Source organism: Kogia breviceps, chromosome X, assembly GCF_026419965.1.
Source record: "Kogia breviceps isolate mKogBre1 chromosome X, mKogBre1 haplotype 1, whole genome shotgun sequence".
NCBI classification, from domain to species: Eukaryota; Metazoa; Chordata; class Mammalia; order Artiodactyla; family Physeteridae; genus Kogia; species Kogia breviceps.
In genome coordinates, this window is record NC_081330.1 from 103,234,761 (window position 1) to 103,306,849 (window position 72,089).

Below are 72,089 nucleotides of genomic sequence, written 5' to 3' on the forward strand. Positions count from 1 at the left end.
ATTGATTCTTTTGAGCTGTAAGCACCTGAAAAAAAGGGAGAGCTTTCTCTGAACTTCCCTTATCTGCCTAAGACAGATCCTCCAAAAGGAACTCGATCCCTGAGAGTTTCATTAACTAGGGAAGATTGACTCTTGTCACACGAAGAGACTAGAAGTTGACACCACAAGCAAACGTTGTTTTCACAAACTATCATACCTTTTATCTACTCTTCTAAGGGCCTATTCGTTTTTCCTAAAAATCATTTACTCTCCTCTAAGTGGCTGACATTCCCCCTTCCCCTTTTCTTATTAAGATGGTATTTAAGCCTGAATTCTAAGCCACCTCAAGGAATTAAGTCCTTTTTCCTTGGGTATCTCCCATGTATATATGAGGTATACATGTTAATACACTTCTGTTTTTCTCTTGTTAATCTGTCTTTTATTACAGGGGTCTTAGTCAAGAAGAATTCAGAGGAGTAGAGGGAAGATTATTTTTCCTCTCTGTATTTCAAACAAAGAAACTTAAAATGAAATGATAAAAACAAACAAACAAACATAAAAACAATAATGAGACAATCAGGGAAATACGAAGAATGCCTTGATTTTTGATGCTATTAAAAAAATGCGATATTTTTAGTAGTAATGGTATGGTTATGTCAAAAAACAAAACAGGGCTTCCCTGGTGGCGCAGTGGTTGAGAATCTGCCTGCCGATGCAGGGGACGTGGGTTCGTGCCCCGGTCCGGGAAGATCCCACATGCCGCGGAGCGGCTGGGCCCGTGAGCCATGGCCACTGAGCCTGTGCGTCCAGAGCCTGTGCTCTGCAACGGGAGAGCCCACAATAGTGAGAGGCCCACGTACTGCAAAAAACAAAACAAAGCAAAACAAAAAACAAACCCAGAGTCTTTTTGTTGTAGAGACACTTCCTGAATTACTTGTGGATAAAATGATATGATGACTGGGATTTGCCTCATGAAACTTGCTTGGCAATGCACTGTTGAAACTGAGCAAAGGATACAGGGGGTGATTTACTACAGTTTTATTTCTACAATTCTGTGTATTTTATATTTTCCATAATACAGTCTTTACTTTGTTTCTTTTTCTTTTTTTAAATTGAGGTATATGTGATTTACAATATTAATGTTTCAGGTGTACAACACAGTGATTCACAATTTTTAAAGGTTATACTCCATTTATAATTATTATAAAATATTGCCTCTATTCCTTGTGTAGTACAATATATCCTTGTAGCTTATTTATTTTATACATAGTAGTTTGTGCCTCTTAATTGCCTACCCCTATATTGCCCCTCCCCCTTCCCTCTCCCCACTGGTACCACTAGTTTGTTCTTTGTATCTGTGAGTCTGTTTCTTTTTGTTATATTCATTCATTTGTTGTATTTTTTAGATTCCACATATAAGTGATATCATACAGTATTTGTCTTTCTCTGTCTGAAAGCCTTTTTTTTTTTTTTTTTTTTTTTTGCGGTACGCGGGCCTCACTGCTGTGGCCTCTCCCGTTGCGGAGCACAGGCTCCGGACGCGCAGGCTCAGCTACCATGGCTCACGGGCCCAGCCGCTCCGCAGCATGTGGGATCCTCCCAGATCAGGGCACGAACCCGTGTCCCCTGCATCGGCAGGCGGATTCTCAACCACTGCGCCACCAGGGAAGCCCTGAAAGCCTTTTTTAAATGCTGATATTTTAAGAAGTAGAATGATAGTAAAGATGTGGTGAGGACTACAAGAGGTCATGCAACAATTGTTGCCATTTCACTTGTTATCTAAGATACTACAATTTTTTTGGTCTATTTTTGTTATGTGATTCGTTTACTTTTATATCATTTACGTATACGTTGCTTGTTCAAACACATCTTTAGAATAATCTCTAACCCTTTGCCTGGCACGTACCAGGAACTTAAGAGATCCATTTAAATGGAGTGAGAGTAGGCTTCCCAAATTTCACGTGCGTATCAATCACCTGAGGGTTTAAAATAAAAATTAAATTAAAAAAAAAAACAAAAAAAAGCTCTACGGTGGAGCCAAGACTTGAGAGGATGAGTGAAAACATGGACTGACAAATTTAGGTTTAAGCCACACAAAGGATAATCTTGTACCAGAATGGGCTTGTGACAGGCATGCAACTAACTACCAGGCAAGCAAAAGGAAACCTAACATCGAAGCTGGGATTGTAACTAGAGTGAACTGTTCCACAGTCTTAAAATAACCTCAACTGTATGTTTGAGAGACTATTCCAAAGATATCTCTGAACAAGCAATACACATATAAATGATATAAAAGTAAACTGATCACATAATAAAAATATACCAAAATGTTATAAATATCTTTGATAACAAGTGAAGTAAAAATCTGGAAACAATATAATAATGAACAATTTCTGATTGTGAGGACAATTTATTTACAGCTTCATTATCCCTCCCCAAATGAGATTTGTTTATAATAAAATTAATTTTGTCTTCTACTTTCACGATAATGTTTAATACAATTTTATTAATTATAATCCACAATTATCTTTAGTTCCTGCTGAAAAATGGAATATGGAAAACTTTGAATGTTTTAAATTGCTTAGCATTTAAATCTGTGCACTCCTGGTAATAAATAGTATATTATATATAATTTTCATAGAGTAATTTTTACTAAGCAGCCATGTACTTTTCAAACATAAATGCAAGCTAGCAATCTGAAATGTGTTTACTGTGTATGTGTGTGTTTTACTACATACAACCGAATGATCGATACTAACATTATAAAATTTTCAGATCCTGCAAGCCGCACAGTGTGGCCCCCCAAATTTTTTTTCAATAATTGGAGTGCAAATGTATCAGTTCATCAGAGACTGGAGAAAACAATATGTTAATATTTTACTTTAAATTTTTTTCTCAAGTTTATTTTTATCTAAAAATCAGTTGTTTTACCCAAAGCGTAGTTGACAGAAGAAATTTTCGCATGTTGAGGTATGGGGAAATCATTCTGGCTTATATATGATTTGGCTCAAACTTTATGCTAACTAGAATAGCCTGTCTTACGGCCTGTGAAACACAAAATTTACATCTGCCTTAAGCATTGAAGAAAAGAATAAAAATCATTGGAGTAATTGTGGTTCAGGCATTCAAAATGGATGCGGGTGGCTATTGCGGATGTATTTTCAGACACATTCCTGCATCACTGAGAACCTGACCCTTCTGAACTGTTTCAAACTTAAGGACACCACTAGCCATTCTCAAAACAATACCTGCTAGCAGCTGTCAGCTGCAACCTTAAGGTCTCAAGGTCTCCTCTTGTAACTGTGAAAACACTTCAAACTCCAAACCAATCCTTGCTTAACAAGATCTGTACTTCTTTCTAGCTCCAATCCTAATTCTTGACAAACAACTTATGTAACTTACTGATTTTTGCCTGTATTAGCCTCCCACATTTTGTAGTATGGGAGAACACAATTCAAGTGCCTCTTGAATCTGTGTCCCAGGTTACAGTCCTCAGTTTAGCTCAAATAAAACTCTTTTCTATTCCTATTATAGATTGTTAATTGATGATTTGTGTCGACATAGTCTTCATAAGAAATTAGACTTGGTGAGTACAGAGTTATAATAATTACATTTTTAAATGTGTACCTGAATGAAACCAGATCTATATAGCTTGTCTACTCCATAAAAATGAATACCAACTCACAGGATTTAATACAAAAGGAGTAAACTGTTATTTTCCAGAATATTTTTCTAAAATGTAAATTATAAACAGCTTCCTAGGCATTGATTAGCCACTTGAAATTTCAGTTACTAAGACTCCATTCAATTCAACTCTACATCTTAAACAGACAATATGTTATCATTTCTCCAAAAAGTATTTTGTCTAACTTGTTCACTTTTAAAGTTCTTTTTTATTAACAAGAAACAATTTAATTGAAAATAATGCCTGTTCCAGCAAATTATTTAGGGAAGTCATTTGTAGTATCATTTAATTATTTCGCTCCACTTTTCTTGAAATAAAATCAGACCAGGAGAATACAAATGCAATAAAGAACTCTTTTAAAGTGGAGATGCACTTTTCATTTCAAGTCTAGAGGCAGTGACAAGGATACTGACAGTATGCGTCAGTACCTATTATCTGATGCATAATAGGTACTTGTCAATGTGAGCTATTCTAATAGTCACCTATTAAATTTCCTTTCTGCTCGTAATTTCATATTTTCCAGTCGGCATGTTTACTTGAATTTATATTTTCCAGAAAGATGCCAATGCCCATTGTCAACTGTAAGAAACCCTCACAAAAGATATTTTGTTCTTCCTGTGTATCTAGTTAAATGCAGTCCTCAAACAATACAGTTCATGCAACTTTACAAGAAGACCAGCTGTTAATGACCCAGAAAGGAAGAACACAAACACTAAATTGGCAGGAAGGTTTTAATCCCAGCTCTGTCACTAATTAGCTGGGTAACCTTGGCCAAGTTATGGATGCCCTCCAGATACAAATAGCCTCAATCTTAAAAAAAAAAAAAAAAAAGCATTTCTAGACAGAAAAGTGAGTCCCCATGTTGTTTCATAGGTCTTAAATTTTACTTATATTGGAACTAGATCTTGCTAGGTGTTACAATTTGTGTATTTGAATTGGCTGAACAATATTATATTATTTTGATGACTAAACAGGCAAGTGAGACCTAAGCTAAAATTCTAAAATGTTATATTTCATACACTAGAGAGAGATCATTAATCACTGTACGTGACTATTTACTTGACTCTGTAATAATTATAAAATGAAACTGATCAGTAAGAATAATTGCTGTTCTTTTAAAATACTACTTTTCATAGAATGATGGATGGAGCTAGGAGATTCAGTGAGGGTGAGAAGAATGCGTAAAGATTTATATGCCTGCACTAAAAAGTTCAACTTTTTAAACACAGTTTTAACACATTGTTAATTGCATGCCTGAGTGATTATTCCACAGACATTTTGAGAAGGCAACATATATTTAAATGGCATAAAATACGAACTGATTGATAAAAACACATGGTATATTGTAGGAAAACATCTCTCAAATAAACAGGAAGCTGGGCCTAGACTCTAGAAGCTACTGTGGCAATGAGATTGACAATCTCTCTTTGCCTTTATCACCACATTTTTCAGAAGTTTCTATTCAAATTTTTTTGCCACCAATTTGCTCTGCAAGTATTGATAAATGAAAATTTGCTTTCCCTTCAAGTGTGAACATCACTGAAACTGTCATTAAGATTGATCTTTGTAACAATATTCTTCACAGTTCTCTCTTATCCCTTTCTTCTTTCCCCCAAATCCGACATCATCACCTCTTCTTTCCCCATTGCTTCTCACATCCTTCTCTCTATTTGACTGCTAGTAAGTGAAAAGCAGAGGGAAGTAGAAAATGGAGGTGTGTGGAGTAGTGTAATAGACTGCAAGAGTCTCCTAGCCAGTCTCTCTGTCTCCAATTTCTGTCTCCAACTCTTAATTTACTCTGTTTTGGCTCCAGAAATGCTTTCTAAAACAAAATGAAATCAGATCACACCTATGCTCAACATCTTCTATTGGGTTCCCGCTTTCAATAATAATAATATTAATAAGTTAAGTTATTCAACTTAAAACTCACTGCCCTCCTCATTATCAGTCTGACTTACCCATCCAACCCATTTTCTGTCATTTCCAACATTCCATGCTCAGAATTGGCAATTCAAGTATTCATGAAATTTCATGCTTAGTTCTTTTACCTAATGTTCTTAGAATCATCTCCTGAGCACACTTCTCTCCCCAAACTCTGTTTCTTGGCTAATTTCTACTCACCCTTCTTAACCAAACACCTCTATTAATCAATTATCCCTGCCTCTGCTATGCATTCTTCCCTCTATTCTAGAAATGGTCACAATCTATGTTATAGAAATGAGTGGACATGTTCCAGGACACCATGCACACAAGAAAAAAGTATATCTTGCAAGGGGCATCTTGTTGAGTGCAAGGTCATCCCAGCATAAGGTTGCATCCATCGAAGGAAGGAATGCATTTTTCTAATTCTCATGAATGTGCCATATGTTCATCAAGCATTTTTGTAAACCTGGAAGGAGCGCTTACTTCAAATTAATACAAAGTTTCTGTGTGAGCTGGGCCAGCCTTGTGCAAGTTTGTTTTCTCCACTGGAATGTAAGTCCCTTGAGTTCAGTGTTCCTGCCTTTTCTGTGTGTTCACTCTCTCCACACTTAGAAAATTGGCTTTATACAGCTGGTGAATTAAACTGTGTTGGGAGGAGTGAACTGAATGATTAAACGACATTACTGAGAATATAGCTTGAGGGTGTCAAATTTTAAAACTTACAATAAGCCATACTCCATATTCTACAGTTTCCTTCAAGAAGGAGAGGGTTCCAAACTTGCAACTATCAGATAAATAAGTTCGGGAGATCTAAGGCATAGCACAGTAATTATAGTCAAAAATAGTATTTTATAAACTTCAAAGTTGCTAAGACACTAGGTCTTAATTGTTCTCAACACAGAAAAAGAAACAATAATTGTGTGATGTGATAAAGGCATTAGCTAACGTGACTGTGGTAATCATACTGCCATATAGAAATGTATCAAACCAACATGGTGTACACCTCAAAATTATACAGTGTTATCTGTCAATTATATCTCAATAAAAACAAAAGGATGAGAGGGTCCATAAGGTTAACATGGATTTGGGAAAATAGGAATTACTGTTTCCTCATATTTTAGAAGTCATTTGAAGTGCAGTCCCCTGGAGCTAACATACTGGTACCCCAGAGGTATGCGGAATCTTTACAGACTAATTGGTTGTATCATTGATAAGCAGCCCAGAGGAGACCCCCGAAAATAAATAACTATCATTGGGCACAAAATTCTCATTTTCAGATTTTCTTCTCATATTTTTCTTGAAAAAGGCTGCAGTGCTTATTGTATGCTGATGGTTTCACAGTAACAGGGGTAAGGAAGGTAAGTGAAGCAGGAGAAGGCCTTGCAGTGTGGAGGGGCTCAAGCTATGCATATCTTTGAGAACATTTACCACATTGGTGAAAACTTCAAAGTTCACCTAACCTGCCTCCATATTGCCAGCAGGCATCCTGTGGTTAATAAATGTTTCAAAGTGTTTATGAGCCAGATGGGATTTCATCTTCTCTATGTTTCCCAGGGAACAAATCAGGGGTATGACCTGTGGGAAGGAGTGTAGTTACCAACAGAAAAAAAAAATGCAGTTGTAACAAATCGAAAGAAAAATCAAAGGGCGAATGAAATGTGGTTTGCTGTTAAAAATCATAGAAAATAAAAGAAACCACCCGCAAATAATACTTGGTCCCTCCAGCTATACAAATAACTTTCATAAAACTGAAATTAGTTTGCCTAAATGTTAAATTATACAAAGATTTTAGCATAATATGATTTAAGGTTTTTACCTTGACAGTCTGTAAAATTACACAAAAATCAGTATTATTTAAGTCTGCACCTTAAATTATGATTGAAAAAGTTGCACACTGATTGCAGGATAGTTACAAATATACATAACAGAGACTGCCAGCTTAATCTCTGCATCAGCAGAGATAGAGAGACTGAGGGAGAATGAGACGAGTGACAGTGCAAAAAGTCATGCGAGGGGTTCCACTTATTTATGCAAATCTAAGGGAGATGGACAGAGTGACATACAATATATTTAACAACTGGTATGGCACGGCCTTAGACTAAATGGTTGTAAACCATAAATCAACAAGAAGAACTTGTGGGGTCTTCTACCAGGCAGTGGGCACCCTTGCACTCTCAACCCTTGATTTGACCTGGCAAGGCTGGAGCTCTCTTTGGTGTGGAACAGGATCAATCTGCATTTCATAAGTTGCTCAGGGATACTGACTCCCACTTGCTCAAGTCAGCAAGATATGGACTTTGGTTTTTATTTGTTTTGACCAAATTCTGTAGACAGAAAAAGGACAATGTAGGACTAGAATATAAATCTGCTGGGGGGGAGAAGGAGTCTGGTGTGGTTCAATAAAAAGCCTCATGTGTTGGTGGAAAAGGGCTGGTCAGGCCACAGTAAGTAGCTACAGATGGAGTCCACTCTTAACCCAGTCCCCCCCTGCCTGATACCCCTGCCTCTCTCATAAGGATGATCCCAGCAATGCTGGGTGGTTTCCGACTTTGGAACCTAGGACTACACAGAGCAGATGTTCACACAGGCGCCACTGTGAAGACAGAGTCCCAGGGTTGTGTCAGTACACGGCTTTGTGCTGTGCAGTGTCTGTGTGCTCTGTGTGGGGGTCTGTCAACCCCTCCTCCCGGAAAGTGCATTTCCTCAGGGACTGGGTCATGATTCTGTTCCAGGTTCCTCCATTCAATCTGCCCCTGTCTACGCATGAGCAGAAATCTCTTTGGATTTCTACATTTAAGAGCATGAATTTTTAGGGCTTCTGTAGATTTTCCCCTAATTGAGGAATTTCTATGAACACTGATGGAAGTTTTGTAAAACTGTTTCTACTTTCAAACAGCTATTACATAAGTCATTTCGTTTATTTGAAAGTTCAAAAGGAACAACCAAAATGAAACAAATGGCTGGCCCTTGATGATAGCAGTTTTAGTAGAAACGTTTCTGTTTTACACCTGGACAGCTATCAAATTGGGGCCTAATTACTTTACAGTTTTCAACAGGTGGTTCTTAATGACAAGGCAGTTATCACACATTCAATAAGAAAAGGAGCTAACTAGGTGGACTTGGATGTTTGATTATCTATTCAAGCATGTAATTGCATTTTTCAACATAATTAGCAATAAAATTGAATGTGTAAATTAATAGATGTGTTTCCTAACTTAAGTAATTGTAATTCAATGCAATACTTTAGATTAGGGGCATTATTTCTCAATTGATGGAAATATAATTTCATGATCATTGTTTTTCTTAATATTTTTTCTGATACGAACGAAATATATGTAATCAAAATACTGTTTTAATCAACTGAGATGCCACGTTAAGTGTAATTATATTTTGAATTAATTTAGATAAAACTTAGGGAAGTAAATACTAATATTCAAATAGTCTAATTAAAAGAATAGTGGGAGTTCACTGGAGGTCCAGTGGTTAGGACTTGGTGCTTTCACTGCTGAGGGCCTGGGTTCAATCCCTGTTTGGGGAACTAAGATCCCACAAGCCATGAGGCATGGGCAAAAAAAATATATATATATATATTCGAAGAATAAAATCAAACTCCTTACCATGCTATTGAGAATTAACCCTAGCATTTTTCTAGGGCTATATAATAAACTGATATAAAAAAAGGGATTGTGAAACATTTTATTTAACTATTGGTCACACTACAGTTATTATTTTTCACAAATTTTGATATAGATGAATTCAGTTAAATCCTAAACTTTTTTAAAAGAAATGAAGAACAAGATTTAGCATTACTATAAAATAGCATTTTTTTCTTCCTAAATGGTAATTTTCAGTTTAAAATTAAACTGTTTTTTACATGTTTAAGAAGCTATACTATTTTTCAGGTGTAAATAATCCTATAGAAAACAGGACAATTTTTCTTTCCAATTACCATTATTTCATTGAACATGCATTCAACATAGTACATAATTGATACATAACTTGTACATTTGGGACTATCTCTTGGGGGTTATAAATTCCTTCCTCAAATCAACACATGGCAGTGTCTTTCTGGAAGGGAATAATGCCGTAAAATGTTTCCTCTAAGCCTGTCTACTTTCTTTCTCTCTCTCTCTCTGTCTCTGTCTCTCTCTCTCTCTCCTTCCTCCCCTGCTTCCTCTCCTCTCTCTGTCTCTCTCCTTCCCTGGCTTTAGAGAAGTAAGATGCATGGATCCCAGAGCCAGGAAATTAATTGTGTCAACAACTTGAGAGAGCTTAGAAGCAGCTCCTTCCTCAATTGAGCCTCTGAGGAGAACCCAGCACTGGCCAAGCCCTTGATTGAAGACTTCATAGAACTAAAACAGAGGACCTATCTAGGTCATGTCTGGATCTATGATCCGTGGAAAATGTGACATAATAAACACGGATTGTTTTAAGCCCCACGTTTGGTAACTTGTTACACACCCATAGATAACTGATACAGATAGGGCCCAGCAGGTCAGGCTTGCCTCCACTCGGCTCCCATGGGACTTCCTTATCCAACCATTATATTGAGCTGGCCAAAGAGTTCATTTGTATTTTTCTGTAAGATGGCTCTAGTAGTGCTTAGTTGTCTTTAACTTCATTAGAAACAATTCTGTTAGATTGTATTGTGACACCTGTCATATCAGAGTGCATTTAAAAAAAAACTTATCAAAATTGGTGAATTTTTGTGTAGCCAATTTGATATTGAAGATGGAAGAAAAAAGCAACATTTTTGGCATATTACAGTTTATTATTTTAAGAAAGGTAAAAACGCAAATGGAACGCAAAAAAAATGATTTGTGCAGTGTATGGAGAAGGTGCTGTGACTGATCGAACATTTCAAAAGTGGTTTGCAAAGTTTCTTGCTGGAGATTTCTGGCTGGACGATGCTCCAAGGTTGGGTAGAGCAGTTGAAGTTGATAGTGATCAAATCAAGACATTAACTGAGGACAGTCAACGTTATACCACACGGGATATAGCCAACATACTCAAAATATCCAAATCAAGTGTTGAAAATCATTTGCACCAGCTTGGTTATGTTAATTGCTTTGATGTTTGGGTTCCATGTAAGTTTAGTGAAAAAAACCTTCTTGACCATATTTCCGCATGCAATTCTTTACTTAAACGTAACGAAAATGTTCCATTTTTAAAACAAATTGTGACAGGTGATGAAAAGTGGATACTGTACAACAGTGTGGAACGGAAGAGATCATGGGGCAAGCAAAATGAACCACCACCAACCACACCAATGGCCGTTCTTCATCCAAAGAAGGTGATGTTGTGTACATGGTGGAATTGGAAGGGAGTCCTCTATTATGAGCTCCTTCTGGAAAACCAAACAATTAATTCCAACAAGTACTGCTCCCAGTCAGACCAACTGAAAGCGGCACTCGATGAAAAGCATCCAGAATTAGTCAACAGAAAATGCATAATCTTCCATCAGGATAACACAAGACTACATGTTTCTCTGATGACCAGGCAAAAACCGTTACAGCATGGCTGGGAAGTTCTGATTCATCTGCCATATTCACCAGACATTGCACCTTTGGATTTCCATTTATTTCGGTCTTTACAAAATTTTCTTAATGGAAAAAATTTCAGCTCCCTGGAAGACGGTAAAAGGCACCTGGAACAGTTCTTTGCTCAAAAAGATAAAAAGTTTTGGGAAGATGAAATTACGAAGTTGCCTGAAAAACGGCAGAAGGTAGTGGAACAAAACGGTGAATACGTTGTTCAATAAAGTTCTTGGTGAAAATGAAAAATGTGCCTTTTATTTTTACTTTAAAACCGAAGGAACTTTTTGGCCAACCCAATAAAATTTACAACTAGTGTAACTCTTTGCTTATTCTTGAGGATAAGCTTTGTTTAGCAACTAGAGGGCTGACATTGTTATCTACATTCCTATAGTCTTCAGCTGCCTTCAAGTTGCCTGCATTGGTTATTCCATTAAAGTGCCAGCCCTTGATGAAAGCACACACCACAGTTCCATTCTCACCTTTTTGTTGCTGAGGAGGATGCCACAGTAGCGGGTGTGCATGCCAAAGGGGAGAAAGAAGACCTCCAGGCTTGAAGTCCCTTTCGCTCCCAGGTGAAGAGGATGTGTAGAGTGGAAGAACTCTGATGAAATTGGACTTAATTGCTGCCAAAACATGAAGTAGGGCTTGTTTACATATCATTTCATAAGTGCTGCTCAAATAAAGCAGCTGTTTGAATTAGTGATTAGAGTTTGGGGATGAATTTTTAAAATGTTCAAAGCATTAGCACACAAAATTAGATGATACATTTGTTAATGAAAGTATGGGGGACCCCAGCCCAAGCTTGACATAATAAAAATGTGTAATTATGACTCTCTGTTAAAGCTTCGTTAAAAAACAAAAGGAACTTCACTAGTGTTTAAAATTAGCCTGGATATACATATAAAAATAAATAGCAAAGAGATCATTCCAGAATCTTCAGCTTTTTTGTGGACTATGCAATGATTCAAATTACAGGGTGTAACAGACAATTTAAACTGGAAATAAAGGACTGTTTATAGTTTTATCTTTTTGTTAGTTTTTAAAACATATCCACAAACTCCTCAATACTGTCTTGAATGTGGAGATACGATGGGCCAGTCTTAGTGACCTGATCCTAACGGAGAGCATGCTAGAATGCAGCAAAATCAAGCAGTATGACGTCTGACACTAGATCAGAAAATGTAATACAACTTCTTCCTAATCATCTCTCTTTCCCGGTTCACTTGCTTTTAGAACCAAGTTGCCATCCTGTGAAGAAGCCAAGGCCACATAGACAGACTGCATGTAAGCGTCCAAGACAACAGCCCCACCCTCGATCTAACTGCAACTGCCTGAGAGACCCTGAGCAAGAGTCACCTAGCTGCGGCCAGTCACCCCCGAAGTGTGAGAGATAATAATATAAGGCATTTTTGTTATTTAATACCACTACATTTGGGGTGGTTTGTTCTGTAGCTAGAGATCACCAGAACATCCCCATATCCATTTTCCTATCCATCATTCTATCCACATTTTCTAAATCTATAGTTATTTCATACAACAGAGTAAATCTGTCTTCTGCTTAACATTTTAAACATGGTGAGACCTGTCACCTGAAGAGGTTTAAACAGTTCAGAATAAGCCAAAGGAAACATAAAGGTCCCTTATTGAAATACATTCATTGTACAGGCGAGGAAACTAAGACTCAGCAGTGAAAGGCAAGATGTGGACAGAGTTTTCCAAAGGGTCATGGTGCAGAAAAGGCTGAGGACCAACACCTCGGGCTCCCATGTGGCTAGCAATCCCCAGGGCTTACTGTTCTGTCTACAGTCGGATTTATTGACTATTTCATTTCATATTATGCTCTCTCTATAAAAATAAGATACACAAAAAAATAAAAGCTTTTATTTGCAGCACTCACACGTTTTTAAGGCATCTGGGGCCTGGGAACAGCCCTCAGCAACATCATGTTCACTGCTACTCACAGCACCGCTGTCATAAGGGAACAGGAAGACAACATCAACAGCACAAACAAGACTCAAAAACAATATTCTATCTTAATTCAATCTTACACATCCTTAAAAATTATGGCTACCTACAATACGCTATGCAAAGACCACAGATGTATTTCTAAGATCATTTTTACGTTTATATCGTTTTAGGAATTTTAAAAATAAGAAAAATCATTTATATTTTCACCATTGCTTTTTTAAAAATTTGGTAAAAATTCCTTTTTACTTGCAAATACTGTAGAGAAGTAAACAGTTGATAATAATAAAAAAAAACCCAAATCCTCAGAGTCCAAAGGAGGGTGTCTCAACTTAGGACTACCTAGGTAGTCTCTCCAAAAATGGTTCTAGAACCTGATTTCTTGAAAAATTCTCTTCTCTAAGTTAACTGTTCCCACATTTGTTTCTTTCTCATAAAGGGAGAAGGAGACTTGGGCAGCTGTTTAATCTCCTGTTGTACTCCTGAAAATTAGCCAATCACAGCCTGAAGCAAGGGCCTCCCTTGAGAGGTTCCATGTCTTCCAGAACCCATCAATTTTCTCCAAATTGCTCCTCTTGGTATTCATGATTATTTTGCTGTCAATTAGTACCTTGGCTCTAAGATATTGTTTGCCTGATTTTTTTCTGAGAATATAAAAATCCCGTATTTTCTCACCTTGCCAGCTGATTTGTCTGAGTTTGATGCTATAAAAATATACTATTTCTAAGTAATGTTCTTCCAACCATATCCATTCCTTTTCTCCAAACACTGTCTTTTCTTTACACCATATTCTTAATAAGGTTATTTACCACATCTTGTCATTATTCTGTGCTTTACTTCTACTCACAGGCATTCTATCGGTTTCAGTAATCCCCTTTTTTAAAAAAGAACATTTAATACTTTTATGTCATTTGAGCATTTGATAGATACCTGAAGGCTATGATAGACATAGTAGATGGATATTTTAGCATTTATAAGAGAGACTATACAAAGAGTGGAAAGAACAACAAATAATGCTTATTTCTCAATGTACCGCTCTGATGCCATCTCTTTGATAATGGAGCTCTGGGTAGAATGCCTGATTAAAATGCTCAGATAATCTCCAGACCTCATTTTGTTCAATACTTGCAATCACTAACCCTTCAGTCATTTTTGTTTTTTCATAGTGAATAGAAAAGCAGAGCAATTTGGGCTTCGTCTCCTTTTTCTTTTCTTTACCTATTTTGTTGGAGAACAGCTAATGAAAGTGCCTTTTTGAAAAAATCAGAGTTGCCTTAACCTCAAAGGAAAGTCTCAAACCCAGAAAAATTGAGTTATCTGTACTATTTATGGTAAAGACAAATAAAAACAACTTACAGACCTAAGAATTTGACTGACTTGCTCATAAAGCTAATGATTGTCATGATTAATTCAGAGACATCAGAAAATAATTTAATAAAATAATCTGGCTCAGGAAAATTCTATTTTACCTGATCAATGTTCTTGACCCTAGAAATTTGATAACAAATCCAATTTGATTACAAAACCAGTATCTTGCATGTTTCAAAGACAGAAAAGAAAACAATTCATTTACCTTTTTGTTAATCCCCATACCTCAATCCATGCTATCATCTTCCTAAATGCTCACTGATTGTTGTTGAAGCTAAAGCAGAGGGAGCATTTCAAAGCCTTGGTCTTAAGGAAGAATAGCATCAAAAGAGGCTAAAATTATACAAAGCACTGTAGATCAAGCAATGGAATATTTTCTGCTAATTTAGTAGTAGGCCAAAGTCAGGGAGTAGAACTTACTTATGAGGTGGGAAGGGATGGCATTACTTTTTCCTCTGCAATAGTGGTATACAGCTCTTTTCAAGCTAAAATAATCAAAACGATATTGAACTGGTTCTAGTCAGGGCATGAATAAATCAGCTCCAAGAATGGCTTCCTTCTCCAGCTTCTCCAACAGGGAAGGAAGATCTTTATTATAAGCTTTCATATTTCTGGATTAGCATTCAGGGCTGCGTCCAAACCAAACAGCAAATGATCTGGTTCAAGTCTAGTTTTTATGCATCACAGGAAGAAATATAAGAGGATCATTGTTTAGATTCATTCCATCTTCCATGTTTCCATGAGTTTGTCAAAATAGGGCCCCATGGCCATCTGGAGGGCTGTTAAAATGGAATGTTTGCTGCTTTTTGTACCACTTTGGCTCCTGAACAGTTGAGAAGTCTCTAAAGCAAGGGGTGCTAACCTGTGGTACAAGGACAGAGTGAATCTGTGAATTTAAATGGGAAAAATTCATCTTTATGTCCACTAACTCTTAATAGTAATTTAAACCAAACCACAGTAGTAGTGGTTAACTGTACTATGACTTGATCACCAAACAATCACAAATATGTATACATCACATTTCAGTTCTTGCACATATCTTGAGCTGTCATTTATTTCATTGCTACTTTTAAAGTATGGTAGTTAATCTCTACCAGTAGATCTTACTATGTATTGTGTTAATAAAGAAGTATATGTTTTAACATATTACAATCTTTAAATATTTTGATAATCTACTAGACTTTTACTTTCTTCTATGCTATGGACTGAACTGTGTCACCCTTAAATTCATATGTTGAAGCCTTAACTCCCAAAATGACTGCATTTGGAGAGAGGGCACATTGGAAGGTAACCAAGGTTAAATAACGTCATAAGCGTGGGGTGCTAATAAGACAGAATTAGCATCCTTATAGAAAGAGATACCAGTGAGCTCAACCTCTCTCTCCATGTGTGCACAAAGAAGTGGTCATGTGAGCACACAGTGAGATGGCCACCACCCATAAGTCAAAAGAAGAGGTCTCAGAATGAAACCTAACTTGCTGGCACCTTGGACTTTCCAGTCTCCAGAACTTGTGAGAAATAAATTTCTGTTGTTTAAGCCACCCAGTCTATGGTGTCTTGTTATGGCATCCCAAGTAGATTAAGACACTCTGTAATCCTTGCATCTTATTTTATGTATTTATAAAACACTATTCTGTGAAGTAGAATAGGTTTCATAAGACTACCAAAGAGCCTGACAACATTAAAACCACATATGAAACCCTAATCGAGAGCAAGAGAATCATGGCAGACTGTTACTCTTAGTATATACATCCGGTTTTTCATTCAATCTACTTTCCTTACAGACTTGCCTAATTCTGTTACTAATTATTCAGTGTAGCAGAATGAAATATTTTAAAATCACGGCTCTCCAGAAACCAGCTTTTTTTTTTTTTTTTTAAACAAGAATCAGGACTCAGAAACATCTCTCTACCAGGGTCTTCTTTCATTTGGGTGGCTATTCTGGGAAAGCTATACTGAGAACAATGACGAATGATGAAACTCTTCAGTTCATAGAGTATCCAGTCTGCCATGCAAAGTAGCTCTACAAGAAATAAGTACAAAGCAGAATGATAAACACTTCAATACCTCTTCAACTTGAGTTCACACTTTCCTATGCTGACCCTACAGTCCATATTTATAAGCGTATGCCTTGTACTTCCCCTTGCCTGCCTGTCCCCCACTCCCCCCAATGCTTCTGCGATTCCCTCTTCCTATGATATTTCTGTATTTGTAGGATATTTGTAGGAAAGTTCTGCCCCTGCTTTAGATTCTGGCCGTCAAGATCATATTCATATTTCAGATCCCAATTTGTATATGATAAAGGAGAACATCGTGTATGCATGGAAAAAAGGTTACTAGGATCTCATTTTTCTCCTTCAATGTTTTATCTGTCATGAAGATCTCAATAATATCTACATAGTGATATTCCTTGCCAATCAGCTCACAGAGCATATACATATATATATATTATTTTTTGGTATAACACATACTACTGAATGCATTCTGCCCTGTACAATTGTTTCCATTTGTGTAGATTTTTTCTTCTTCTCTGCTTGATGGTTGGCAACTTTAGGGCCAGATCTGTGACTTATTTATCCCAATATTTCTCCAATACTAAGAACAGTACTTAAGGTGTCACTTAGTAAAAATTTACTGAGTGATAAATAATTCAAAATTGCTGGAAAAAAAATGCAAGTCCTATCAATGTAGGAAATTATTTACAAATTGCCCATTTCTGAGCACTGCTGATCCATCACTCAATTTTAAAGTGTAGCTAAAATCAGTCTCCTGTCCTGATCCTTTCTTATAATCCTTGGGATTTAATTCTAATAAAAACTTCTTAACTGCTCTTGCTTACGCTCAGGGATCATGTTCACATAAAGTAAAATATGTGATGAACATAAAGTTTCCTCACCCATGTGGTTTCAGCTGTGTTGTTTTATATGTATCTATTGCTTAAGAAGACCAGTTTACAGAGACATTTTACATTTTTAAATAGGAGATCCTTTTTTAGGCCATCTGAAAGATAATTTCAGCACTTTACAGCTCATTTGAGAAGAGGTTATTTATCATGTGGGGAGATATTAACAGAAGTGACTCTGAAGAGGAGTATCAGTTAGTATATACTAGGTCATGCTACAGTAACAACTCCACATCTCAGTGGATTAACACAATAGTTTACTTCTTGCTCACACATGTAGTGATCCTTGGTGAAGGAGGCCTCCATTTCTAAATGTGCCTCTCTAGTAACTGTGACAGGGAAAGGGGACAAGAAAAATTGCTCACTGGGTCTTAAAGCTACCACCTGGAAAAAATAGTCAGCGGTTCTCACAGGCCATTGGCCGATCGAGTTATGTGTTCATGGATAACTTCAACATTAGTGGGGAAGTGCAATATTACCATGTGCCTAAAAGAGTAAAACAAGGATATGTGTAAAAAAGCTCTAAAAATAATCCAGTTAGCTTATGGAGATTTTAAAAAACATTTTCTTGTTCTCTTATGTTACCTTGATGATTAAACCTAGAGACCAGACCAGGGCTTTATTGAGATAATGTAATACTTATTATATGGTGTATTACATAGGAAAGTTAATCATAGAGGTGTGCACCAGACTTCCATTCTGGTCATGATTAAAAGTGCATGTTCTTAAATTTTATTTGTGTCTGGAAATCTATTCAAGACAAACATTAAGGAGAGCTTCAATAAAAACAGGATGTGTCACATTATTAAGTACTGTTTTATTAAGATTATATTTAAAGATCAAAAGGCCTCATTATGCTGATGAAGACTGATTAAATATTAGATAACGTGGTGCTATTTGGAGGAAAAACACTCTTTTGTGTTCCCCTCACGGTGGAACTTGTTGGTTGCCTATCCCAATAACCCCTGGCCCTTCCCTCCTCCCTGACAAAACCCTCATTTTCTTTTGATGTGTATGAGGAGAAGGGCAGTTTCTCAGTCTTCCTTCCAGCTAGGGTTGGTCATCTGATTAAGAATGGATCCATGGGCTACAAGCAGAAGTGCTATGTGGTATTTCTGGGAAGCTTCCCTAACAGAAAAAGGGCACACTCTTATCCCTTCTGCTGCCTATAAAGTGGACTTGATTACTGGAGTTCTGGATACTTCAGCTGATCCTTGAGAAAATGAATAAAGGCTTGCCTGTTACATGAACCGGAGGCTGGAGGTGTTACACAGAAAGCAGTCAGGACCCTAGAAGAAGGAGCCACAGTAATGCTTCTAATAAATCTGTTCAGAATAGTCAGAAAAGCAAGCTTTTTGGTGAACTTAAGACTATTCTATCACAACTCAACATATGGATTTGGGGCTCAGTATTCAATCCATGTCAGTGCTGAAATGACATACCAAGGACCAGCCCTTTTCCTTGAGGAACTGTGTGGCTTTTGCCTTTGTCTCACCCTTGCCTTTGATCTGGGAGACAGTCTTTACAGAGGTGCACAGGAGTAAATCTGCGATCCTTTAAATTAAGGGCCCTGAATTTTTCTTTGAGAGCTAATCTGCCGAAGCATGACTACTTTATGTTCTCCCTGACCCAACACTCAATGTCACTGCATCTTTATGTTTCTTTCCTCACAGGAAGACTTGAGAGAACTAAGACAGTACAGTATTATAAATACAAATGGAAGAGACTATATGAGAAATAATGATCAATAAAGTTTGAGACTGTGGTAGACACACTTCTTAAGGGATACTTCACGCTGAATTGGGAATTATTTTGCATGAGTATTTCCAAAGTTTCTTTCCTTTCCTAAATTAAATTACAAATGCTTTCATACTTGTTGACTCTATTTTGTTTTTGATTTGAAAGGCATAACTTAAAAAGATATCTTTACCTGTAATTTGAGATTCTATGGCTTCAATAATTCTGGAACTTTGGGTCTAACTAAAACCATTTCAGAACATTGCATGAAGAAAAATCATATTAAAATCTGGATATAGAATTTCCATATTGTGTTCCAAATTATGAAGGTAGACTCATTATTCTTGCTCTTCATTAAACAGATCCACTTTGAGTCACTTCTGCTCACAGGTACCTACAGCATTTCTTTGAGATTTGACTCTAGTTTAATTATGTGATACTATAAATTATTTGCAATTAATGTGAAGAAATTGTTTCCAAGCCATTCAGGCAAAATCTGTGACCACAAAGCAACTTACTGATCAAGAAGCAAGGGACTGAAAAAAAAAAAAATCCAGGAGAACTGTTTACTGAAGTTTTTTTTGGCAATACTAGCATTTCATACTACAAAGAAATTAACACAAATGCCTACAATACTCCATTCCTATGATATCTATAATGTTGCCTTATAGCTCAATGTATCAACACTGCCAAATCCTTACCTCTTGGAATGTTATTGCAGCTAAAAGGATGACACTGATGCTGTCAAGCATTACACAGAGACAATGGTATAAAATAAACTAACAACACAGTAGTAACGGTCAAGTGCACTTCTATAATAGAAACCTGCATTATTTTGTTTCTGCCTGACTTTCTTCAACCTTTATAACATTGTTTTATTCTACTTCACTTTAAATAGCTATTTTATAGTTTAAAACAGATGAGACATATAAGGCAATCTAACTTTAAAAAATTCTACTTCTCTATTGAGAAGTCAAAGTTCCTTTCTAAACTAAATACAGACTTCATAACATGGGTCAAATAAGCTTAAATACAGTCAATCCTCATTATCCACCAATTCCGTATTTGCAAATTCACCTCCTCACTAAAATTGATTTGTAACCCACAAATCAATACTCATGGCACTTTCACAATTGTTTGCAGGCATATGCAGAATGGTGGAAAGTTCCAGGAGCTGGTCACACAAGTTCCCAGCTGAGGTCAAATAAGGTGACACTGGGCTTTTCTATTTCAGTTTTCCAGCATAGATAAGCAGAGGATGGAGACAGTAGGGGGTAGTACACAAGTACAGAAGTGCAAGCCAAGGGACTTCCCTACCATCACAGTGGTTAAGAATCCACGTGACAATGCAGGGGACACGGGTTCAATCCCTGGTCCAGGAAGATCTCACATGCCGCAGAGCAACTAAGCCCGTGCGCTACAACTACTGAGACTGTGCTCTAGAGTCTGAGAGCCATGACTACTGAAGCCCATGCGCTAGAGCCCATGCTCTGCAGCAAGAGAAGCCACTGAAATAAGAAAGCCCACGCAACGCAACGAAGAATAGCCCCCTCTGGCTGCAACTAAAGAAAAAGCCCGCACGCAGCAATTAAGACCCAACGCAGCCAAAAATAAAACAAATAAATAATAAATAAATTAAAAAAAAAAAAAAAGCAGCACAAGCCGCTCTAGCTCTGAGGTCAGGAGGACAGGGTTTAAAACCCTTCTCTCGTACCTGTTAGTGGGACTGCCTCAGGCAAGTCATCTTACACTTCTGAACTTCATTTTCTCTGTGTAAAGTAAAAAAAGTTGAATCTACCAGGATAGGTTGTTTTTAGGATTTACAATTATAATCTATGTGGTTATATATACTTCTCCTCGAAGTAATGGTGCAATATTCACTAATTGAGTGTTTATGGCAACTTCATAGAACATAACTACCATGAATAATGAGAATCCACTGCATTTAATAAAGTGCATATGTATTCAATGCTCTTGCACATAAACCTAGAAATATATAAAGAGAATAACAGTGTGAATAATATAAATTATATGTATAATATAAATTAAATATTTCAAATAAATGAAAACTACTGTGTAATTAAATAACAAGTTTACTTGAATGCTAATTTCTCAGAAATCTGCCTCAGATAATTATGAGCATAAAATATATAGACATTTACCCATCGTGCATGTGGTCAACAAATTCTCCAACTTCAGTTAATTGGGATGGCAAAGAGATAAATGTTGAGGATTCCACAAAAATGACACTAAAATAAATGAAAAAAGGATTATTTTGAATTCTACTGTAACAAATTTCAGATGACCACAAAACATTCTTCTTTTAAATTATTTTCCATCATTCATAAACTATTATTAGAATCAGAAACAATTCAAAAAGTCCATGTGCTCTCATTCTGCAACTCAAAACGTATGCTAGAAAGAAAAGATCTGGAATGGAAATAGGTAAAAAATGCTATTTTTATATGGAAAGTCAACACTGAATTCTCGTAACAAGGAAATTTAGAGCAAAAATGACCACCCAAATTATATTCCAGAAAGAAAGAGGATATTACACACTGGTCTTAATACACTGTCAGAGCTATACACATTTAATAATTTCTAATCCTATTTCCAGAAAAGAGAAACGTTTCTTTCAGGAGTGGACATGAGATTTGGGTACCTAGTTAAATCAGTGCATTAATAATTATGCCATCATCTGGAATCACACAGAAATTCCATCCTTCCTATATAATAATGCTCATTCCTTAAAGAAACAGTTTTGGCGACTCCATTATGTGTTAGGTGTGGGAGTAGGTACTGGAAAGTACAAACATGAATATGTTATCCTCTCAGCCTCCCACAATGTAGAGAAATGATACTCTAGCGGAAGGTGAAAGATATGAAGAGTCATGTCAGGAATGCCTAATCCCTCCTGCGGAGTTGAACAGAATCTGTATAATATTGTTAAGAACAGATTTATCCAAACTTGATTTGTTAAAGGAAACCTTTTTTATTATGTAACAGTTATTAATATCTCACAATACTAGCTTTACAATGAAAAACAGATCAGTAATAAAATTAATCAAATGTTTTAGTCTTAAAACACACACACATTCACAAACACACATATATGAACTAAACTGCAACACATTTATATATCCTAACATTTGAATGCTGACATCAGTTTTTGTCCTTTTGTTTTAACTTGATATTTCTGGTGCCTTCATATAAGGGTTGTAAGGAATTTTATAAATATTAAATAATAAAAAGTTTTAAATGGACAAAATTAACTGTAATAAAATGTAAACTATGAACAATGCAAGCTATGTATCAAACTAGCAGATTTGCTTATATCACTGTAAAGTTACAGTTAAGCAAATGTAGGAATAATTCCTCTCCAGAGAGCAATTGAAACGTAAAGTCATACACTAAGTTCTCATTTAAATATCATAAAATTATGAGGCACAAAACATAATGTTTCTTTTTATTCCTATAAATCCACGGTAAGTCATTGGGCAATTTATTTTGGTGATAATTTGTTCTCGCTAAAAAACAATCACACGGATAATATTACTTGACACACAAATAAAAAACTAAACCACTATAACAAATATTAGATTTTTCATATACTATACATGTACCACTTTGAGATAAAATAGCATTCTGTATGCTTCTGTTTGAAAAGTCCCTGTTTAATTACAATGAACATGCTTTCCTCAAAATAGACATATTAAATGTAAAATGAAATATAAACTGTCATTAAAATGGAAAAAGATCCTGTTTCATTACTGCAGTTTCTAAATCAGTGATTCTCACACTTCAATGTGCCTTACTATTAACTGGAGTGCTTGTTCAAAATGCAGATTCCAAAGCTTCTATTTGCATGAATTCTGACTTAGTCTGGCATGGGTTTCATTTAAAACAAGTTCTCCAGGTGTTTTTAAAATAGCCTGTCTATGGATTAAACTCTGAGTAATCTTGACTTAGACCAGCACTGCTCTAACATTAATGTACAAACACTCTGGAGATGTTGTTAAATGCAGATTCTAGCTCAATTGGATTGGAGTGGGCCTGAGAGTCTGTTTTTCTAATAAGCCCCCAGGTGATGTTGATTTTGCTGACTCAAGGATGACATTTTAAGAAGCAAGAGTCTAATCTAAAACAAACAAACAAAAAAACCCACAAATATTTTAAATAATAAAACCAGGCCACCAGAAAAAGAAAAGCAGGGAATGGTTTAGAAGGACCATATATTCACTACTGTATAAAAGCAACAAAAACACTGGAAAAAATTGTCCAAATGAACTTTTTCAGAATTCTAGTTCACTAAAGTAAGGCTTGCAGCAATCTAAGTAGTGTTTATTCATGAAAAGCTGCCAAACCTTGGCAAAAACAATAGAGTTTGTGGCCTTGTAACTTTTATGTTGTAACTCTCCCTCCTCCTTTCCATAGCTCTACAGTAGCCTTGAAGACTAACAGCCTTGCAACCAAGGTAGTTGTAAAAAATGCTCAGGCTTGCAGCCACAGGAGGGAACAGACTGAGACTGGAGCGCTTCAAAAAAAGTCCCATCCCTGATCATTGTTCCTGTGTAACCCATCTCACAGTTCCCTAGAAGAGCTCAATATGCAAGGTGTTGTCTTTAATCAAACTGACTCAAAGGAAAACACCTATCCCCAGAATGTTAGTTGAAAGCAATCAGTAGCAATTACGCCTGAGGCTGCAACAGCAATTGGATCAAATAAGAGCCTGACAAAACATAAAAGGAAGATCTGGGGACAAGATGCCCATAGGCAGAGTCGCCATAGCTTACTTAGTAGAGACCCAAAATATGTCAAAGACCTTCAACCCACTTATGGAGACAATTAATAAAGAATATCAATAAAGAGATATTATACAAAAGAACTAATTATAAATTCTGGACTTAAAAAATACAATACCTGAAATAAAAAAGCACTAGAAGGACTCAACTGCAGGTTTGAGGTGACAAAAGGACCAGTACACTTGAAGATAGGTCAAGTAAAATGATTAATTCTAAAGAATGGAAAGAGAAAAGAATGAAGAAAAATTAACAGAGCCTCAGAGAACTGTGGGAAACCTTCAAACAGACAAACATAAGCCTAATCAAAATCCTGAAAAGGGAAAAAGAGGCAGACAGAAAATGTGAAGAAATAAAGTATGAAAACTTCCCAAATTTGATAAAAAAATATTAATTTACACATCTAAGAAGTACAAAAAATTCTATGCAAGATAAACCCAAGATGATCCATAGCTAGATAATAAGAGTCAAGTCATTTAAAGGCCCAGACACAGTAAGAAGCAGAACAAAATTGACTCAACACCTATGTTGCTCCTCAGTAAGATTAACAATAGAATTCCCATTTAAACCCTAAAGAACAGAATGCAATGGGATGATGTATATACAGTATGCTGAAAGAAGACTATCAATAAGGAATGCTGTTGGAAGCCAACCTGGAGCCTCTGTGCCATGACAGGGTCATGGAACAACAATCCAAGACGGTGCTGCAGGGCAGTGCTGCGCCCAGGAAGCTGACTACATCTCTTCTGATCTGTTTTGTAATTTTGTGCTTCTGCCTTGAAAAAGTACATGGGGGATTTGACCCCCATCCCAAACTTAACTGTGTAAAACATCCTCTTCCCCCTCCCAAACCAAAACCTACGAATTGGGACTTTTTAACAACAGCCCCGGCTGGTGGGAGAAAAAACAAACAACCTGGAAATGTAGGGTTGTTTCTATGAAAAACACCAATAATAAAAAAACAATGGCCCTATATGGGAGTAATAGATGATTATGGGTATTGCTGGTTCTGGTATAAGGATAAATTAATCATACAGAGTCAACTGCCAACATTGGAATTGTTGACTCGTCCATTCAAACAAGGCATCATGCCCAGAGAAACACAGTGATAGATTAAACTGTGAAAAATATTGTAGATGATTTAGGGGATACATTGTTAAAAACCTGTTCATGCGGACCTCTAGGACACATAGGAAAGGTCAGGAAACTTCCTCCTCCATAGTTTCTTTTAATTGCTTGTTACATATTAGCTTGGCTTTGTTATTAGTACAGTTGAACCTACTCTAAGAAAAAACAATGATGTTTTGAGAACCTTTAGAATTACTTTAAAAGTACATCTAGAAATATTAGGTACAATCTATTGTGAATATCTTCTGAGGTTTTAGTTAAACACCTGATGATGTAATCACTTAGGGTATATAATTCTGACCGTGAGAAAATAAAGCAGAGAGAGAGACCATGCTTGTACATACACAGTGCTGTTGATTTATTTAACTTCCCCTCGCTGACGCTGTCCATCCCTCAGGTATTCCTGGACCTGTAGGAGCTGGACTCCCGCAGAATACTGTATACAGCAAAACTATCCTTCAAAAATTAGGGAAAAATTAAGATATTACCAAACAAACAAAAAAATGAAAGAATTCATTGCTAACAGACCTACCCTACAAGAAATACTAGCAGAATTTCCTCGGGCTAGAGTAAAAGAACACTAGAAGTTAACTCTAAACCACATGATGAAATAAAAAGCATAGGTAAAGGAAACTACATAGGTAAATACATAAAACAAATAGGCTACAAGTGTACTTTATTTGCAATCCTTTTTGTTCTCCTTTCTGATTTAAAATAAAACAGTGTGAGATAATAAATGTAAAACTGTTTTATGGGCTTATAACTTATAAAGATGTAATGGGTATAACAATAATAGAACTAACAAGAGGCTAGGAAAAGGAGATACACTGCAGCAAAGTTTCTGAATTATACTGAAATTAACTTGGTATCAATCTGAGCTAGATTATTTTAAATTAGGGTGCTAATTATAATCTTCAGGATAACTACTGAGAAAAAAACTACGAAAACATACAGTAAAAGAAACAAAAATTTTAAAAGGCACACTAAAAGTAAATATCTAAAACAAAATCAAGCAGTAATAAATAAACAGATGAACAAAGACACAGGACTTATAGAAAACAAGTATCAAAATGGCAGATATAAACCCAACTGTATCAGAGATTACATTAATTGTAAAGGGACTAACACTCTAATCAAAAGGCAGAGATTGACAAAATGGAAAAAATAGCTTAGAAAAAAGACAAACATTGGTTCAAAGACACAAACAGACTGGGAACAAAAGAATTAAAAAACAAACAAACAAAAAATACCATGCAAACAGTAATAAAAAAGAGAATTGGAGTGGCTATACTAATAACAGACAAAATAGAACTTAAAGCAAACATTGTTCCAGCATGACAGCATGAGAGCTCCATGGACTACTTACCAGGGAAATGAGTTAAAATATAAAAATCAACTATATAAACTCTCTGGAAATGATCTTGAGGGCATATAGGAAAAAACCCCCCCAAAAACAAAAAACACACACCTCTTCAGTAATATTTACTAAATTCAATAAGAAAAGATGCAGTCTGTGGCATTTGAACCAAGACCTTCCCCCTCCTTTCTCACCCAATTAAGACATAAACTCTACTCCAGACTAGTACAGCTAAGAATATAGGGCTCATTCCTACCCTAGCTCCCAGAAAAAGAACTATCTTTCTGAGAGATGTGTGACACCAACATTTCTCATCCTGTCCCAAGTACATGTTGCTGAGGCTAAGTTCTGGGCAAATGCAGCTGAGAGGAGCCAAGGGGCTCCTTTCTTCTGCCCAGCACCAAATCATGGACCACAGGCTCTACATGGATGTGAAATTGCCATTGCCCTACCTTATAAAGTGGTGGATCTATGCTGGGAGAAGCAAGCCAGGAAGACCTGAAGCTACTGTCCCCCATCCCACCTAGCACTCAGCTCCTAATGTGGGACTGATTCTCCAAGAAAAGTGTACCACCGTCCCCACTTCCACCAAGAGAGCCATGGCTCAGAGATTTTGCCTAGAGGGAGAAGCTGACCTTAAAGCATACAGTTCTTAATCTCTTCACAAAGGAACTGATTCCATTTTCAAAAACGTGAAGATCAAGGATGCCCTTAAAAATAGTGCAGTTGGAGCTTCCCTGGTGGCACAGTGGTTAAGAGTCTGCCTGCCAATGCAGGTGACACGGGTTTGAGCCCTGGTCCGGGAAGATCCCACATGCTGCAGAGCAACTAAGCCCATGTGCCACAACTACTGAGCCTGTGCTCTAGAACCCATGCTCCACAACAAGAGAAGATACCACAATGAGAAGCCCACGCACCACAATGAAGAGGAGCCCCTGCTCATCGCAACTAGAGAATGCCTGTGTGCAGCAATGAAGACCCAACACAGCCAAAAAAAAAAAAAAAAAAAAAAAGTGCAGTTGTAGTGAAAGGCAATTGAGAGGATCCCTGCTAGTTTGTTAGTTTGTTAGAGAAACCTGGGGCAAGAGACCACTGGTAGGAGCCCCCCTGGGGACAGAATAAATCTCAAACAGTGACATAATGAATTATTATTTCAAAGGAGCTGGATTTGATTGAATCGGCCTGAGGAGCAATTTATGCCTTCCAGAGAATTGGAATTAGGGGAATTTAATAGCTAGGTGTGGACAGAAACACAGATAGTCAAAGAAAGCCCTGCCCAAACCACTGTTAACCCAGAGTGACTGTGAGCATATCCAAGGCTGTATCCCCTAGAAGCAACATTAGAAGGTTCACACTAAGTATGTGGGGTTTTTTTTGGGGGGGTGGTGGTGGATGAGGAGTAGACATCACTAAAATAAGCCGGCTACTCACTAAAAAAACGACCAAACAACATTAACAATCCTGTGGGAAGTGGGACCAGAACTCAATATATTTTCAAAAACGTCCAGTTTCCAACATAACAATTATGAAACAAGCAAAGAAACAATAAAAGAGGCACGCAAGAAAAACTGCCTGTTAGAGTGATCAGCTACCATATTTAACTGAACACTAATTCAAAATAGCCATTGCAAATGTCTTCAAAAATGAAGGAAACTATGACTAAAAAAGTAAAGGAAGGCATGATGACAATGTAACATCAAATAGAGAATATCAAAACAGAATGAAATTAATAAAGAACCAAATGGAAATTGTGGATTTGGAAACAACAATAACAGATATTAAAAAATCACTAGAGGGGCTCAAGAGATTTGAATTGGCAGGAAAAAAAGAATTAACAAACTTCAAGATTGATAGAGATTATGCAGTCTGAAAACAGAGAGAAAAAGAAAAATAAACAGTCACATATATATGGTACACACTTAAATGGACTTAAGTGGACATACTTAAATGGACACTTAGATTAAATACATGTTTAATGAAATTAACAGAAAGAGAGGAGAAAGAGAATGGAAAAGAAAAACCATTTGAAAAATGAGATGGGTGAACATAGCTGTGTCACACTCCCCAATTTCAAACAATACAAAGCTAGAGTAATTGAAACAGTATGGTATTTGCATAAAGACAGACACATAGATCAATGGAAAAGAATGGAGAGCCCAGAAATGAATCCACACTTATATGGTCAATTATTTACAACAAAGGAGCCAAGAATATACAATGCGGTACTGACAGTCTCTTCAGTAAGTGGTTCTGGGAAAACTGGTCAGTCACATGCAAAAGAATGAAATTAGATCACTATTTTACACCATACACAAAAATTAACTCAAAATAGATTAAAGACTTGAACGTAAGACCTAAAACCATAAAACTCCTAGAAGAAAACACAGGCTTATGTAAACTCCTTGATCTAGATCTTAGTGATATTTTGAATCTGACACCAAAAGGAAAAGCAACAAAAGCAAAAATAAACAAATGGGACTAACTACATCAAACTAAAATAAAGCTTCTGCACAGTAAAGGAAATCATCAACAAAATATAAAAGCAACCTAATGAATTGGAGAAAATATTTTCAAATCAAATATCTGATAAGGGGCTAGTATCCAAAATATAAAAAAAAACATATCTAAATCACAAAAATTCAAACAATCTGATTAAAAACTGGGCAGAAGATCTGAATACACATTTTTCTAAAGAAGGCATACAGATGGCCAACTGGCACATGAAAAAATCCTCAACATCATTAATCATGAGGGAAATGCAAACCAAAACCACAATGAGATATATCTTATACCTGTTAAAATGGTTATCATCAAAAAGACAAGAAATAATAAGTGTTGGTGAGGTTTCCACTGTTGGTGGGAATGTAAATGGGTGCAGCCACTACGGAAAATAGTTTGAAGGGTCCTCAAACAATTAAAAATAGAACTAGCATATGATCCAGCAATTCCACTTCTAGGTATTTATTTAAAGAAAACAAAAACACTAACTCTAAAAGATACATGCACCTCCATGTTCACTACAGCATTATTTACAATTGTTAAGATATGGAAACAACCTAAGTGTCCATTGACAGATGAATGGATAAAGAAATTGTGGTGTATATATACGATGAAATATTACTCAGCCATAACAAACAATGAAATATTGCCATTTGCAAAACCATGATGGATCTCAAGGTCATTAAGTAAAATAAGTCAGACAGAAGAAGACAATACAATATAATCACTCTCATATGTAGAATCTTGAAAAAAACAGGCTCATAGATATGGAGAACAGACTGGTGGCTGCCAGACTTGGGGGATGGGGTGCATGGGATAAATGGGTGAAGGGGGTCAAAAGGTAAAAAGAAGAAAAATAAAGGGAAAAAATTAAACATTTATTTTACTTTTCTTATATGAACTGTACCACTGGATAAACAAAGAGATGAGAAGATGTTCTCTTTGTAAAAATATTCTAACTAATACATTTCATAAATGATAGATATGGAATATCACCATTTTGTAACCACCCACGAATAATGGAGGTACCCACTGAGTATCAATAGCTACTAACATTCCAAAAAGAGACAAGATATTATATGCTTCCTAAAGAAAGAATATGTAATTTCCTTTAATCTTGCCAAAGCAACTGAACCTGAGTCTAATCATTCCTCTGTATCCAGCTGTGAATTTACAAAATATACAACTGAAAAAAGAACATGTTAACCTATACTATAAACATGAAATCAGCAAAATCCAGACATGGGAAACTGCAGCTCAATCAGCTCATGTTCTTCAACTGATGATTGTAAGGAAAAAAAAGAAATGGAGGAGTAACCTGTAAATCATTTAAAAGGCACATGATTTTTTTTAATCAGCAAGAATAAACTCCAGTACCCAGAAATTCACACTTGTGTGTGTCACTTCCTTGATTACCATGAAAGTCAAGATAGCAGTTTATTCAAGAAAGAAAGAGGAGATTTGGGGATGGTTGACAAAGTCCTATTTCTTGACTCAAATACAAGAGTGTTTACCTTATAATAGTTTATTAAATGATACATTTGTTTTTCTGTGAAAGAGAGGAAGGAAAGAAGGGAGGGAGGAAAGGAGGGAAGGAAGGAAGGAAAGAAGGAAGGAGGGAAGGAGGAAAGGAAGGAAGGAAAGAAGGGAGGAAGGAAGGAAGGAAGGAAGGAAGGAAGGAAGGAGGTGGGTGAGAGCAAAGCTGGATTGGGCTATGGAAATCATTCCAGAAGGTAACGTGAATCTATAAGAACAATTAAAGAAAAACAAAAATGATAAATAAGAAGACTAACATAATGAAGGCTATAAATATGTACTTTCTGTTATGAATTGAACTGTGCCACCCCCCACTACCTCAAACTTCATATGTTGGAGCCTTAACCCCTAGTACCTCACAATGTGACTATAGTTGGAGATAGGGTCTTTAAAGGTGATTAAGTTAAAATGAGTCCATTAGGGTGGGCCCTAATTCATCCTGATTGGTGTGCTCGTAAGAGGAAACATGGACATACAAAGAGACACCAGGCATGCACACGTAGAGAGAAAAGACCATGTGAAGACACAGAAAGAAGGTGGCCATCTGTGAGCCAAAGAGAGAGGCCTCAGAAGAAACCTAATCTGCCAGCACCTTGATCTTGGATTTCTAGCCTCCAGAACTGTGAGAAATAAATTTCTGTTGTTTAAGCCACCCAGTCTTATGGTATTTTGTGCTGGCAGCCCTAGCAAATTGATATACTGTCCTTTTTTCTCTCAGTTTTCTTAAAATCATAAAAAATACACAAAATAAATAAAAAGAAATATTCATAAATATTATGCAATATTACTGATTATTGTAACATTATTGATATAATACATATGACCAAAAGAAACACAAAATAGGGGGAAGGGAATAGAGCTATATAAGAGTAACACTTTGTGAATCTCAGTGGAATTAAGTTACTATTTACATGAGGTATCTAAAATAGTCAAACTCATAAAGCAGAGAATAGAGTGGTGGTTGCTAGGGGCTGGGAAGAGGATGAAATGGGAGTTGTTGTATAAAGTTTCAGTTATGCAAGATGAGTAAGTACTATAGATGTTCTATGCAAAATAGTGCCTATAAATAACAATATGGTATTGTGCACTAAAACATTTGTTACGAGGGCAAATAGCACGTTAAGAATTCTTACCACAAAAAAGGAAAAAAAAAAGAGAAAAGGAACACAAGGAAACTTGGAAGTGATGGATATGTTTACTGCCTTCATTGTCGTGATAGTATCATGGTACATGCATATGTCCAAGCTCATCAAATTGTATACTTTAAATGTATAGTTTTTTTGCATATCAACTATACCTCAAAATAAGATTTTTTTGAAAAAGATAAACAATAGAAAATATCAAGGAAACTACAAGAAGCGTCTTTCAAAAGATCAATAAAATTAACAAATCTTTACCTAGACTGATCAAGAATAAAGGAGAGGAAAATCAAAGTAAGGGATGGAAGAAGGGCCATCACTACTGCCTTTGCAGGGGGATAAAAAGGATTATAAGGGAATACTGTGAAAACTTCCATGCCAACAACTTAGATAATTTAGAGGAAATGTATAAATTCCTACAATGGCACAAACTACCAAACTGATTCAAGAAGAAATGGAAAATCTGAGTATGCTGTAACAACAGATGAAATTAGTAATAAAGTTTCCACAAAGCAAAGCTCAGACCCAGATGGCTTCAATTCTACCAAACATTAGAAGAATTAATACCAATCCTTCACAAACTCTCCCCAAAAATAGAATGGAAAGGACCATTTTCCAAATCTTTCTCTGAGGGTAGTACTGATGATACAAAAGACAGATAAAGACATCACAAGAAAAGAGAATTACACTAGTAAATCCTTTGGTTATAAATGCAAAAATTTCAACCAAATACTAGTAAACCAAATCTTACAACACGTAAAAAAGAATTATACAGCATGAAATATTTGCATCCTGCTAAAGAGGAATTTGAGAACTACTGATCTGGTACACAGAGGTGTGGGAGCTAATCCTGTTTCTGTTAAATTTAGACTGGATAGGGGATTAAGAAGTGCAAACTACCATGCATAAAATAAATAAGCTACAAGGATATATTGTACAGCAAAGAGAATAGAACCAATATTTTATAATAACTATAAATGGAGCATTACCTTTAAAAATTGTGAATCACTGTACTGTATACCAGAATATATAATATTGTATGTATATCAACCACAGCTCAATAAAAATTTCTTTTAAAATCTAGACTGGGTCACCTTATTTGTTAAAAAGAATATTAAATTTTGACAAAGGAGAATCTGATCACTGTGCTGCATATAAATTTTTGGAAAATATATGAAACTTAAAATTTTACTTTAAAGTACATTTAATATGAGATTATTAATAATAAGCAAATCCTGATCATTTTTGTAAGTGTAATATGAAAAACTAGGTCACCTATTGTTATATTGTTTATAACAGTAAAATAGTCTCTATATGAATTATTTGGCTTTAAATTTCCTTTCTTATTCATTCTTTTTTATTATATTTTATCTTTAAAAGTAATATACATTTACAGTAAAATATTGATTTTACAAATTTTGTGATTGGCCTTAAATTCTTGAGTTCATATGCCCATTGCCTAAGTTTGAGGGCCACATTCAAATAAGAGAGGAAGGAGTCAAAAGTCCCCAATTAACAATCTTGTCCTCTACCAAACAATGCATTCCTCACAAGAAGTAACAATTTTAATTCAATCTGAGATAAACCATAAAATGACAATAAAATATTATAATTTTTTGAGAAACATACAATTATAATATTCTACCAATTCCAGGAACTTTGAGATTTACTTTCAGTTCTACCACTAGAATAAGTCTAAACATGTTCGATCCTGATTTCCTCTGAAGAACTGCAGTCATTTGGTTTATTTAAGGGCATATTTTAATACTGGATTAATGCCATATATTCTGGTATTTTTTATTCCTTACATTCTGATATAACACTTTAATAAAATTAGGGTAAATAAAATTCTCCCTCACTGAACCTGGGAACCATAAATTCACCAGTAACTGTTTAAAAAAAAGAATTTTTGTTTTGTCAACAATAAATGACATTGTTAATAAGAAATTATCAAAAGCCTAGACATATAGTGATTTAAAAACTGGAAATTATCAACTGCTAAAATAGTAAGCATACATACAACTTCTAGTCTCAACACAAGTATTGCTGTAAGGATCTGATTTTTAAAGCTGGTGGAAACAGAGTTCATAATGTAAGTGATACGTAAGGTAAATTTATATGTAAATGTATAGAAAGATATTTTTCTACTTGCAACCTTAAATAATACTTAAGCAATTTATTGTCTTTTAATTTCAAATATATGCTGTTGTTGTTGTTGCTAAATCTCAAGATGCACAAATGCATGTTTAATGTGCAGTTTTAATTAATCATGATGCTTTAGGTAAAAATAAATTTTCCACTTGAATCAACATTTCACTTTTGGAAATTAACAGATAGGATAAAATTAGAAGTTAAGTCTTAATTAAAAATTTTAAAAAATGAAAGAACTGTAAATCTCAATAAACAGAAAGCTTATAGACAAAATTCATAAATTTGATATGATCATCCTTAGCTTTGTAGAGATCAAATAGCATTTCAAGGAAAACTGATTTACCTTCATTATTTATTCTATTTTACCTGCTGATGCTTATAAATTTATAGCAATGTAAATATATAAAATTTCTCCTCAAAACAGTTCATGTTGAAGAAAATTACATACTTCTCTTAAGATTCAATATGGTTAATTGCAATGAATTTATGTCAAAACAATAACTTACCTGAAGTCCCCAGCAGCGTGGAAGGGATTTTTAACATTCACAGTGATTTCTTTCCATTTATAACACGGAGATTTGTATTTTATAGTTGCCTAAGGTAAGGTAACAAAAATAAATAAAACATACAATATGATAATAACAAAAAATAGTATCCTCAATTATAAAAAACAAACTTAAAGTACCTAAAAAACTGTCCATTTAAATACCATAGTGATATTAATTTAGATAAACATTATACTGTTAAAATCTGGGTGGGGAAAAAATAAAAATAGATTATACCTCATCACTGATCCACAGTACTATGCTAACAAATGAATGATCTGTCACAATAGTGTCTCCCAAATTGATTTCCTTAAAATTCATTTTGTTAATTACTAAGTATGATTTTCCATTTGCAAATTACCATTTGTAAATTAATCAATCTTATATATACCTAATACATATGACATAAGGAAGGGGCAGATGTGTATGCATGTGTGTACATGTACACACTGGTGTGTGAGTGCAAGAACATCTGTGTTGGAATGTGTGTGACTGTGGCATGCCTGTGTTTATAATATGGTGGCTGCACTGACATATTTTAACTATAATAAAAGTACAAATATATAAAACTAAAACTCAAATTACCCCAAAGACTTCCATGAAAGAAAAGATTCTAGGAATTCCAAATTTTTAGACTAATCATATTCTTACCTTATTTCTCCATTATTAGCCAAACTATTTCCTGGTGTCTAAGACCATGAGAAGCCAGATGGAGAAGTAAACAGAGATCACACAAGCTCCAAGTGTCAGCTTTTCTGCCCCAGAGCCATGATAATGACACGCTAACACCATCCAGGGGTCTCTTAGACACATGTGGCAAAGCGATGTTTTGTTTCAGAGAATTTGTGTGAGAGGGTTGGGAAGTGTAAGAGTTCATTATTCAGGAGGAAATCAGAAGATCACAATACACATCTCGGTGACAATCAAATGCCTGCTCCCTGTCCTGGGTGTCCTTATCGAATAAGCCATTCTGTCCAGGTGAGCATCTTAATGCTCTCCTCATACAGGTGGCCTTTACTAGAGTCATTCTCTTTTCTTCCCACTCAAGCCACTGCACACCTACGATTCTTTGTAATCCATATGGAAATCTGGCAACATAAATTTACTTCTTTACCATACATCCATGGTAGAAAATAATATTTAGACAAACTAATGGCTACACGAAGTCAATCAAAGCAATATCACAACCATTTTACAGAGGTTTAAAAATCCTTCTGCTCCATCCTTTGAGATATTAACACTTAGAACTCTTCCTGGAACACCATCAAATCTCACTAAATGCCAGTCTTAGTAATCTTGCTAATGGATTTGCTCCATAGGACACTCAAGATAAACTGATGAATGTTCCTATAAGAAAAGAGAAACATTTTCTATGCTGTGTAAACCAGCAAAGCTTAATTCAAACAAAAACAGACATAGGCCCGGGGACTGCTTTAACTTAGTTCAAACAAAAACAGACATAGGCCCGGGGACTGCTTTAACTTAAATCACAAGTCTCCATGGCAGAAGGGCATGTAAATTGCTACGTGTACAGTGAATGGCTCCTTGATAAAAAGCACAGATATAATCCTAAAAAGCTGAACTTAAAATAGCACTCAATACAAGTCCTTTCAAAATGCAGATGGTCAACAGACACATGAAAACAAGCTCCACCTTGCTAGTCATCAGGGAAAATGCAAATCAAAACCACAATGAGATACCACCTCACACCTGTCAGAATGGCCATCATCAAAAAGAATACAAATAACAAATGTCAGTGAGGATGTAAAGAAAGGGGAAGCCTTGTACACTCTTGGTGGGAATGTAAGTTGGTGCAGTCACTGTGGAAAACAGTATGGAGGTTTCTCAAAAAACTAAAAATAGAACTACCATGTGATGCAGCAATTCCACTCCTGGGTACATATCTGAAGAAAATGAAGACACTAATTTGAAAAGATACATGCACCCCAATGTTCATAGCAGCATTATTTACAATTGCCAAGATATGGAAGCAACCTAAGTGTCCAGCATATATATATACACACATACACACACACACACACACACACACACACACACACGCACACACGCAATGGAATACTACTCAGCCATAAAAAAGAATGAAATTTTGCCATCTGCAGCAACATGGATGGACTTGGAGGGATTATGTTAAGTGAAATAAGTCAGACAGAGAAAGACAAATACTGTATGATATGATTTATAGGTGGAATCTAAAAAATATAACAAGCTGGTGAAAACACAAAAAGAAACAGACTCACAGTTACAGAGAACAAACTAATGGTTACTAGAGATGGGGGGGAGTGGAAGGTACAAACTATTGGGTGTAAGATAGGCATAGCCAATATTTTGTAATAACTATAAATGGAAAGTAACCTTTAAAAATTGTATAAAACATTTAAAAAAACACAAGTCCTTTCAACTTCTATTATAAAATTGAGACTTATTTCCAAAGAAAGAGTATCAAAGTAAAAATATCAGAGATACAGAAGCCAAAAACTGTGCAAATGTAAGTACACATCTGTGTCTGTATACACACATGATCTGAAAGAACAAGAGCTGCCAGGAGATGAAACTTAGAAGGACAGTTGTGCTTGGGATACTCTTTGGCCTGAGAAAAGCAGAAACATATAAAATAGGTAACATTGACTTACGATGGTTTTAAAATTGAGGACTTCACCCTTGAAAGCAAAAGTCATCATAGTACCTCCTGTTCCATTCTTAGCTTTTGAAATTAATAGTAGTGAAGCTTCAGCAGGATGGAGGAAGCGACCGGTAAATTTCAGAGTGACAGTAATTTGGTTTCTATTTAACAAAAGATAAAAACGAAAATATTGTAGTGAAAAAAGACAACAAGCATGTATTCAGTGCATGTGCTTAGTAACCACACCCTGCAAAATACTCACTTCTACAATAAAATTAAAGATTCTTGCAGATCTTAGAAAGCCTACAATCTAGTTATTGCTGTCAGTCAAAACATCTTGATCCAGTATGTAAAACCTGAAGTTAATTTCCAAATGTATGTATAATCTACTGAATACTGGATTTTCTAAGAGCTAGTGACAGGAAATCATATATGGATTTTTGTGTGAATTTCATAGGACATTCTGTGCTACTGTTTAGGTACCTTCTTAGTTATACCAATGACTTTTGATTACATGCAGGAAAAAATGAAAAAGACAAAGAATTCAAAAAATACTTAAAACTGTGGTTGAAAATAAAATTCGAACCTCAAATCAAAATAACAATATATAAGTAGCATGACTTTTATTTGAAAGATAGACTTAATTGAAAGAAAGAATAAAGAAAACATGTCCATCTCATTTAATCTTCAACTTTCTAGTCTAAACCATAGTAAAATGGTTAAAGAATCAATGGATTCGGAAATTTTACTTCCCAGTTTCTAGGGGAATGAGTCAACCATGGCACCCTGGCAGCCCTGCAGAACAACACAGGCCACACACATGCAAGGCTTAACTGCAGTGGATATAAGTCTTGGCAGAAAGTTCTGTGATCCTCCCACAACATAAGAGCACGGAGCTTCAGGAAGCACTGCTACAAGAACATTTTTCACTTGCCTCCCTATCTTCCCTGAGAGGCTGTCACCAGTTTCTCACTGCCTCCTAGATTCTGATGAGGTCTGAGGCTTGCTGCCTATCCTCCTACAGGGTAGAGTTACAGGCTAAAAACTGCTTAGTTGCAGCATGAAATTGACTGTCAGCAACAGGTGTCCTACCATGCATGATGCAGTCATCTGGTCCCTGTGGTTTTGGTGTCGCTCTGCATAAGGGACATGGAGATCTGGCCCCTTTGGTAACTCTTGCTTTCACTGTTTATATAAGTAATGAGGTCTCTGAATAAAAAATGGGCTCAATGTTTCTTTAATGGCTGAGTCTTTCTGCCTTGCCTTGCTGCCACAGCTCTGGGTGATAAACCGTGGGGACCTTTTACCTTTGCTTTTTCGCTGGCTTTTAGCACAGTTAGCATTATACATCATATCACAGTTACTCTTTGTACAAACTATCACCTATCACCTTCCCTTAGGATAGACACAGTTGGGAATGGAGATGGGAATAGATTCTCTCGGCATTATACTTTGGCTTAACTTCCCCAGAACCTTTGAGGAATCCCTGGGTGAGTTTAGGGAGCAGCATAGAGTAAAATGAATGGAGGACTTTCAAAATCAATTGAAATACTCTCAAAATTGTTTCTTAGGGAAAATTACAACTCACAACCAGCAGGAATGGGGATGATTTTATTCAGATATAATATCACTAATCTCCTCAACCTCTACAAAAGGACACTTTCTTGGCTATTACGAAAAGCTCATGGGCTTAAACTTAATTGAAAACAAAGAATATTTGACCTTGAGATCTTTTTTGGGGTGTATAGGCTCAAACTCTGTATTAGGATACCTGTGAGTGACTTGGTATTTTTCTAGATATTCTAAAATTCATTAATAGATAAAGCCATTCATTCAATTAATATTTATGATTTATAATGTTCCAGACATTGTTTTAGGTTGTGGAGATATAGTAATTGGAAAAAAATACACTATTCCTGATCTCCTGGATCTTTCATTTTATAGGATATGGCAGACGTTAATTATGTCATCATAAAATAAATGTGAAAATTACAAATTATGTACATGCTATGAAGTGATAGAAGGGCACATAATAGAGAGTGTGATATAGTCTGAAGGATCAGAGGAAGTGATATGTTAGGTAGGATATGGAGGACGAGAAAGAGTTAGGTAGAATTTGTAGGGGATGAAAGAAGGCATCCAAGGCCTCTAAAATGAGGAATTATGATGTGTTTGAAGAAATTACCAAAGGCCAGTGGTGCTGAAGCTTAGAGAGGAAGGGTGTTAGTGATGCAAGATGTAGCTAAGAGCCAGCCATGAAAGGCCATATGGGCCACGTTGAGATATTCATTCTATATCCTAATGGTGATGAAAAGCTATTGGAATATTTTAAGCAGAAGAGTAACATGACCAAATTTACATCAAAAAAATTATTGCCATTCTAATATAAAGAATGGATTGCAGAGAAGCCTTTTAAGAATCTATTGTAGTAGCCCAGTTTAAAGATGATAGTACATTAAATTAGCAAAGAAGAGGTAGATAAGGGGAAATATGTCAAATTTAAGATATATTGGGTAAAATCAATAGGATGAGGTAATGGATGGGCTCTCCATGGAAGGTGATGAAAAATTGAGTTCAAGAATGACCATAAGCTAAATAACATGCACTTAGTAAATAAATTTATGGAACTATACTTAAGTTTTATGAAACATTTTAAAATAGAGTATCCTTTTTATCAAGCCAACAGATGGTTTTAGGACCATCAGGATTTGAGCTTCTCCTGAGTATAGATATTCCTTTTATTTATTTATTTATTTATTTATTTTTGCGGTACGTGGGCCTCTCACTGCTGCGGCCTCTCCTGCCGTGGAGCACAGGCTCCGGACACGCAGGCCCAGCGGCCGTGGCTCACGGGCCCAGCCGCTCCGCGGCATGCGGGATCTTCCTGGACCGGGGCACAAACCCGTATCCCCTGCATCGGCAGGCAGACTCTCAACCACTGCGCCACCAGGGAAGCCCTAGATATTCCTTTTATAAATTTTGTAGTCATATTTAAGCATGGAAATGACCAGGATTCCTTTCTGAGAGTATTAGAAATTTCACAATCAAGTGGGTTGCTCTTTTCGGGTAAGTGTCTTATGTCTCCAGATGTGTATCATAATTATGGACTTTATCTTAATTTTCTTATCTTTTATTTTCTTTTTGTTCCAATTGCCTCCCCCTCATTTAAAAAAAGTCTCCTTGATATTACATGTACCTCATAAACTACTTCAACATGGCTTTTGGAAGGGATGGAAAATAAATATATGACACATCAATGTCAGTGCCCAGATGGCTCAATGAGAATAATGAGGATAAAAAGAAACAGAATGGTTTTCTAAAAGTATACTTTCACTTCTATAACAGTCACTCTATGATTAGGGCTAAATTTAGTCATCAAGTCAGATGTAGAAATGTTTGTTTATATGCTGGTATAGCTGTTTAATCTTTTCTATATAAATGATATCTCACGGAATTTAAATCCACAACTGGCAGAAAGAGCCATTATTAATCATGATTCAGACAGAATCTAAGACAGGATATGGTGCACATAGATAATTATATAATATCTGATAATGATAAACGTACAGTTTTTTAAAGAAAATAAAATATTTTCTGAACCCTATGTGTAAAAACCAAAGTCTTTTAAATTATTTAGTCTAAAAAGATATTTTTATATCACTGAGACCAAGATAAACAAACATACCGACTGATCTCAAAGAAAATAAAAATAATATAGGTCATAGATGAGAACGTAAAAGTCAGAATATAAAAATCAGAGATGCTTATTAAGATATTATAACTCCAGGTTAAGAACAGGATGCTATGAAATAGATACTCAATGCAAAAGAAAGTATTCTTACAAATATATATAGGGGGTCACCTATCTATTTATCTATCTATCTATCTATCTATCTATCTATCTATCTATCTATCTATCCATCCGTCTCCTAAAGTAAACAGTTGGAAAAGAAGGCTTGTTGATAAAAAGAGAAAAAAGCAATGAGCTGAAAAATATGAGTGATAAGATAGGATATACAGAGGATCCAATTAACAGGTAGTATCCAACAACTAACTGGAAAATGAGAACAATGAAAATGGAGGGGAGAGAATGATGAAAGAATTTATTTAAGAGAATTTTCCAGAGCTTATGAAAAACAAGTTCATAATTAAAGGACTCACTGTGCACCCAGATAGTGAATTTAAAAGTCCCTCCTTGATGCATTCTGGAACAATATCACAACACAATGGAAGATCCTAAAAATGTCCAGAGGTGTGGGAAAAAAAAAATTATAGTAGACTTTCCCATCACAAATACTGAATACCATGAGGCAAGTGGAACGATTATTTCAAGAGTTATGAGGAAAAACCTTTTCATCTTGGAAAAATATACCAAGCAAAATATAAATCAAGTGTAAGGACAGTCAAAAGACATGCTTAAAAATAAAAATTTTAGGAAATTTACCTCTCCCATACTTTTTATTAGAAGGTTTCATAAAGGAAGTCTTTTAGTAAATAAGTGAGTACACTAAGAAAGAGAAGGATATTAGTTTCTATCCAAAGAGAAATATAAAGTGCCCAATACTAAGCTCTTCAGTAGGTCTGGAAAGCACTCAGTCCAAATAAGAATGAAACGTAAAGTGCTCTAGACTGTGGTATACCCGAAGGAAGGATTTTACGCACTTCTTTAGAATTAATTTTCTCAGCTTAAAAAAAGAATCAAAACATGCTTTGTACACTGATTGCATAAGAAATATTTACATAACACATTTTTACTCTTGGAACAGTAATGAACAGAGGATAAAACTAGTGATGTTTGGTGGGAGGGTGATCCATCTAGAGGAATAAGTTAAGCAAGACCATCAAATATTATAGCTATATGCCATGACATTATTTCTGAAGTTGATATAATAAAAATACTGGCAAAGATATATAGATTATTTATATTTATGGAGGTAACCAATGAAAGAACTAAAATTAGACATAACTGAAAGAGTTAAAAGTAGGCACTCTGGGCTTCCCTGGTGGCGCAGCGGTTGAGAATCCGCCTGCCGATGCAGGGGACGCGGGTTCGTGCCCCGGTCCGGGAGGATCCCACATGCCGCGGAGCGGCTGGGCCCTTGAGCCATGGCCGCTGAGCCTGCGCGTCCGGAGCCTGTGCTCCGCAACGGGAGGGGCCACAACAGTGAGAGGCCCGCGTACCGCAAGGAAAAAAAAAAAAAAAAAAGTACGCACTCAAGAAGTAGATCTCTGGAGATGGGAATATGAGGAGAGAAAGATTTCCTTTGCATATTAAACTCTTCTATATCTGAGTTGTTAAAGCAGATGCAGATTAAATTTTGATTTAAAAAAAGACAAAGAAGTTGAAAACAAGAATATATGTACATGTACAATATGGTCAAAAAATGAATACATATATTCATGATTACATGTATAAGTGTACATGGATATGTGTGGTCAGTTAACGTTCACTTGGCATGTGTTAAAAACCTCAAGAAGCTAATAATATTCATAAATATGTCTATATTGATGCAGACCATTAAAGGTACAATGGTGAATAAAAAGAAAAAAGCACTGCTGAGAAATTAATGGGAATTACGTTCCCCCAAGTGAAATATTCTCACAAACCAGCTCCTGGAGAAACCAAAATGATATAATTATATGTCATGGATCTTCAGGATTTCTTACAAATAGTCAAAGTCACATTTCACTGAATGCCAAGGCCTTCTTTGTATGAATATGATATACACAAACACACACACACACACACACACAGTATTGCAGGTGTTAGTTTAATAAGAGTACTAACTCCGGATTTACATTGGCTGGTTTTGAATCTCTATTTCACCATTTAATTGCAGGGAAAATTGGGCAAATAATTTAATGTCTCTGTGCCCAATGTCTTCTTTTGTAAAACGAGGACACTAGTCTGGTTGCAGGAATGATTAACTATGAAAAGGTACATAAAAGTGTATGCTATATAGATTTCACACATAACAAATGTTTAACATATATTGTTTTAATATTTACATATATAATGCATTTACTTTGTAAATATCTAATTATGCATATGCTATAATAAACACATACTTGTTCATATAAAAAGACTAGAAAGAAATGAATAAATTAAATGTGTTTATCTGATGGAATTCTAGACAATTTTTGTTTTTCTCTTTATACTTTTCTGTTAAGTGCAAATTTTCAAAAATGCAGGTATACAGGTTTTACAGTTATAATAGAAACTATAAATTTAATTGTTAATTTAACTAACAAGAAAAATGGTCTTAAGCTAAGACATCAGAGGTTTAGTGTGGTTGTTAGGAAGAATTTCCACATCGTGAGAACTTTGAAATACTGGAAGAGGCTATCAGGTTTATGAGTGAACAAAGGGTCGGGGGGGGGGGACTTTAATCCTTTTCACTTGTATCATCCTATTTGAAGGGCAGAGAAGAGATCATTTATCAAAGTCCTGAGGGAAGACAAATGGTGCTGTGACAATGTCCAAATGAATTTGTATTACCAAAGTTGTGTTTTATAACAGACATATAAGAACTATAACTTGGAAAACGAATGGGCTGTTTTTACAAAGAGTTTTATTCTGGGATTTGATTTATAATATAGATAGAGGTGAGTAGAGAATTGTTTTCTCATATTTAATTCAATCTGGATATAGTCTCAACCATGAATATTCAGATTTTATAAATTATATAGTCCTTTAGCATGGAGCAGCAACTGAAGAAGATGAACAGAGGCTAATGATACAAGTCAAATATACTACTGCAACTGGGTTTCTTCGTATTTTAAATACAATTAAAGCTGGCTCCCAATTTCCAATTATTTGTGTTTGATATATTAGAAGTAATAAAGACTACATGTGAAAAGTAATTCAGGTTAAGGTATATAGTTCAAAAACCAAAAAGATAATTAGCAGTTATAGTCTGTTGCTTTGCACAAGGAAAAAATAATTGAATACAAAGACAATGACTAAAATTTAAGACTGGTTAAAGTCCATTACTGGTTATCAAATCTGTCAACTCCTGTGGTACTGACACAGCTATTCTCATATCATCGTTGTAATATGTAATAAGAGTATTTGCCATCATGAACACATTAATATATGAAGTAGGATTTGTTGATCTAGGAAGAATTATATATTATGCTCATATTTAATTTCTCAAGACTATTCTCTGAGGGTTTCATTTGTTCCTTAGTTTTGAGAATGGGCTAGTAATTGAAACATTAAACAAGTATCATGTGAACAGAATCAAATATAAATGAGACTATATAGAATATCATCACAATTTGGGAGTGTACATGTATGTATACATCCATACATAAATATACAATGATTATGAAGCGATAAAGGAAAATGGAAACATTGGGGGTATCTTTGAGGTAAGACTTTTAGCCTTTACTTTTATTTTTCTTCATTCTTTCATAGTTTCTAAATTTTTACAATGAGCATGAAGTGTATTTATAATCAGAAACAACTAAATATTATATATATATTTAGCACACACCGGTTCCAGTTTCTTGGACTGGGACTGTAGTACACAAAGAACTTAGAGGCTATTCTCTACGGACCATATGCATGCAAAATAAACTAAAATTAAATGCATACATAAAAAGCAAATGCCTTATATTGTTAGAACTGTTTTAACAAAATTGGTGAGAAATCTCAGTAACATATGAATAACTTATCTATATCAGCAGTGGCGATCTTTTCATTGCACATATATATCTGCTAAAAACAAATCCAGGGACTACCCTGGTGGCAGAGTGGTTAACAATCCACCTGCCAATGCAGGGGACACCGGTTCGAGCCCTGGTCTGGGAAGATTCCACATGCCGGGGAACAACTAAGCCCGTGTGCCACAACTACTGAGCCTGCACTCTAGAGCCTGCGAGCCACAACTATTGAGCACGGGAGCCACAACTACTGAAGCCCACGTGCCTAGAGCCCACGATCCACAACAAGAGAAGCCACCGCAATAAGAAGCCTGTGCACCGCAATGAAGAGTAGCCACCGCTCTCTGCAACTAGAGAAAGCTCTCGCCCAGCAATGAAGACCCAACTCAGCCAAAAATAAATAAATAAATAAATAAATAAATTTTAAAAACACAAATCCAGCTCACTCTTTTGTAATTATAACACACATTAAATCTCTAGGGTTGATATGTTCAATGAAGCAAAATTGAAAGAAAAAAAAACACTTACTTGGGAGAAACTGTCACAACCTTCCCTTGGGAGAGGGAGAAGTCAGTGGCATCTCTTCCGATAATTGTAGCATTATACACTAAGTTTTTCAAGCTTGAATTTTTCAGTAGAATCTATGTTGAAAAAGAGTATAAATGAAATCATGAATTTTAAAAATATACAACTTAACATTTCTTATTTTTATCAAAGAGTTATATATTTTAATCATGAAAATACTTACGCCTAGTGTAGTAACTGGAAGAAAGCAGAATTTGTGTTCAAAGATAGTGTGTGTGTATATTATTGCTTTTTTTCTAGAAGTGGGCAGGGAGAAAGAGCTATCAGTCAAGGAAATGACAGATGTAAGAACACCTAATCATCGAAGATTTGAAATCCAAAGTTAGCAACTTGGATTTCAATTGTACTGCAAAGGGAAATCTTTAAAGAATTTGAAACAGAGAACTTACATAATCCAATTTACAAAAAGGTTACTCTGGCTGCTCAGTGTAGAAATCATTATAAGGAGTGTAGGTTTAATATCAGAGGTCCAGGCTGAAAACGATGGTAGCCTCATCTATAAGTGGTAGTAGAGGTAAGGGTTGGCTGTCCCTTCCTTCCTGATGCCAAGATATGGAGAATATTCGAGAATGAGTTACTTCATTTTTAGAGAGCATTTCATGAAAAATGTGAGTATATAAGTGTTTATGCAGAATATAATGGGGTTTAAAAAATATACACATTAGAATAACACAGAGTTATCATGGAAAGTACTGACCCAGAGGATGGAGAAGACCTGAGGGAAGTAAATGGTTGGCCAAATTAGAGTAAGAAAAAGGTGACGGAACTTAGGCAGTCCAGAAACTATAGTCATAGATAGAATATGGTAGACATCTGTTGAAAGATAAATTAACTACTTTTATATTTCAATAAGAACTTTGGTAACCACCAAGACAAGTATGTTGTTGCCAAAGAGTTTCTACCCTTTGTTTACCCTCACATTTAGGGCTCTCATGTCGCTTACCTCTTTACAGATCTCAGTAACAATTGAGGCAAGACTCCTCTAGTGTCTTATTTTTTATGTATGTATGTGTGCATTTAAAGTATTAATTAACAGATCTAATGATTTTAAGTCACAGAGAACTAATTTCCATTTTCTGGAAGGAAATGTTGAAAATAATAGTAGATGTACTATGAACTGTTACTGGTTTATAGTCTTGGAACTTCCATAACCAGCCCTGAGATTTGAAGAAAGCTACTCATTCTCATTATGTCATACACACACACACACACACAAATTTATGTAAAAATAAATAAATAAATAAATGATGCAAAGGCATGGGGCCCATCTGTGGTCAGATTATTCCACCCAACTCCAGGATTTCATGTAGGGGTCATGTGAGTGGTAGATGGGGAGAAGGGAAAGCTGTTCAAGGAAAGAAAGCAAGTTTTGGAACCTCAATTCTCCTCTTGCAATGACAGCCATTCTTTAACTATTGTGCTCCTGTGTAAATTTTGTTTCAAAAAGTAAAAAAAAAAAAGATAGCTCAATTGCTTTTAAAAGTATCTCAGAAAATCACTGCACTCTACACTTTTTCACTGATCATTATATTGTTTAATGGTCCCAGTATTCTATTTGTGACACATAGCTACAAAAATACTTTTTCAATTATAGTAGCCGTTTCTTGAGATTTTTGTTTATACTGGAAGGTTGAAAGGGTTGATAAGAATGACATTCTACTACTTAGGCACTGCCATTTATGGTGTTGATGCATACGGGCAAACTATGCCACAGATTCTCAGCAATTTCCCAATCAGTGATTTTCTTGAATGAAATTTAAAATCAAAGCATGTTGTAATTGATATTTTATTTTGCATTTCTATTTAATTTTTACTGTTTCCTTCAAAAGATCTTTATTATATTTGTGAAAAATAAAAGCTCTATGTAGAATCGCATCTATAATCTTAAAGTGTGAACATTATTCTTAGTAAAAAGTGTGGAAAGAAATTATGTTTCCATTTTAATATGCTTTAATCTGATTTTTAACATCACAAATAAAATTTATGTTTAAAAATTAGCTTGTGTTATTAACTTTTTCAAAATAATAATCAAATGGCATAAAGAAATTCAAACATGTGTACAGAATTAGAAAACTAGTAATAATACTTAAGTGAAATAAATCACTGCTTAAATCTAATTCAGATCTCTCCTATCTTCTGCAGGCTTAAGCAAAGCATTTCTAACTCTTCAGAAATTTGATTCTGAAGTCAAAAGTCCTCTTCACTGTAATTACAGCTCTAGGCCAGTTAGTACCCAAGGCCCTTAATTATCATTGCATGTAGTGAATTACCGTACAAAATACTGTTGAAAAAGTTCTCTGAAGAGTTCTGTATCTCTTTTTCCAACCAAAAAAGGGATAGGAATACAATTTTTAAAAAGGGATCATATCTCAATGTTTGCTAACAGAAAATCAGGAGGAGTGGCTTTCCTTTCCCTAAATTGAGCCCTTTACACTTTGAGACAAGGACCTGAGTTTTTCCCGATTTTTAACTGAATCCTTATTAACCATCACTCATACAGTCACAGAGCCTGCACAGTTATTTTCTCAAAAAGGTTACATCTACAAAACACCAGGATGTATCTTTTGAAGACCAAATATGGACATGTTTTGTATCAACAGTATCAAATTACCAACCCCCAGCTTAACATGAGGAGGAATACATAAAACAGCCTGAGGACAAGGAATAAAAATGATCTGACCAAAGAGGTAAATTAACTTCTGTACATGGTAAGATTCTTTTCCAATTTTTTTTTTTTTTTTTTTTTTTTGCGGTATGCGGGCCTCTCACTGTTGTGGCCTCTCCCGTTGCGGAGCACAGGCTCCGGACGCGCAGGCCTAGCAGCCATGGCTCACGGGCCTAGTCGCTCCGCGGCATGTGGGATCCTCCCGGACCAGGGCACGAACCCGTGTCTCCTGCATCGGCAGGCGGATTCTCAACCACTGCGCCACCAGGGAAGCCCGATGGTAAGATTCTAACAGCCCAGACTGTCCTGAGAAAGAAGCAGAGAACTATAAATCTGGTTGAAGATTTTATGAAAACTAGTAGAAGGAACAGTCTTAAACAAATATAAGAAATAAAACTGTATGCTCAACATATTTCACAAGTATTCATATGAAACATATTGTTTGAAAACCAAAGTGATGTTGATGATCCCTGACAAGATATTTCTCAATCAAAGAAAACACCTGCAAAACATGGACATACTTATGTAGTTCTGTCATGGTCACAGGACTGAAAATTTCATTTTTAATTTTTCCTGCATATTAAAAAAAATCACTGTTACACATTTAGCAGCTCCAGCATATATATAATCCCTTAGTGGGAATTAATAGTGGCCCTGGTCAGGAGGGCTTTCAATGTTACTTCCCTTTCCATATCCTCATTTGAACAAAATCCGTCTGGATGTGTAAAGTTCCCTAAAGGAAAGCCAAGCATACTCCGATCACATGTTTCTACTTACTGCATCAGTCTTCTTGCACATGAAATGGATCTCAAGTTTCCTGAATGATTTGCCCTTCAAAGTGCTTCACTTTCATTTTCCATCTCCTCACCCCATTCCTCAAATGAAAGAGTCATCATTTCACTGCAGGTAGTGATTACTATTAAGGAAAAATTCTCCCTTTCACTCTGCTATACCTTTAGTTTAGAAGGAAAAACATTTAAGGCTTATTTTATCATACTGATACTTTTGTTAATTTTGGGTAGAGAAAGAAATATCTAAAACCCCCTTAAATGTTTAACTCCACGTATATTTTGGCCCCAAAGATATCCTTACCTCTCTCAACACAGTGTCATGTAGAGTACAATGAAAGGGCACCACCTTCTTGGGGAGATATGCAGGAAGTCTTTCATACACGTAGACACAAAACATGAGCATCAAGATTGGATTGGGATCACAGATGTCAGTAGCCTAGTTTCAAAGAAGAGAATTATAAATTACAGGAAATACAGATAAAATATATAGAAAGGGCTAAAGCACAGTACATCAATTGTTGAATTACTTAAAACATCTTAAAATGTTATTGACAATGACACTGAAATGTTGCTATGAGCAAACAAAATATTGCTGTGAATCAGAACAGCTTCACCTATGTGTTAAAAGATAAATTAGATGTATTCTAAATATAACAATGACCTCACAGCCTCAAAGATGTCATAAAAGCTAGTCAGAAGTCAGGAAAAATACTGTGCACTAGAAATACTGACTAATGTGATTAAGATACCATCCCTGACTTAAAGTATATAATACAGTAAAACGTAATAGTAGACAAACTACTAAGGTAAAAGATGGCAAGAGGTTTTCAAGCAAAAACCGAAAGGAGGAGGTGGCAGATGGGATGGCCTTGAAGAATGCTTGGATTTTAAATAAGTTGGTGTTTGGAGGGAGAAAAAGGTATATTCTATCAGAAAGGTAAAGAACTCTAGGACAAGGATATAGGAAGTATAGTGTTCACTCGGGAAAGAGAAAGGACAATCCGAATCACGCATAATAAGATCAGAAGGGGCCAGCTGTGGAAGAAAAGACTAAGGATTGCCACTGTCACATAGAGGAGGGTGTGGATGCCAGGGTGAGGGACTTGATTTCAGAACAAGGAATAACACAAGAGCAACAATTTGGGCAGATCAGGGAGGGGCAGGGGGAGGTGGCTGGGGAAGTACTTTGCCTAGAACAAACCACAGTAAGGCAGAAAATGTAATTATACTGATAAACAAGATAAATTAGTGCTGGTTGTTGGAAGAGATTTGAGAGAAAATCCAGAATTAGAGAGGAATAACAGAGGAAGTAGTGGGGAAGAATTATTCATAGCAATGAAGTATTGCGATTGGTCTGAGGCAAAGACTCAAAGACATATAAACACCACTGATAAACAAGCAGCTCTGTCGTTGCTGGTCAACAGGGAGCTCCCAACATTTCCAAAAAAATGAAGATCTACGATGACTTAATGGCACACATTCACACAGCAACTGAAAATGATCTGGGCCTGGCTTGGAAACACAAAGAGTGCCAGAGCTAAGGATATCTAAAGTGTTATGTGGAACTAAAGCACTTGATTCTGAAATCTGGCGGCAGTTACCACAGAATAATGACAGCCCCTTTGATCATCTGCTAGTTCACATTCCCGAATACATTCTTCTCCTTCTTTGAAAGAACACAAAGGTTTATTCTTTCTTGTTCTGTCAATCAGCAGTAAGGCTAACCAATAAAGGTACCTGGGGAGGAAATTATTAGGGGGAAAAGGAGGAGCCTTGGCAGGGTAGAAAACCGTTAGTGAGTATGATGTGAGGAAAACTGAGAAATATATCAGGACCTCAAAGTTTCTCATCAGTATTCTGTCATCTCACATTTCTTCACTAGAGACAATGTTAGTCAACATATATAGGAAAATTATTCAACATAAGGACAAACTGAAAAATGGAATACAGAGTTCAATTCCCACGAAATGAAGAATATGGGCCAGCCTCTGGGTGTGATCCAAAGAGAGCTATCTACAGTGATGGGAAATGTGTTCATTGGGGAAAGGGTAGAACTAGTGGCAGGATACTCTGGTTCCCAAGTCTGAGGCCAGTAAAAGTCTTCTGAACAGTTATAGTGACTACAGCATAAAATATATAGGCAGCAATACAAAATTATTCCAAAAACTCACCTTTGAAAAATATGTAATAGGATGAAGAGGCAATATTTTGGAAATGAAAAAAAAATGTTTATCTTAATTGAAAAATACATTTGATAATCAGGGTATTAGAGTGAAAAACCACAGAAAAGCACAGTCTTACCTTTATGATAAATTTCAATGAAAATAAACTAAAGAAATTTCATTTTAGTCAATCCTAGGCTTAAAAAGCCAAATGTCAAAATAAGTTATGTTTGTTTAAAACAAGATTTTCATGTGAGATGTATTTCAAAGATAATCATCATTTTCTCTACACAGTTCTAACCTAGAAGAACTTCACTTGTATTGATCCATTTTTCCCCTGATGATATTTTCAAACTGTACTAACAAAAGACAGAGAATTTTTTTTAAATGCCATAATAGAGGAAAATGGTGGAGTAAAAATCTAGTAAACTAAAATCAAGTCCTGCTACCACAAAGTGCCATAATCTTTACTAAATCAATTGGTTTCTCTAGGTCTCAGTGTCCTCATCTGGGTTTAATTTGCTATGACTTTAAGATATCCCAGCTTTCAAACTAGATACCAGTCAAAACTAGTAGTACCCAATGACATACCATAATCCTACAGAAAACACTACTGTTGCCTTGCCAACAGCAATTTTCTCCTTTCTTCTTTACTAAGACTCCCAATTTTTGTGGCTGTTCCATTACGTTTCTCAAACACTGGTTTAACCACAAACATGGGATGCAATTATGGTCAATGATATACGATGGGAAGTATGCTGTGGGACCACTGGGAAAGTTTACTTTATAGAAAATGAGAAGCACAAGAAGCAGTCCTATTCAATCAGACCAAGAACAGCTGTATAATGGTGTTATGTAAGATTTTCAATAGGAACTTTGTGGTTATTAGCACACATGCTTAAAACCAAGCCAGCAGGCTGAGAAGGGCTGAGCAAAAATGAATCTTTAATAACGTTGTTGAGGAAATGAATAACTATCCCTACAATCTTCTACTGCCTGAATTCATCTTATATAAAACACTGACCTTCTTTACTTTTAAAACTTTTATTCATGAATTCTGTTATTAAGGCTGAAAGCATCCAAGTTGATATAAAGTAACAAAATTTTTAAGAGGAAAGTTAGATTATCTACTCACCCTTATCTTCCATCACTACTCAGTGAATTATATGTAGGAGAATCTCTCTCTATCTCTACATGAGGGAACAAAAATACATTCTATGCTGAGTCCAAATAATTTGCACAATATCTTTGCTTTAAAAGGAAGGATATGTAATAATTGTTACATTCCAGCTGGCAGGATTCCACAACAGGGCATAACACTAGCACAGAAACTTATCCAACTGATTCAATAGTTGCAAAGAAGGACATGATGAATAAGGAACTTAAACATTAATAAATAAGTCCAGCGGTGAATTTCACAAGATTCAAATGTGGACCAGTGCTAAGCATCAGCATTAATTCACTATGGTTAAGTTAATTTAAGGGTGATATTTTTAAAACTTTGACATTTAATGCAGTGGGTAAATTCAGGCTGATAAAAAAGCAGGGAATTGGAAATGGCTGGTTAAAGCTTGGTAATTATCAGCTAAGTTAATTGTCAATTTTTCCATTCATCAAATCTTAGACATCTTCTCTACAATTTTTATGTAGTAGATACTCAAATTTTAAAATCTTTTTTTTTTTGGCTACAGAATAAAATAGACATTTTGAATCAATTTACCTGAGGAAGTCAAAAAGCAAAGGAGAGACTCACAATGTATGATGAATTATATTTTCTAAACAAAGATATTTTAAGTTTCTTGTAAACCCTTACCAAATTCTCAAAGGTTACCTTAAACACCAAATGTCCTATGCAACTCTTCCTGGTTCCTTTTTCAGAATTATTACTCTCCCCCTCTGATTCCCAAAGCATACTGTTTCTATGTCTTCTTGGCATGCACTGGCTGCTTTGTACCAGATATATGTGCAACTGTTAGTCAGTAACATATCTGAAGGCATGAGTATGGTTTCACCATAACTGTATCCCTTGCAGGGTCTATCCAGCATATTTCATGGAGGATATTCAATCCGTCAAATTGATGGGAACTATAATATCTTTTTTCTTCCACACTACAGTATTTAATTAGAGTTTATCTTTAAAAACAAACAACCCAATCCAAAAATGGGCAGAAGAACTAAATAGACATTTCTCCAAAGAAGATATCCAGATTGCCAACAAACACATGAAACAATGCTCAACATCATTAATCAGTAGAGAAATGTAAATCAAAACTACAATGAGATATCATGTCACACCGGTCAGATTGGCCATCATCAAAAACTCTAGAAACAATAAATGCTGGAGAGGGTGTGGAGAAAGGGGAACACTCTTGCACTGCTGGTGGGAATGTAAATTGATACAGCCACTATGGAGAACAGTATGGAGGTTCCTTAAAAAACTACAAATAGAACTACCATATGACCCCACAATCCCACTACTAGGCATATACCCTGAGAAAACCATAATTCAAAAAGAGTCATGTAACAAAATGTTCATTGAAGCTCTATTTACAACAGCCAGGACATGGAAGCAACCTAAGTGTCCATCAACAGATTAATGGATAAAGAAGATGTGGCACATATATACAATGGAATATTACTCAGCCATAAAAAGAAATGAAACTGAGTTATTTGTAATGAGGTGGATAGACCTGGAGTCTGTCATACAGAGTGAAGTAAGTCAGAAGGAGAAAAACAAATACCGTATGTTAACACATATATATGGAATCTAAGAAAAAAATGTCATGAAGAGATTAGTGGTAGGACGGGAATAAAACACAGACCTACTAGAGCATGGACTTGAGGATATGGGGAGGGGGAAGGGTAAGCTGTGACGATGTGAGAAAGTGGCAGGGACATATACACACTACCAAATGTAAATTAGATAGCTAGTGGGAAGCTGCCGCATAGCACAGGGAGTTCACCTCTGTGCTTTGTGACCACCTAGAGGGGTGGGATAGGAAGGGTGGGAGGGAGGGTGATGCAAGAGGGAAGAGATATGGGAACATATGTATATGTATAACTGATTCACTTTGTTGTAAAGGAGAAACTAACACACTATTGTAAAACAGTTATACTCAAATAAAGACGTTAAAAAAAAAAAAACCTCTTATATAAGAACTCTCTGGCCAAAACCCTTGATTACAGTATCTCTTTATAGCTCTACCAATGTAAAAGATAAATGTCAGACCTGGTACAAACTGACTTTAACATATAAGTGACTTTAATACAAGGAAAAAGCAAGCCATTATGAAACATCATTTCTCCCGTAAGTGTAAGGAAGCACTTTGTACCAAGCCACGCGTGGGCACTGGCATCATCAATCTCCCTGAATCATAGAATGGAAATCTGAGAGTTTGCTGTAATGGTCCTCTTGTGTCCTTTTGTGTCTGGTCACCAGGTCTCACAAGCCTCACAATATCTCCCCTATCAGTTTACTATTTTAAGTCCCCATTAAAATGATATGAGTAGAGAAACTACTTTTCTCCTTGACCAACTGTAATGGCATTTTTATTGTACTGTGTTCCCTGCTTCCAGTGCCTTTCGTCTAGGTCCATCCTCACCACTGCTGTAAGAGTAAACACCTTTATTCCCACAACACCCACATAGTAAACTCCTGACTTTTTATGCTGATACCCAAGATCCCAGTATATGCCCTATGTCTATTTTTCCAATCCCAAACTCCAACAAAGGCAAACTATTCACACAATTTCCTTAATGTATGTCATTTGTCCACATTCTACATTCTGCTTATGCCTGAATAAACACCCTCTCTTACCACTACCAATCCAAATCCAATCCACCATTCAAGACCCCAAGTAAGTCCTGCCTTCTCCACAAAGTCTTTGGTGGAGCAATCTAGATCACACTGATTCCTTCTTTTATCTGAATTCTGCGCTTTATTCTTTTCCTACATTGACAATTAAATCAGTAGAACATTATCATTTAACTTGCATATATCTTGATAATTCAATGAGTTTGCATATTCTTTGAAGTCAGGAATAATTTATTATACTACTTCATTACTCTGAAGTAACAAACTAAAGGCTCAGAAAATGGTAAGCATATAATATGTTTTTGATTGTTGCTATAGAGGACGATGTGAAAGGCCAGATGGAATTATAACTTGGAGGTCTAAACATAATAAAACTCTGTATTGACACTGTGACCTCTACATCAATATTTATTTTAAAACCAAGGTGAAAATTCTTCTTTTTCGCTACCAAATAGGAAAACAATAATAGAACATCTATATTCAAACAATCTGCCCCTTTAGTTCATTCTTAGAGCTCAGATAATATTAATAAAGCACTTAAACTTCATTGTTGGGTTTTAAGAAAACTGGACCTATCACTAGAACTGCTTGCTTATTACGCAGTCAGATGTACATAATTACACACATTTAAAAATAGCCAGTAGATTTCTATGAAGTCATACTTTAATTTCCACATTTTAGTAATATCCCATGAAAAGACTGTTTCAATTTAGATTTAAAATATACGAACAAAGGAATATTATAAAGGAGTCAATCAACATTTTTCCAAAGAAGACATAAAAATGGCTATCAGGTACATAAAAAGATGTTTAACATCACTAACCATTAGGGAAATGTAAATCAAAATCACAGGAGAGATCATCTTATACCTGTTAGAATGGCTATTATCGAAAAGACAAGAGATGACAAGAGTTTGTGAGAATGTGGAGAAAAGGGAACACATGCACACTCTTGGTAGGAATGTGAACTAGTGCAGCCACTATGGAAAACAGTACTGTGTTTCCTCAAAAAATTAAAAATAGAACTACTACATCATCCAGCAATTCCACTTCTGGGTATATATCCAAAGGAAATAAAATCAGTTACATCACAGATATCTGCACTTCCATGTTCAGCTGCAGCATTAGTCACAAAAGCCAAAATATAGGAACAACATAAGTATCTCTTCACAGATGAATGGATAAAGAAATATGGTATATATGCTTGCAATGGAATATTATTTAATCATTAAAAAGAAGGAAATCCTGCCATTTGTGACAATATGGATGAACCTGGAGGACATTATAGTAAGTGAAATAAGCCAGACACAGAAAGACAAGTACTGTATGACTTCAATTATACGTGGAATCTAAAAAAGTCAAACTCAAAGAACCAGAGAGTTAAATGGTAGTAGCCAGGGGATGGAGATAGGGGAAATGGGGAGATGTTGGTCAAAGGGTACAAATCTTCAATTATAAGATGACTGAGTTCTGGGGAAATAATGTAAAGTATGGTCATTATAGTTAATAATATACTGGACTGTACACTTGAAATTTGCTAAGAGAGTAGATCCTAAGTATTCTCACCACAAAAAAACAAAGTAACTATGTGAGGTGATGGATGCTGTTAATTAACTTGATCATGGTAATCATTTCACATTGTATATGTATGTTAAATCATCACATTGTACACACAAAAAAATCACATTGTACAAGCCAAGTATACACAATTTTTATTTGCCAGTCATAACTTAAAAAGCTGTAAAAAGTTAGAGAAGAAATTCATAAAATATTTATAGAATGTGTGATTTTAAGGCACTCACCTGTATGTCCATATCAAAGCCCATTTCATGAAGAACATTCACAATAATCAGGCAGTTGTGCAGATACTGTTCAGAACTTTTCGGTTGTGTGTACATATTTACAAAATGAGACTCAATCTGGAAAAGACAACAATCAAATCTTTTAGTAACGGAATAAAAATTATTGCTTTTTAACTGTTCTCTGTAGTTCAGCAAAGAATCATTTAAATACTAACATTTGTCAGTAGGAGATTATTATAATCAAAATAAAAGAATAAATAAAAAGGGAATGCTAGCCATTCAGATGTAGGTATGACTTAAAGTTAAAACTTCAAAAGAATCAGTTTGCAGAAAGTATTTCAAATTTTAATTACTAAGTTCTTTCAAATAAGAGAAGATCACTCTGCATAAAAAGGACTCTTACCAAAAATGGGCAATAGGCTCCTAACAGTGTTGCAAAAACAAGGCCATCTAAAAGGTCTCTGTCAAAATTTACTAACCATCTCTCAAAGGGAATAACATCTGCTCCAACAAAGAGAGAGAGAGAGTAAATATCATAATAGTTTTACTTTTCTAACAATATCTCTTATGGAAATTTGAGCAATAGTCAAAGAGAAATTTGCCTTAGCTTGGAAAAGAAAAAACATATTATTTTGGAAATAAAAAAATAAGTAAATAAACCTCAGAAGCTTAGTAACATGAAATATATCTGTAAGGTATTACAGGCAACTGCAAGCTGTCTCCTTTATTTCTACTGGAACCACTTTGAAGAATATACGACCATGTAGTAATAGAAAAAAAATATGATATTTCAAAATTACTCATTCTATTGAGTACCGTGAAGTTAAAATGTTTGATCAATGATCATCAACATGGGTAAGGAGGGCTTCCCTGGTGGTGCAGTGGTTAAGAATTTGCCTGCCAATGCATGGGACACAGGTTTGCGCCCTGGTCCGGGAAGATCCCACATGCCGCGGGGCAACCAACCCCGCGAGCCACAACTACTGAAGCCTGTGGCCCGTGCTCCACAACAAAGGACAAAAAAGCAGCCAAAATAAATAGACTAAATAAATTAAAAAAAAAAAAAAAACTCACTAAAACATGGGTAAGGAAGCTCGGAAGGCATGAGGTTTCCTGTAACTCTAAAGTTTTAGTGTGCCAGTTTCACTATTTGTTGCAGAAATTCATCCACATGTAGGGTAAGTATGTGAAAGGGGTTGGAGATTCATGGCTTAAGGAAACCAGAAATGACCTACAAAAGATAATACAAGGGCTTCTCTGGCGGCGCAGTGGTTGAGAATCTGCCTGCCAATGCAGGAGACACCGGTTCGAGCCCTGGTCTGGGAAGACCCCACGTGCCGCGGATCAACTGGGTCCATGAGCCACAATTACTGAGCCTGAGCATCTGGAGCCTGTGCTCCGCAACAAGAAAGGCCGCGATAGTGAGTGGCCCCTGCTTGCCACACTAGAGAAAGCCCTCGCACAGAAACGAAGACCCAACACAGCCATAAATAAATAATAAATAAATAAATTAAAATTGCAACCTCCCTTAAAAAAAAAAAAAAAACAAGATGGAGGAATAATAAAGAAGTTTTCAGTTACAGAGACGACTACTATGCTGAGACTAGGAAAAAAAAAAGTGAAAGTGGGGTTTCCCTGGTGGCGCAGTGGTTAAGAGCCCGCCTGCCGATGCAGGGGACGCGGGTTCGTGCCCCGGTCCGGGAAGATCCCACATGCCGTGCAGCGGCTGGGCCCGTGAGCCACGGCTGCTGAGCCTGCGCGTCCGGAGCCTGTGCTCCGCAACGGGAGAGGCCACAACAGTGAGAGGCCCGTGTACCGCAAAAAAAAAAAAAAAAAAAAAAAAAAAAAAAGTTTCCAAAAGGGCCTAGATTTTTAATGGTTTGAGATAATTTCTTGTCTGAAAAGACGGGGAAAAATGGGTGATCTTCATAACCCCCCTCTAATCCCTTGATTCTCATTTTCCGCGAAGAAGAAACCACGATGGGATATGTTCATGACATGTATATGACTTCACAAAGTAGGAGTGTTTTACGTCTGGAACTGGAAGACTTAATTTTCTCTGGAACCACAGATGTCCCGGATATTTCACAGAAACAGTGCCCAGTACTTTTTCATCTGAGATGCTGCAACACTGAACATTTCTAGAGGATTTCTATAGTATATTATTGCAAAATTAGTCTAGCAAACAAAGATCACTAGGAATTTTCAACTAACACATAGCAAACAACATTCTGCACTATATTTTTGGAAGTATTTTTTTTTTCCTGGCAGATATCTATAAATAATTGTATGTCTGATATAAGATGTGATACAACCAAAGTAATTATTGTAAAATGTACATTTCTAGTTGTCTGAATAATTATAGTCTAAATGTACTTCTTGATGTCTATTTGCCACTCGTAGCTTTTAATAAAAAGGGTCTCAATTTGTAGCCAAAATTCATTTTTCTACGAACTAGAAACGACAATTCTAACTTAAATCTGAAAAAGGCAATTTACTAGCCTTTTAAGTTTATAGTGAAACAGTCAGTTGGCAGTGGATATAGACTGTGACCTCTAAGTATCTCATCCTTATATTGTACCGACATAGACAAGGGATAGAAATTCCCCTGAAAGAGTTTAACATCTTATTGAGGAAAGATTAAAACCACAAGAGGAAAACTAATGAAACATTTCCTAACTAGAAGTTAATGAATAGATAACAATACAGCAAAACCTAAGTGTTATACTGTTACTTCCAATTCCACCAACTGCAATCCAGCATCACAGGATTCATTATGACCTTCCCCCTTTGCCTATTTCTAACTTGTTTCTTTCAACAGTGAAAAACATGGCTCTCATTATCGAAAACAGATTTACTTATTTGTCGAGCCACAGTATACATATAAAGTACTTTCAGAATTGCAAACCCATCCCCCTGTAAGAAACTAGAGTAACATGTATATGTACAGTTCTATTTGTCTTTAGTTCTACATTATGCAGTCATGGTACTATATTCAAGAGAGAATTTAGTCAGCTCCTTTCTCCTCCATTACATTCAGTGAGGTTGTCAAACATCTGTAATGCAATTAGATTCATTTGTCACAGTCTGCATTCCATACTGGATTACTACTTCTATGTCTTGGTTGATTAAAAAGTATACATACACTAACATTCACTCTTTCTGGATTTTGAGAGATACACTTTTAGGATTTTGAGAGATACATTATCATGTATTCACCATCACATTTACATACAGAAAAGTTTCATCACTTCCAAAATTCCCACGTGCATTTTAGAGTCAGTTTCTTGATATCTACAAAAAAACGTGTGGTAGGATGTTCACTGGAGTTACATTAAATCTACAGATCATTTTGACATCTTAATGATATTGAGTCTTCCAATACCACGTGCATGGTGTATTTCTCTATCTAGTTATCTTTGATTTCTTTCATCAGTGTTTCATAACATTCAGCACATATATTCTACACATATTTTGTTAGGTTTACACTTAAGAATTTAATGGTGCTATGATAAATTATATATATGTGTAAATATAGATAGATAATTTCAAATTCCAATTGTTTACTGCCATTACATAGAATTTATTTTTGTATACTGATCATATAGCCATCCTACAACCTTGATAAACACTTATACTAGTTTAGGAGATTTTCTGTAGATTCTTTGGGATCTTCTACTTGATTGTCATGTCAAATTCCAGCCTCTTTCCCAGGGGGAGAGGTAGGGTTTTTTGTTTTTAAGGGTTTTTTGAAGTTGCAGTGAGTTTTTACCAGGGTCCTAAGGATGACAGTATGTGTTGCTCTTCTCCCCACAGATGAACTTTTGTTCTACAGGGAATATAGGAGTCTGGGCAAATTGCCTACCCCTCCCCCCAGGTCTGTGCTACAGGGAGCACATTCTCCTGACTCACTCCAGTCCTTTCTGTGAGCAACCAGGGAGGTTTGTGGAGTAAAAACCTTCAAGAGGATGCAGACTCTCCCTTTAACTCTGGACCCCAGAGACTTCACGCTCTCTCATCAGAGTACACTAGGTTTCTACCAATTCACCAACCACCTTAACTCTTCTTCTCGGCATCTAGCTGTCTCTACCACAAGAAGAAAATTGCTATCATCCCACTTCTTCCTATAAGCAACTACTCCTCCTTGGACTTTGGGCCACTTTATTGCCCTCCAGCTTCAGCTTTCTAGGGGAGCTTTAAAAAACTGAGAATTTGTTTTGTATGGCTTTTGCTGTCACTGTTATTTTAGGAGTGGGAGCAAAGCTCTTTCCAGTCTTCTACCTCCCTGAGTAGAAACCAGCAGCACCTATTTTTGGTCATCCCATCATAACCCTGGAACTGCTTTGATATTACTTGTCAAACAATTGTTGGCATGGACTGTTGCTGCTCAAAGTATGAATAGGTTGGCCATAATTCCCCAGGACAATATTGGGAAAAGGTAAGAACCAAACTTCAAAACTCTTCTCCTGTCTCTGATCCCATGCCTGTATCCTGTCATTCATACACAAGGCTGCTGACAAGCCCCCATTACACTCTACCACAGTCTTAGGAATGCCAAGGATTTTCTCTGCTTTTATGTTCGTTCCTTTGATCTAAGCTACTCTCTCTTCTCTACTCCCACAAAGATGTTGCTCTCTAAAGCGTGCTCTGTGAATCAGCAGCACTTTCATCAACTGAAAGTCTGTTGGAAATGAGGACTTTCAGGCCCCACTCAACACCTACTGAAACATAAAAACAGTTTAACAAAAGCTCTGAGCAATTTATATTCACATTACTGTCTGAGAAGTGTTGGTCTAGGGTTATTTTTTAGCGAGAGAACCAGCGGTCTAATCTGGTCCTCATTTGTCAGGAACCAGACAAGTCAAGTGATGTTTCACAGATGTTTCAAACTTCTAATTTGGAAGTTACATTTTTATCTGTTTTTCAATTATATCACTCCAAATATTGAGAAATATTAAAATATCAATAAAAATGCTGGTCCTAATATTATTATGAATTAGAGATATGTCTGTTACACATAAAACTGAATCATTTTATGTGATGAATAAGTACATTCACTTATTTTTATGAATATAATTCTTATATAAATATTTTAGGTATGATAATAGTACATTTTTATAATGGCTTTATTAATATATAATTCGCATATCGTGAATTTCACCCAATTCAACTGTCCAGTCCATTGTTGTTTATTATTTTTACAGAGTTGTACGATCATCACCACTGTATAATTTTAGAATATTTTTATGAACACATAAAGAAATCCCAAACATACTGGCTGTCACTTCCCATTTCCTTCTTCCCTCATCCCGTGGAAAAAATTAATCTACCTTCTGTCACTATGATTTGTCTATTCTGGACATGTCATAGAAATGGAATCATAAAATATGTATCCTCTTCTGTTCTGGCTTCTTTCATTTAGCACAATGTATTCAAGGTTAAAGGCTATAGCATGTATCAGTGCTTCATTCCTTTTTATGGCTGGATAATATTTCACTTTATGAACATACATATTTTGTTTACCCATTCATGAGTTTATGGGTATTTGGGAGGTTTCTACTTTTTGACTATTATAAATAACACTGCTGGGCTTCCCTGGTGGCGAAGTGGTTGAGATTTTTAAATTTATTTTTAAAATAAATTTAAATTAAATTACTTAAATAATTATTATTTAAAAATTTTAAATTTAAATAATTTATTTTTAAAATAAATTTTAAAAATTAAAAAATAACACTGCTATAGACATTTACATAGGCGTTTCTGTGTGAACACAGATTTCAATTATCTTGAGTATAAACCAATGAGTGAAACAGCTAGAAGATATTGTTAATCTACTTTTAATATTTCGAAAAAATTACTAAACTGTTTTCCAAAGTGGTTGCACTGTTTTCCAATCTAGCAATGTATAAGGTTCTCATTTCTATAAATCCTTACCAATACTTGTTATAATATGACTTCCTTTTTTTTTCTTTTAAAATAGTTTTAGTCATAGTAGTTGGTGACAAGTGCTATCTCACTATGGTTTTGCTTTGCATTTCCCTAATGACTAATTACATAGAGCATCTTTTCATGTGCTCATTCGCCATTTACTTACCTTCTAATTTTTAAAATGTCTATTCAAATCCTTTGCCCCTTTTTTTTTTTTTTTTTTTTTGTGGTACACGGGCCTCTCACTGTTGTGGCCTCTCCCATTGCGGAGCACAGGCTCCGGACGCGCACGCTCAGTGGCCGTGGCTCACGGGCCTAGCCGCTCCTCGGCATGTGGGATCTTCCCGGACCAGGGCACGAACCTGTGTCCCCTGCATCCGCAGGCAGACTCTCAACCACTGCGCCAACCAGGGAAGCCCTAGAGCATTTTGAAAAAAGCTAAATATTAGAAGAATTCTTATCAGATACCTAATGTCTGGGACTGTCTGAAGGTCACTTTAATGTTACAGCCAAAATTATGAAATACAGACAAAAAAGATAAGAACTTTCCCCAAATGAATTATCTATACAATAACTCTGAGCATTACGGAAAAGGATGGTTGGCTGTCTGCCTCATTCCTTAACTTCCTGTTACAGTGATATCACAAGCACTGATCATTCTTGGACCATGAGAAATGGTAACTGACAGTTTGTCCTGATCATGGGGCTAGGAACAGAAGATGACTGAATGGGAAATCACTGGAGTGGAAACACTGGTAAAACAGTTGGTGAATTGATGTATATCTACTTATGTACTTGTTCTGTATTTTAAAAATGCTAAATTACTTGTGTATATATATTATATATGTATAAACACACATATATATATACACATATATACATATAAATGTATATATACTGTTTATGATTCTATTTCTTAAACTATTTTTTCAGTTCAGTGAGCAACTAAGGACTCCAATCACAAAGATAACAGGGTTTTAATTAATCAACTTGTGAAGATGTTGAGAGTGACAAAAAAATTCTCACCTGCCACCTAAGAGACTAGATTTATTTCCAAGGCCCAGGCAGCTAACTTCTTTCTACTAGAATATAACTGCAATGTTAGAAGGGATTTCGGCTTTTTTGTTCTGTGCTGCATCTTTAATCTGCAGAACTGTGCTGGGCATATAAATTGGTGTTTAATAAATATCTGCTAAACAAATAATATTTTTAGTTGCTTCTGTTCTTGTTAGAGTTAAAAAATGAATTATCATAGTAAACTCACATAAAGATTAACTTATTTTTTTAAGTTATTTTATAGTCTGTTTTTATACTTAATACTTTTTCATACATTTAGAATTCATTTATAGTATATAGTGTATAGTACAGAGTTAACTTTACCTTAATTACAAAATGTCAGCCAACTGATCTAGCGCTATTTACCAAATGAACTAATATATTTATTATGGATTTTGAAATGTCACATCCATATTAAATTCTATAATATGCTTTCATTGTTCTGAGTCCCCTATTATGCTGACTACAATTATGAATATTCCTATGAGTCTTTTTTAATATTTTTAATATTAGTCATTGAATATTTTTTGTCATATGTTTCCTTTAACGTTTTCTCTGTATTATTTTTTTCCAAATTTTGTTATTACAATGCCAACCTTGGAAACCTAGCAGGTGAATAAACCATCTAATTTTAGAAAAACATAGTTGTGGACAGGGGTAAGAGGATCTTATATTATCACATACTAAAGTATAATAAAAAGAAAAAATATTACAAATTGAAAATACTGAATTCACAACACCATTAGTCACTAAGGAATGCAATTGACACCCAAATAAAACACTACTTCACACACACCTAATGACTATAGTTAAAAAAACAGTCACAAGTGTTGTTGAGGATGTGTACAAACTGGAACCTTTACACATTGATGGTGGGAAAGTAAAACTGTACTGGCACTTTAGAAAACTGTTTAGAAATTTATCAAAATGTTAAACATTCAGTTATCATATGGTCCAGAGATTCCACTCCTATGTCATTCTCAAGTAAAATGAAAACATATGTCCACAGAAACCTTTACATGAATGTTCATGGCAGCATTATTTACAACAGCCAAAAAGTAGAGACAATCCAACCATTCATCAAATGATAAATGGATAAACACAATGAGGTACAGGCGTATAATGGAATATTATTTGTAAATGTCTGAACCTGGAATAAGTGAAAAAAATCAGCCTCAAAGATATTTATTATATGCTTCCATTTACATGAAATATCCAGGATAGGTAAATCCATAGAGATGAGGCAGACTGGTGTTTTCCTGGTGCTGAGGGAGTGAGAAGTGACTGCTAATAAAAACATCCCGTATCCACTGGGGGACAATGAAAATGTTCTAAAATTAGATTGTGATAATGGTTGCACAAATCTATCAAAATACTGAAAACTATTAAGTCATATACTGTAAATGGATGAATTTTATGGTATTGGAATTATATCTCGATAAATTATTAAAAATACATTTACCATATGATTCAGAAACTCCAATCCTAGATACTTACCTCAGAGAAATAGAAACATATGTCTATAAAACACTAGTATATAAATGTTTGTAGAGGCTTTCTTCATAATAGCCACGAAGTGGAAACAATATATATGTCTATCATTCAGCTAAGGAATAAAGAAATAATAAAATATATATAATAAATTAAGGAACACTCACTGAAGTCAACAAATTCAAGACCAACAACTCTCCTCGCCCCAAAAAGGAAAAAAAAAAGTTCTCTCTCTGTGCTGTGATTTATCAACCCTTTTACATTTTTAAGGGACTTGACGCTAATTTCATGGCTCTTGACATTTAAGACCTCGGTCAATACTGAGTCAGTCAATACTGATTCAACACTGAGTCAGACAAATCAGTACTCAGTTACAGGATTACAGCTTCTACTGCCACAATGGAGAAAGAGTTAAGCTGTAAACTATTAGCAGATATATTTTAATATTGATTATTTAAACAAAGTAAATGTTAGGGGATAATGGTTGTTAACCTCTGCTCTTAAAAAGATATGCTCTCATCTATTTACAAATGTAAAATGGTTCTGAGACCAATTCCAACATGAATGTGTGTGCATGTTGGGGAGGAGGGGTCCCACACCACTAAGCAATGCTCAGGACACCAGCTGGGTGTCCTATAATTCAACTCAATTCTGACACTATCAGAATTGAGATAGAATCATATTCCACAGGTAAAATGCTCAGACCCACAGGACTGCCCTCTACTTCCCAGGCCAATCGCAAGTCCAGGTTAACACTGATTCTTCTGACAAACAGATTGAAGATTCCAAGGAATCCCTCCGTGCACTTCAGATGCCAGTCACATGTCCAGATTGTTACCTGTACTTCTGACCAACTGGCTATAAATGGGAGGTTCCCATGACTTCCTTCCCCTTTGGATTCAGTTTATTAGCTAGAGCAATCACAGATCTCAGGGAAAATTTACTTATGTTTATCAGTTTATTATAAAAGGACATGATAAAGAATACAAATGAACAGCCAGATGGAAGAGGGGCACAGGGCAAGGTATATGGGAAGGGGGGCAGAGCTTCCATGCCCTCTCCAAGTGCACTACTCTCTCCATATCTCAACATATGTATTCACCAACCCAGAAGTTCTCTGAACCCTGTCCTTCCGAATATTTATGGAGGTTTCATTACATAGGCATGAATAATTAAATCACTGGGCTTATATTCAAAATATATTAAAAAACTCATACAACTCAGTGGCAAAACCCCCCCTAAACAATCCCACTTAAAAATTGGCAGAAGATGTAAACAGACATTTTTCCAAAGAAGGCATACAGGTGGCTAACAAGTACATGAAAAGATACTCAACATCTCCAATCATCAGTGAAATACAAATTGAAATGACAATGAGATATGGCCTCACACCTGTCAGAATGGCTATTATCAAAAAGACAAGAAATAACAAGTGTTGGCGAGGATGTGGAGAAAAGGGAACCCTTGCGCACTGTTGGTGGGAATGTAAATTGGTGCAACGACTATGTAAAACAGTATGGAGCTTCCTCAAAAAACTAAAAAGAGAACGCAAGTCCAATTCTGAGTATTTATCTGAAGAAAATGAAAACACTAATTTGAAAAGATATACGAGTCCCCATGTTCACTGCAGCATTATTTATAATATCCAAAACATGGGAACAACCTAGATGTCCATTAATGGATAAATGGATAAATCAATAGATAAATACTAAAGAAACTGTGGTATACATACACACACACACACACACACACACACAATGGAATGTTATTCAGCCATAAAAAAAGTGAAATCTTTCTATTTGTCACAACATGGATGGACCCTGAGGACATTATGCTAAGTAAAATAAGTCAGACAGAGAAAGACAAATACCATATGATCTCTCTTCTATGTAGAATCTAAAGCAACAACAAAAGAACCAAGCTCATGGACACATAAAACAGACTGGTGATTACAAGAGGTAGAGGGTATGGAGGTAAAAGAAATGGCTGAACAGTGTTTTGTTTTGCTTTGTTTAAATAAAGTGAATAAAATTTTTAAAAAAATTCTAATGACAGAAATGTATCAGTTATAAATCAATGTTACCTCAATAAACTAAAAAAGTTTTTTTAATAAATAAATTAAAGGAAAAAAATAAAAAATAATAATAAAAAAAAGGAATGTATCAGCCCTGTCCTAAGTGAGGTGGAGGTGCTGATAGCAAGACCTCAGCAGATACGCAATATGCAAACAACCTGTCATGTTGGTTCCAATGCTAAACTTGCAAGAGTTTCTGAGAAATCTGTTATCAACGAAAAATTCTTTATTTGTTGCCCCATCAGGTTGATCAAGGACACACTGTCCTTAAGGTTGACTCTACAAGCTGCCATCTAATCAGTTTACCCAAAAAGTGTGTAATCGAGGCCCACTATCTATTCTCTGCAATGTTTCTCCTTCCCTATTGAAGGATAATTTCAGAGTACAGAATTATAGGTTAGTTTTCCCTCAACACTTTGAATATTTAACTCCACTCTCTTCCTGAATGCATGATTTCTGAGGAGAAGTTGGATGTAATTCTTATCTTTGTCTGTCTACAGGTAAGGTGTTTTTTTTCCTTTGGCTTCTTTCAAGATTCTTTCTTTATCTTTGATTTTCTGCAGTTTGAATATAATATGCCTCGGTATAAAGGTTTTGGGGCATTTATCCTGATTGGTATTCTCTGAGCTTCCTGGATCTGTGGTGTAATGTCTGGCATTAATTTGGAGAAGTTCTCAGTCATTAATACTTCAAAGGAATTGTTGTTTAAAGGGACTTCTTTTTAAATATAACTGGTAAATAAATACCATTCTGTGAACAATTTAAAAGTACTAATTGCTTTTTGTGATACTATGGGCTAATTGCTTCATACTTTAGAGTGCATCAGAAAGAGAAGGACTGAAGGCTGTACTAATTTAGAGAGGGTACTGGGAAAGCTTCTCAGATAATGTGATATTTGAACAGGGTCTTGAGTGAAGTGGGAAAAAGAATTGTGAAGATATCCAAGAAAATGAAGCTCCAAGCAGAGGGAACAGGAAGTGCAAGGGCTTTGCAAAGGCATGAGACACAGTGTTTTAAAAAGCAGAAAATAGGCCAGTGCCCATAATGCATTATTCTAAAAAATGCAGCAAACTCTGTGAAAACAACTTGTGTACATCATTTTGTTGGTAAAAAATAGAACCATAATAATTTTACAACAAAAGGACATATTCATTTCTAACATATGTACATATTGTATAACGCTGGTTAACGTGTTACTCCTCAGTAATCAAACTGCTTATTAACACCTTGTTTTACATTTCTGAATGGGCCAAATACATGTTTATAAGATTTGAATCTTATTAAATTGCAGTTTCAAGGCAAATTTCTTGATATTATCAGCATGTCAATTAGAAGGTAATAAAATATTCCATGTTTACTGTTCTCTAATACCAATATATCAATATATCTCTTTCAATCTTGATGTCACTATGTTTGCTAAACTAATGCCTTTAAGTTAGGAGCAACTGTAATTCAAAGTCTCATTTTAAATCATACTTTTAATCTTCCCCTTACTTCTAAAGTTTAGATTAAACTCTGAGGGTTCTGTATAAAAAATAAAACATAACCCACTCTGAACATGACAGGTTTGTATGTACTTGGAAGAGGGTAGCTGAATGGAAGCCAAAGAAACAAACAACATGAACATGTCTTCTTCTCAATACAAGCAATGCTTATGATGAAGAAAAAAATGCACAGCTATACTAGCCAATTGGAACTATTTCAAAGAATGTAAGGCTCTCGGGGTAGAAATTTATAAAGCCTCATTCCTCAAGGACAGAACCAGGGAGTGCCCACCTGAACACTGGAGCAGGTCTATCTATGATCACCCACTTGTCTTGGTCTTGGTATATGGACTTAATACGACCTACTCCCTCAAAATTCACACTTAGTGATTACCAACATGACTGTCACAATGACATGTAAGGTGTTTTCTAGTCAATTTTCACTTGGTTTCAACTAATTATGTACAAGCAGTGTCACCTAAATTTAATACTTTATAGAGCTGAAAATGCCAGCAGGGTTAAGGCAATCTTTCATTTGTAGAGCATCTCTACATAATTTTTACCATTCATTCTTCAAAATAAATTGAAGAAGCATCTTTTATTATTTCCATTTTACATGTGTTGGGGCCCAGGGCAGGCTGCCCCAAAATGTGCCTCAATGGCATTTTGATTATTTTGAATTCAAGTTACTTAAGAAACAGCCAATGCAAGAGGGACACGCTGACCCTCCTCTTTGTGTCCCTGAAAGCAGGAGATGAATCTCTCACGTGAAAGGTACACTCCCTGCATCTGAAGGCAGAAGGACACCCTTATCACCAGAGACAGGGAAGTTGGGCAGAGATACCTGTATAAACAAAACATTACTTATTTAACTGACTACCCCAAGCCCAAACTCTGCTTAGATTCTTCACTAATTAAGCACCCAAAGCCTAAGTTTCTTTGTCCTGCCAATTCATCACCAATTTCTCTGTTTAAAAAGTATAAAAGCTGCCTGTTTTGGCCACTTCTTAGGTCCAATTTTTATGGGACCTCCATACGCATGAATTAAAATGTGTTTCTTTTTCTCCTGTTAATCTGTCTTGTGTTAAGTTTATTATTAGTCCAGCCACAAGAATTCAAGACAGGTAGAGGGGGAAATTTCCCCCTCCCTGACACATGTAAGGAAACTGATCTTGAAAATGTTATAGGACATCCTATTAAATGCTGTAGTCAGGTCTAGAATCTATGGATTCTGTGTTTGGTTCTGTGGTTCCTTCTATACTGTCAGACTACAATTTGTGATAATTTATTTAAAGAAAAAAATTTCTCACCTTTGGGACAGTTTTTCCAAATAACAGGTCAGCTGTTCTCATAATTTGTGTTCATCCAACTAAGCAGAATCCTTTCAGGATTAGAATATATGTTGCTGGATGCAAAACAAGGATTGACTTTTGGTGAATTTTGCAGCACATGTACAGGGGGCAGATTACTGATGCTATGTGGTACAACTCTGTATAGTACCAGAACCTAAAATTTGGGTAAGAGAGAGAGAAAGAAATTTTACTAGACCTGAATAGCAAAATAAAAACTAGTATTTAAAGAGTAAATACTACCAAGCAAAGAGTAAATAAACACCACCAAGCAATTCTCTGGCACCAGCTAGATGTCCTACATTCAACACAATTCTGATACTATCTACACAGAGGTTGTATCAGAGTCCACAGGTTAAGAGCTCTGTCCCACAAGACTGTCCTCCACTTCTGATGTCAATCACAAGCCCAGGTTGCTACCTGTGATTCTGACCAATGGGCTATCTGTTGGAGGTTCCAATGACCCCTTCCTTGGGTTCAATTAATTTGTTAGAACAGCTCACAGAACTCAGGAAATCCTTTTACTCATTACGTTACTGGTTTATTACAAAGGAAATTAGTAGATAGGAATTAATAGCCAGATGAAGAGAAACAAAGGGTGAGGTCCTGAACAAATGAGCTTCTCTCCTCGTGGAGTTTAGGACCCAGCATGGTGGCTTGTGGAAGCATTCTGGTTGGGTGGTTTCTGAACCCCCCTCCTTTGGGGTTTTATGGGGGGCTTCATTATACAGGCATGATTAATTAAATAATTAGACACTGGAGACTGATTCAACCTCCAGCTCCTATTCCCTCCCTGGAAATCAGGATATGGGAGTGAAAGTTCCCAATGCTCTACTCTTGGTTGGTTCCCCTGGCAACTAGCTCCCATCCTTAGGTGCTCTCTAAAAGTTACCTCATTAACGTAAACCTAGCTGTGGTGGAAAGGGGCTTCTTATAAATAACAAGATATCCATTTCAACTTTATGTCTCTGAAGGGATTTCAGGAACTGAGGACAAAACACCAAATATTATAACAAAAGATGCTTCCATTGCTCTTATCACTCAGGAAATCCCAAGGGTTTTGGGAGCTATAAGCCAGGAACCGCGGATGAAGACCAAATATATATGAGAAATATACATATTTGGACCAAATATATATGAGAAACATATATATTTGGTCACACCAAATATATTTCTTATAAATCATAATATTGCATTACCTAATTAAAAAATTAACTGATTTGAGGACAGTTATTTTCAAGTGCCATTTCATTAAAAACACAAAGATTTGAAATTCCTTTCTCATTTCTTTGCCAGCTTATGTAACTTATAAAAGTAACATTTAGAAAATCAAAGAATAAGTTACCAAGTCACAACTGATTGTGATAATGATATTTAAGAGGTATGTTTTTAAGACAACAAAAATGTATACAATTTTGTAATTTGGCATGTTTGTATCCTATATCATAAAATGTGGTATTTTTACATCATAGCACCATTCACTACATATACACCACATGTTTGATCATGAAGCTACACATCTGAGTTTAAAAATAATTAAGCAATATTAAGATTAAGTAAAGAAACCACTGTCTGATCAGTAGTGTACTATAGCAATGAGCTACTCAAAAGTGCTGCTCTACTAGTGAGGTAGTAGATCACAAGCTGTTCATCCCACCCAGAACCTACATATATACAGCAAGACTTTCTCAATGAAGGAGTCAGAGCATTTGGTTTACATTATTGTACAAACTCAGCTCCTTGGTTCATCCCAAACCTCTGATAGACAGGCATGGGTGTGAAGACCACAATCTGAGCGATATGCTTTAGTGATACTGTCGGTAGCCTGACCATATCTCTCCAGCACTCACCTCTCATTCGGAAAGCTACTCACCTACTTACTTTGTAGGGAAAGACGTACAAATCTCTCCTGGAGGGCTTCTTCTCTGGCACATGGGAGCACACTCAGCCAGGAGTGCCATAAGATTAATGACCCTTGAAGCAGTCCCCTACCAAGAATCGTCAGGGAACTGGTAGATAAATGTTCCAGCTTCCTCATCACTCAGTTGGGATGACTCTGAGATTTATTATTCAGGGCTCCTACAGATCCCCTGTGGAACTGAGCCTCAGTTGCCCATGGTGGAACCTGTTTGAAACCACATCTGTTATCAGCCTTCCTCACATTCTCTGATTCAACTCCCTACTCTAATACCCATGCTTCTTAGGATCACCTCTGAAATAAACTACTTGGACTCAGACCTTGTCTCCGAGTCTGCTTCTAGGAGAATGCAGTCTAAGACAAGTATTGGTACTTTCCTAGTCAAGTATACGTTCATTCTAACTTTCGAAAA